The sequence below is a fragment of the Callospermophilus lateralis genome, chromosome 4 (genome assembly GCF_048772815.1).
Source record: "Callospermophilus lateralis isolate mCalLat2 chromosome 4, mCalLat2.hap1, whole genome shotgun sequence".
Classification (NCBI taxonomy): Eukaryota; Metazoa; Chordata; class Mammalia; order Rodentia; family Sciuridae; genus Callospermophilus; species Callospermophilus lateralis.
Genome location: NC_135308.1, coordinates 98,823,346 through 98,895,434, shown reverse-complemented (window position 1 = coordinate 98,895,434; position 72,089 = coordinate 98,823,346). Strand labels below are relative to the sequence as shown.

The following is a 72,089-nucleotide window of genomic DNA, read 5'->3' as shown; positions in this document are numbered from 1 at the left end:
AAATTATTTAACCTTATGAATCATTCTACAAAGGAGAAATGGAGGATAAAAAGGCAATGCATAAGGAATTAATGAGAAAGAAAGCAACCAGAGACCAGGTCACATAGGGCTTTACGGGCCACACTGAAGATATGTTATATGTTTAAAATGCAATGGGAAGCCCCTGGAAAGTTTTAAACATGACACAATCAGAATTCCTGTCTAAACAATTAAATGTGATTAATTGAAGATGTGAGTGCTTGTGTGAGATGACACTGAATAAAAAGCTATAAACTCAAAAGAACAAAATTAAGAGGGGAGGACACAAGACAAAAGACATTAATGGTTTTCCAAGGTGGAAGCCTATTGTTGGAGGAACTGGCTTGCTGAGCAGTGGGAGCTTTAATATCTAGTTGCAAAAAGCAATGAGAACCTAGTGATTCAACCCACAGCCTCAGAGAAAACAGAAATGGGAGTTCCTCGTACTTGTTCCACAGAAAATGGGAGAAGGGTGAGAAGTTATTGTAATCTTTTAAATTGAAAATATAAAAACAAAAATTGTACACATTAATGGGACACTATGCAATGCTTCAACACATGTTCACATTTGCCTGATGATTATTTTTCACATTCTTATTGGCAATTACTATCTCTTCTTTCGAGAAATACCTATTTACGTCTTCTACCCACTTATTTGTATTGTCTTTCTTTCTATTGAGATTTTGAGTTCCTTTTATAGTCTGGATATCAAGCTCTCATCACACATACAGATTGCACATATTTTCTGCCATTCTGCACTCTGATGATTGTTTCCTTTTCTGTGGAGATTTTATGTGATGTAACCCATTTGCCTGTTTGCTTTTGTTTCCTGTGCTTTTGATTCTTGACCAAAAAACTTTGCCCATTCCAATGTCCTAAGTGTTTCTCTTTTCATCTAGTAGTTTCATAATTTCAGGTGTTTTAAGTATTGAATCATTTGAGTTCATTTTTGTAAGTACTAGGAAATAGGAGTATTATTTCATTCTTCAGCATATGGACATCCAGTTCTCCAAGCATCATTTATTAAAAGGACTAACCTTTATCCAATGCTGTTTTAGCACCTTTTTTGATAACTGCTTGTCTATAGATGCTTGGGTTTATGTCTAGGCTCTCTAGGATATACTATAGGCCGATGTGTCTATTTTTATGCTAATACCATGTTGTTTTGATTATGGCGGCTTTGTACCATGAAGTCATGTTCAAAGTAGTGTAATGTTTCTGCTTTGACCTTTTTGCTCAAGATTGTTTTCTTTGGCTTTTAAGATATTTTAATGATATCACAAATTTTAGAATATTTATTTCCTAGTTATGTGAAAAGCATCATTCACCTTTTGATAGGGATTTCACTAAAGGTATGAACTGAACTGGATAGTGTGGGGTGTGGGCTTTTCAATAATATTGATCCTTCCATCCATAGACATGGATGTCTTTCTACTTGTCTGTGTCCTCTTCTATTTCTTTCATCAATGTTTCATTCATTTCATTGCATTGTAGGGGGGGCGGTCTTTAACTTCTTTGGTGAAATTTATTCCTGAGTATTTATTCTTTCTTCCTGTTCTTTCTTTCTCTCTTTACAATAGTATGAGTGAATTTTTTTTTAATTCTATTTTAGACAACAATGGTTGGCAAATAGCAATGATACTGATTTTTGTATGTTGAATTATACCCTAAAACTTTGGTGAACTTATCTATAGTTCTAATAGCTTTTTAAAAAAATATATATTTTTCGATTGTAGTTGGACACAATACCTTTATTTTTATTTATTTATTTTTATGTGGTGCTGAGGATCGAACCAGGGACTCGCATGTGCTAGGCAAGCGCTCTACCACTGAGCCACAATCCCAGCCCCAAGTTCTAATAGCTTTTTGTGGAGTTTTTGGACTTTTCTATGATCATGTCAGCTGCAAACTTGAATGCCTTTGTTTCTTTTCATTTTCTGTTTGTCTGGTTAGGACTTCCAGAATTATAGTGAACAAAGATGGAGAAAATGGCAGGCTTGTCTTCCATATCTGAGAGAGAAAGCCCTCAGCTTTCCCCTATTCAGTATGTTGAGGAACATTCAGTAGGTTAGCTGTTAGCTATTATAAGTGGATTTCATTGTGTTGAGGTACATTCCTTCTCTGCCTAATTTTTTCAATGTTTGTACTATGAAGGATATTTAATTTTATCAAATTCCTTTTCTGTATCTATTAAGATAACCATCTGGTGTTTTTCCATCATTCTGTTGATGGTGTATCACATTTAGTGATCTCAGTGCTTTTGTTAAAACCATCACTGTGTCCCTGGGATGAATCTCCTTGACCATGGTGAATGACTTTTTTTTAATTAATTTTTATTGTTGGTTGTTCAAAACATTACATAGTTCTTGATATATCATATTTCACACTTTGATTAAAGTGGGATATGAACTCCCATTTTTACCCTGTATACAGATTGCAGAATCACATCAGTTGCACATCCGTTGATTTACATATTGCCATACTAGTGTCTGTTGTATTCTGCTGCCTTTCCTATCCTCTACTATCCCCCCTCCCCCCTCCTTTCCCCTCTTCTCTCTCTACCCCCTCTGTGAATGACTTTTTTAATGTGCAGTTGGGTTTGGTTTGCTAGCATTTTATCGAAAAGTTTTGCATCTAAGTTCCTTAGAGACATTGTATAGCTTTCCTTTTTGTTGATGCTGTGTACTTGCCTGGTTTTGGTATCAAGGTACTACTGGCTTTGCACAATGTGATTAGAAGAATGTCTTCCTCTTCTAATTTTTAGAATAACTTAAAAAGACTATATACTAGTATGTTAAATGGTAGAACTTGGCAGTTGGTGCCATGTGGTCCTGGGCTTTTCTTTGACAGGAGGTTTTATATTTCTGACTCGATCTCATTACTTATTAGTATCCCATTAAGGTTTTCTCTTTCTCCACTATTTAGTCTTGGTAAGGTATGTGTCCAGGGATTTGTCCATTTCTTCTAACTTATCAAATTTGTTGACATATAATTGTTCATAATAACCTCTTTTGATCTTTTATATTTTTGTGTGGTGTCAATTATGTGTCCAGTTTAATCTCTGATTTTATTTGACTCTTCTCTCTCATTTTCATAGTCAATTTTATTTATCTTCTCAAATTTGCTATTTGTCATGTTTTTAGTCTACCCCATATGTTTATATAATTTCCAAAGTTTTTCCTGTTATTGATTTATGGTTTTATTATATGATGTTCAGAAAAGATAATTACTATGATTTTAGATTTTTAGAGTCTTATTTTGTGATCTATAATATGATCTGTCCTAAAGAACATTCCATGTGTTAGTAAGAAAAATATTTATCTGGTAGTCAGTGGGTGGAATGTTTTATGTCTCTTATGTCTAGTTGGTCTAGGGTGCAACTTTAACTCTATTGCTTGTTGGTTTTCTGTCTGGAAGATCTGTTCATTGCTGAAAGAGGAATGTAAAGGCCCCAACAATTATGGTATTAGAGTCTATCTCTCCCACTGGATCTGAGAGTATTTGCTTTATCCAACACTGGGTGCATATATATTTAGAATTATCATTTCCTTTTGTTGAACTGATCACTTTATCATTATATAGTGACAATCCTTAACATTTTCAATTGTTTTTGAATCAAAGTCTATTTTCTATGATATAAGTATGGATACTCCTGATTTCTTTTGGATTTCATTTAAATGGAACATTTTATTTCATCCTTTATGTTTCAGTTTATGTGTCCTTAGGGGTAAAGTGAGTTTATTATTAGCAACACCCATTTGGGGCTTGTTTTGTTTTGGTTTTTAACTACTCAGTCACTCTAGGTCTTTTAATTAGAGAATTCAATCAATTTACAATCAAGATAATTATTTTTTTATTTTAATTTGTTGTATATGACAGCAGAATGCATTGCAATTCATATTATGCACATAGAGCACAAATTTTCATATCTCTATTGTACACAAAGTAGAGTCACACCATTCATATCTTCATCATTCCACTGTCTTTCCTACCCCTATATGCTCTCCCTTCACCTCCCTCCCCTTGCCCTATCTAGAGTTCATCTAATCCTCCCATGCCCCGCCCCAACCACATTATGAATCAGCATCCTTAAATCAGAGAAAACATTCAGCATTTGGTTTTTTGGGACTGGCTTACTTCACTTAGTATTATATTCTCCAACTCATAAATTTACCTGCAATGCCATGATTTTATTCTCTTTTAATGCTGAGTAATATTCCGGGGTGTGTGTGTGTGTGTGTGTGTGTGTGTGTATACATATACTTTTCTTTATCCATTCATCTACTGATAGGGCATATAGGTTGGTTCCACAATTTAGCCATTGTGAATTGTGCTGCAATAAACATTGATGGGGCTGTGTCCATGTAGTATGCTGTTTTTAAGTCCTTTGGATATAAACCAAGGAGAGGGATAGCTGGGTCAAATGTTATTCTATTCCAAGTTTTCCAAGGATTCTCCATGCTGCTTTCTGGATTGGCTGCACCAATTTGCAGTCCCACCAGCAATGCATGAGTGTGCCTTTTCCCCTTACATCCTCGCCAACACTTATTGTAGCTGCCATTCTGACTGGAGTGAGATGAAATCCTAGAGTGGTTTTGTTTTGCATTTTTCTAATTGCTAGAGATATTGAACATTTTTTCATACATTTGTTGATTGATTGTATATCTTCTTCTGAGAAGTGTCAGTCCAGTTCCTTGGCCCATTTTTTTGATTGGGTTATTTGGGTTTTTTTTTTTTTTTGGTGTTAAGATTTTTGAGTTCTTTATATGCCCTAGAGACTAGTGTTCTATCTGATGTGTGTGTGGTAAAAATTTGTTCCCAAATTATAGGCTCTTCTAGATAAGTGTTGATAGACAAAGTCTCACCTAGGCCATTACATATCTGGTTTTCTAATTTTCTTGTAGTTCTTTTCTTTCTTTATCTACCTTTTACAGTCTCACTTTGTGGCTTACTATAGTAAGCCACTTATAGTGATTTACTTAAATTACTTATAGTGATTTACTATAGTGGTGTGTTTTGATTCCTTGTTTATTATTGTTGGTTTGCAATTATAAATTTTTTGCCTTGTGGTTCCAGTGAGACTTATAAAGACACAATTTGATTATACCAAGCTACTTTGAAACAATAGCAACTTGCTATGACCATAAAGAATTGAAACAAAACGAATGAAAAAATATACTAAAAAGAAAACTTAACACTTGCATTCCATTCCTCCCACATATTGAATTTTTGTGTCCCATTTAATATCTTTTTAAATTGTCTATATTTAACACATTACCATAAGTTTGTATTGTTCTTAATGTTTTTATTTTTCAGTATTTGTACTAAATATGATTGTTCTATATACAATGCATATAATATTAGAACATTCTGAGTTTGTATAATTATTCTTACAAGTGAGTTTTATGCCTTCCCATGTTTTCATCTTAGTCATTACTCTCTTTATTTCAGTTTGAACATCCTTTAGCATTTCTTATAGAACAGGTCTGGCAGAAATATATTCTCTCAGTGTATGTTTGTCTAGGAATGTGTTTATCTCACATTTATCTTCTATTTCTAGAGGATAGCTTTGCTGGGTACAATATTCTCAACTGACAGGTTGTTTTTTGTTTTTTGTTTTTTCTTGTTAGTTTGTTTTTCCGTCAGTACTGTGAAAAGTTCATGCCACTCTCTTGTGGCCTGAAGGATATCTGCTAAGTCAGGTAAACTGGGCACCTCTATGTATTATTCATTTCTTTTCTTTCACAGTCTTGAGAATCCTTAACTTTCACCTCTGAAAGCTTGACTATGTTTTGGGATAGATTTAGTTAAATGTGATTGATTAACTTTGACCTTCCTCTACTTGTATATTTCCTATACTCTTCTAAGTTTAGGAAGTTTTATGTTATTACTTCTATGAATAAAACTTTCTAGGCTTTGGCATTCTCAAGTCCTTCTTAAGCCCATAACACAAATATTTCTTTTTTTAATATTCTCCCCAAATCCCCAAGCTTTCTTCATTTCTCTTTGTGCTTTTTTCCTCCTCCAACTCTGTATTTTCAAACAGCCTGCCTTTGAGCTCACTAATTATTATTTAGCTTGATCAATCATGCTATTGATGCCATCTGTTGCATTTTTTAACCAAATGTATTTTTCGCCTCAAGAATTTGATTTTTTAAAATTGCTTTCATCTCTGTTGTTTGTTTCAGTATTGAAATGTTTTTCTGTGTTTTCTTCAAGCTAATCAAGTCTAGATCTTTTATACTCTCTGAGTTTTCTCATTCTGATATCTCTCTCTCCCCCTCCCTCCCTCCCTCCCTCTCTCTCTCTCTCTCTCTCTCTCTCTCTCTCTCTCTCTCTCTCTTTCTCAAAATTTCTAGCACCTTATTAGGTGAGGCCATGGTTTCCTGAAAGCTATTAATGTATTAATGCTTACTGGCATGTGATGTCATCTGGGCATTAAAGGATTGAGCATTTATTCCAGTCTTCCTAGTCTAGCTTTGTGCCTATCTTTCCAGAAATTCTAAGCTGCCATTTTATTCTTTCTGAGCCTGTAGGTACTTCCACTGTTTCCCTCTTGGTGTCATCCAGATCCAGATACTAAGCATCTGCTGTTGGCATGTTTTTTCTCTTTTGGTACTAAAGGGCAATTAAGTCCAGGTTTACCCCCCAAACACATTATTGATGTATTGTTCAGAAAGAAATAGAACAGTCCCTAGGAAAAAGTAGTCTGTCTCTACCTGCCTCTCACTAGGGCCAGCCAGGGGAAGTTAAGATACCTTATTCTCAGTTAACAGCCTATGGTCAGGTATTACAGAATTCTGCCCTGCATGGGGCAGAGTCACCAAGGATGGACCATCCGCAGACTTCTCTGTCATATCTGTGGCCAATAATTCCACCAATATGTGTCACACCCTGAGCCCATAGCCTTCCAAAACCAGCACAACATGGGTAGGACCAAGCCCACATCACTATGGACTTCCTATTGCTTAAGTAGACTTATGGCCCAAGACCACTGCATCCAGTCATAGGTGATTCTAGCTAAAGTAGACCACAATAGAAAGGATACTTGTCTTCCCCAGGTACTTAAGATATGCAAGATGCTCTGTCCACAGGCAAACTAGGGCTGAGGGCCACTAAGATCCACCAGATATTAGACTGTAATAGCCTAGCTCTAACTATCAAAGCAAATTCTTGTGCTTCCATCTCCAACCTTGTGTGAGCAAGAGTGTTGTACTAAACTGTGTGCAAATGGGTCTTATACTAAACTGTGCTGCCTGAGGTTGGGTAGTGTTGGTGAAGGCAACCCCTTGGCTCCCTAGGCTGATACTAAGTTGGCTTCCACCTGAGTGTCACAGCAGCCAGATCCTGAGCAGCCTCAGTAGTATATCAAGGCCCTTGACACAGGTGGTACTGATGTGGGCCAACACTTGAATACAATCCATAGTGCATAAGTATAACCTGGTGCCAGGGCAGTTCTAGCAAATTCTAGCACCCTGTCTGCAAGTACTGGCCTAGCAATAGCTGTGTTATTATAGCAGGAGGAGGAGGAGGAGGTAGATAGTTCTTTTGCCACAGAGGCTGACACCTGGCTGAACTGAATCTGAGTCTCACAGCTTCTGGAGCCTGCTTAGTAACAGGAGGAAGACAGGTGTGCCCAGGCCTTCTCCAAGGCTGGAAATGATGCACACTAAGATTCCAGTCTTTCCCATTTTAACATTCCGAGGCCAGTCTAGGAGCTCTGCCTGTGAGCTCTGTCTGACCTGTATTATGGGGCCTTCAGTTTCTATTGGATGCTGGGTCTTACTGTGTTGATCCTGGAACTTGGCTTCAAGACAAAGCCCTGTACCAGCTTTAATGTCCTGCTCCACCATGGGTGAAGTTCTGCTACTCTGCCATTTACCCAAGGATGGACATGGAATTAGTCAGCCACCTGGCCTTACACAGGTTCAGCAGCTCAGTCTACAGGTATTAGCCTGGTGGTCAGGGTCATCATGAGCCTTTGCCCAGCACTAGGTTTCACCACAACAGACTTAGTACTTGGTTTTGGGGGAGAAGACAGTCAGCATCTCATACGGGAGTTCTTCTGCCTAGAGGAATCTAAGCCCCAAATGGCCACTCTAAATCTTAACATCTCAAATAATTAAGCCACCCTAAATCTTAATATCTCCAATAATTAACAAATAATAAAACTCAAATACTCAGAAATATATTTACAAAAGCGAAGCCCCTGATAGATCTAGCCCACATGGGTTCTTGAACTAAACAAAAATAAAATGGCTCCTGTGGTTTATTTAAGGGGATACACCAAAGGTAAGGTTTCAAGGGTGGAGTCTTGCTTTGTGATATCTTGTGGTCAGCAGATTGAATGAACATCTTGGAAGGTCACACCCATCTCAGGTGCTGTGTGGGATCTTAGGCAGAGCTTGAGATGGAGGTTTACCTGCATCAAGCGATCAATCCCTGAGGGGGTACTACAGGGAGTTCACAATGCCAGACCTAACCCCTCATTAGGCTACTATGTGCAACACAGTTCACACACAGCCCGTGACGGCCAAGACACTAGATTTAAAGTCTAAAGCTTGTATATCTGTCCCTCGTTAAAGTAGAAGGCATCTTGTTTCTTGATGGGCTGCGTAGCCTTGGGGGAAGTTTGACACAACCCACTCTTTCCTTCCTGCCTTCTTCAGTATATCTTCATTTTTTTATACTGCAAGAAAGCACTGTAGTCTCTCAACTGATTTCCTTAGTTCTTCTGAAGAAGTGGTTCGGTGCATGAACTGCTGGTCAACTTTTTGGGTTTGTGGGAAGACAATCACCAGAGGATCTTAGTGGCCATCTGGTTCTGCCATGTAATTCTTAAAGTTTCTCCAAGCTGAAGTCTCCACCCACACATCTTTTGTTCTCAGTGATCACTGTTCCCCAAACTTGCAAACAGGAGGTTTTCTCTGAAAATATTAAACTAGGAATGCTCCCGACCTTAGACACCAAACCCAAAAGAGAGCATAGTGAGGCATCAGATGGGGACAAAAAAAAAAAAAAAAAAAAAAAAAAACAGCATCAGAAGTTAAAGCAGGTGCACTTTAGTTATTATCCCACAACCCTGGTGAGAGATTAGATAGTCTCTCTGAAAAGACTGAAGTGTTCCAGAAAATATTTGGGATGTTATAATTAAAAATACATCTCATTTCACTTATATGTCTGTTGATGCACTTGGGGCTTCAAATCCATATTATAATGCTGTTAAGTGGACAGCCAAGGATCAGCAAACACTTGAGAAAATCCACCAATAACTAAACATCAAGAACAACTGAACAACAAGAAAACATTGTTCAGAGGAAAAAGACACAAAAAAAATGGGAAGTGAGCGTTAAAACATATAATTAATATGGTCAGAAAAATCAGAAATGATTCATGAAATAAGAAACAGAAAACAATCAATAAACCAAAAAATTTGCAGAGATCTGAGGACTATGATAGCTAAACACGTACTGGTTTAATGGATGGCTCAAAAGACAAAATCAAGAAATCTCCAAAAAATTACAGCATAAGAAATAGTTGTAATAGAGATAGAAGACAGAGGAGAAACTAAAATTTGAGATTTAATTCTGGTAATCAAATATCCAACCCAAAGGAGTTCCAAAAAAGGACTGCACAGAAAAAAAAATGAAAGGCATAACACTTTAAAAGGAATAAATCAATAGAATTTTTCAAAACTGAAGGATATAAGCTGAGTCTCAAATTAAAATACCCACTGAGTAACCACCAGAATTAATGAAGAAAGTGTAAGCAGCAAAAAAGAGAAGACATCAAACTTTTAGGAGAGATGAATCAGGTTTCACGAAAAGGATCTGGAGTCACAATGGAACTAGACTTTTTAGTTCCAGCTTCATCGGTATACATCAGAAGTCTGGTTGCCATCATCAACAACTGGAAGTGAGTGGCAACCTCATTTCTGAATTAAAGAATAAGGGAAAGGCCCAAACATGTACAGGAAGTTACATTGTTATGGGTCTGAGCTGTCTATAGAACACAGAAAAGGAAAGTAGTAAAGTTTTAAGTAAATTAAAATTCAACATATGCCCTGATCTTAATTCAGTCCGAGCTTAGCCGCTCTGAGGTTTCCTCATTTACCCACCTCCACCTCCTTCGTTTCTGTCTTGGAGTCAAATAACATTTAAAAGTAAAGTCTTAGAAATAATTTCCATATATTCTTTAATTTATAACTCTCCCTTCTCAATGATTTTAAAGGGTCATTGAAAGGAGAGAAAGAAGGAATTGGAAGTAGATTGAGAAAGTAGGGAAATCACAGTATTTATTGAATGTTCAAAATTGCCACACAAGAGCCATCATTAGTACACAGGGATTTATTTCTCTTTGGCACCTTACCTCCAAACCATTTTTTTTTTCTCTACTTAATATAGAGGTCATTCAGAAGCAAGCTGGGAAAAAGACTATTAAAACCAGCATTTTTTGACTAACAACACCTAGTATAGTACTTGGCACAGCAAATAATCACCCTGCTCTTCCCTGCTTTTACTATCTTAGCAGTTCCTTCAGAATCTGTGTGGGGAAATAAATGCAATAAATGTATTGCTTGGTTTATTTTTTAGAATTGGTAGCTGAAATAGTTGGCAAAGAATTTTTAAAGAGTGCAAATTGAAATCCTTGTCATCTTATTCTTCAACACTAGGGGAAAAAATAACCTTGAATGCAGTTTCTACTTTTTCCAAAACTCTCACGTGAGCTATTAATAGGTGACAAGTAAAAGTTGATTCATTTGCTAATGAGCTGAGAGATGGTCTGAAGAACAAAGAGAAAAATCAAAACCTTATGGTATTCATTTTAGATGAAAAAAAAAAAAGGCTTCAGACAACTCAGAAAAATAATATCCAAGTGAAATTAACCCTGCATATTGTTGAAACAGAGCAGTGAAAGTAGCAACAGGCCAGGAACAACATAAACAAATACGGGAAAGTTATTTTGAGAATTCATTTACTTCATTCTTAACACTGCAATAAAATGTAAGAGGGTCATTAGAGAAACCTTCCCGCATTATTCCACTTAAGCAAACACAGTCTTATGTAGTATAAAGAGAAATTACTCATGTGCTCCTCCCACTCAGCAGTTTGTTGTTACAGTAAACATGACAGCAGAGCATGGCATTGCAGGTTAGTTTATATGGGTCTGACTAGACTGTAGAAAAAAGAAGGGTAAGACAATTAGAAAAGAATTTATAAAAGTGTGTTACTGAACTTTGAGCACATGGTAGATGGTCAGTATTTTTAAATTGACAGTGAAATTATTTCTTTAAAGTTAATCTAATCTAAAAACCACCCAAATCAATATACATAAGTACAAAATTTAAATGAAGCCTGCAGATTTCAGGTTGTCTTCATTCGTGGTAAAAATAGCCCCCGTTAAACCAAGTGTCCTATGAATCAGGTCAAAATGATTCAACTAATGAATGCTTACCTACTGGGGTGCTTTGCCTAATATTTATAGTAAGCTTTACCACAATGTCCATAGAAAGCCATGAATAGCAGTTTAGAATTAGACTGCTTATTCTAGTGTAGACTAATAAATTCTGACTATTTCACTTTGAAAATAAAGAACCCCCTCAGTCCATGATAGTTAAATCAAGCCTCGGGATGATATGGGATCAAACTCTGCATGAAAATAATTTTTAAAAGATGTATATGCATTATAACTTTGTGGCACATATTTGCTAATTTTATTTTGTGATTTTAGGTCCACTAGTGATTCACATCACTTAAATGAAAGAATTATAGGTAAAGGTGAGTTGGATATGCTAGTTTAAGATCCTCATTCTGCAGGCTGAGAAAAAGAGCTGGAAACAATTTGATATTAAGAAGGGCTTATCACAGATTAGAACTTAACCTGCTGGCTCCCCTTTGTCACTCAAGTCTTGTCTTTTCAGTATTTAAGTCGTTAATAAAAGAGATAAAGGACATCAAGTTGTGCATTCTTAACTGCCAATTATGGATTAATCAATAGAGTCCCAACTGAATATTGGTATAAATGAACATATTTCGTTTTATCTACCTAAAATGGCTAAAACCAAAAGCAATTACTTCAAATTTGACTAGTCATAGTATCCATACAGGAGGAAAAACTGGACTGTGTAAATATGAAAATTGCATGAAGGTGAATTTCACTACTAGTATTAAAGTCCTCTAAGAAAAAAAACATTCTCTGTCCTTAAACTATCATTGTTAGAAATCCTTTTTAAAAATACTTTGAAGGGGTGTCTTTCTTCTCTTTGTAGCAGTGCGGTTTGATTATTATTTTTTTTTTAATTTGACATTTTCCAAAATGACTTTTCCACAACAGCAGAACCCTGCAGAGCACAGAAAAGTTGGAGAGACAAAGAGGGGGTGAGCCTGGCGTGGGGAGGGACTGAGATTCAAAGAAGTGTAAGGAAAACAGAGGGCTTCTCGGCCCCCTCCCCGCGACCGCCAGCACCCCTGGCCTCGGCAGTCCTTCCGCGCCAGTGCCTCCGCCAGCAGACTGGATCGAGGGCTGCGTGCTCCGCCGCCTGTCATCCCAGGCCCGCGCGGAGCTGCGATTGGACGCGCCGCCGCCAGGCACCCGCCAGAAACACACACGCGCTGGAAAGAGGAAGGGGGCGTTCTTGCGAGTGGAGGGCTTTGGCTTTTTCACGTCTCCCACCTCCTCTCGGCACTCCATGCCGGGTCTCTTGCTCCAGCTAGTCACGGCTCGCTCTCGTGGCGGGAGAGTTGGAGCAAACCTCGCCGCCGCCGCCTCCTGCCCGCCAGTGCCTATCCGCCTTCAGCGCCCTCCGCTTAAGCCATGGGGCCAACTCCGGGCTCCTAAGAGTTATTGGGATCTTGGCTGCTCGTTCACCAGCCAAAGAACCCGCGGGCTGGCTATGGCTTAGGGCGCAAGAGGGGTCAGCCTAGAGGTTGCGGAAAGGGGAAAGGGCGGCTAACTGAGTAAGAGAGAAACCCGAAGAAAAACCAAACGATGAGTTTCCACAAAGAGGACGGAGTAAGCAGCCTGTGCCAGAAGGCGCTGCACATCGTCACCGAGCTGTGCTTCGCAGGCCAGGTGGAGTGGGAGAAGTGCTCGGGCATCTTCCCCCCGGACAGGGGCAGCCAGAGCGGCGGCAGCACAGGTAACCGGGGCTCTCTGGTGTTCACGTCTGCTGGGACCCCGCGCGCTCGCTCTAAGCTCCCGGGTGCTGACACTCGTGCGCCGTGCCCGGGGCATCTGCAGGGCGCCGCGCCTTCCTATCTCTATCCTTCCTTTGACTCAGCCGCTGGCGACCCCGAGCGTGGGGTGTTTGGGTTGGGTTTCCACCTGTCTACCGGCCGGGCTTCTGCTCTGCTTCCTGCCTGCCGGCTTCTGTTGCTCCTGGCGCCTGCTCCCGGTCTCTCTGCGCTCTCCCACGCCTCTGGTCTACCTCCTGGAGTGAAAGAGGCTACGCGGGTGGAAACGCCCGGGACCGCCTGCGGCGCGACTGCTTGCGGGGGCGATTCGCCTGCGGGACTTTGTTTGCCCTAGCTTGTCCTGCGTGTCGCGGGTCACCGGCTCCGCGAAGGAGCCAGGCGCGAGAATCTATGCTTGAACGCAAAGAAACTCGTGCGCAGGATGCTGCCTTGACCTTCAGGGACAGAAAGAGTCCCCATCGGGTTAACTTTCCGCAGCAACCTGTGGAGTACTTACTTGAGAGCTTTCAAACCCCTCAGCTTGTATGATTTTTCTAATGAAAAGGGAAAAGGCTATAAGTCTTTTCCACACATACTTTCACACCCGTCCCCAACACCCCGACCTATAGCATCATTCCTATACCTTCGGGAAACTTGGAAGAAAATGGGGTGGTGGGATGGAGAACGTCCACCACCAGAAATCTGGAGATGGAAAGAAGTTTCGGGTGACAGACTTTTTTTTTTTTTTTTTTCCCTCAAGGCTCGAGGGAAGGAGGCGAATCAGAGCCACCTTTAGTTTCTCCTGGGGGAAAAGGTTTTGATTACCCGCGCAATAGTGGAGGAGGGGGACATGGGCAAATGACCCTCACTTGTTGCATTGGGAAAAAACCCACCTGTGCTGAATTTTTCAGTATTTGACTAGAAGGTTGCCATTCCTTCCGCAGGATCTCATTTTTCCCTTTGCTTTCTCAGATCATTTTTGGTCTCCAGTGTGGGGTTTCATGGGTTAAGTGTAGCCAGGGCAACAGGTGAGAGCTGGGTGGACAAGCTCTGGGCAGAGCAGGGCAGTAGAGAACCCAGCGTGAAAAGGACTGCACATGAGTGCTTCCCACACCACCCACCTCAAAGCAGTCCAAGACAAAGGAAGGGGAAAGATGGGAATTGATTTGGTTTGAATTTACATACCATGTTTTATGTGGCATATCTGCAGGGGTTTTCGTATTCTCTCCTTAGGGCAACAGGAGCCAAGAGGGGTTTCTGTCTTTGCGTGGCAGTACGTGAGATACTGCTGCTTAGACCCTGGAACACAAGGATACATAATTGCTGCTATCAACCTGTTGGAAACAGATATTTGAGGAATATAAAAACACAGCTGAGTCTTTTCTATTTGCTAAATTCTATTTTCTATTAAATTCCTGTAAGTGAATGAAATTCAATTAACACTATAAGGGAATGAATGAACATCATGCATCATGTATACTTGTGTCCTGTGTATGATGTTTAAGCAGAAGGTAAAGAAATAGTATAACCTTAGAGTCCACTGTGGTGATATTGGGTCAAATCTTCTGAAATGTCTTTTAGTGATACATAGGATTAAGACTCTCAGAATAGGGTACAGTGGAGGAAATGAGAGTATTTAAGTTTAAGGCCCCGTATTTTGGTCATTTAGTATTTGATAATCTAAATAAAACTACTGATTATTACCCTCTCCTACCCCTTTGTAATCACACACCAAATAGTGGTTTCCTGGGATTTCTTGGCTGGTAATGTGGTAAATACGTGAAGGTTGAAAACCAAATAAAGTACTGCCTTCTAAATCTTTCCACTCTATACAACTATGTAAGTTTAAGGTAAAACACACTATATGAATTATAAAACGGTTTTCTGAGTTTTTTCCTAAGCAGTATAAGAAGGTGTGTAGTCCTAATTTCTTTTGGACTTTACCTTGGGAACAAAAAATGAAGAAAAATTAGTCTAAATTGTGTGAATATTTTTTCTCACCTTAAAGGAAAAACATAAGTAGGTTATTGAATTTAGTATGTGAACATATATATTAAGTGGCTGTTACTAGAGATATTTTGCTAGGTGATATATGAAACAAAGGTAAACAAGATTGGTCTGCCTTTTCCATGTGCAAATTTATGCAACAGTTGGAAGTAAACTAATTTGCAATAGACTTCCAATATGAATAGATATCTATGAAGTAGATACAAAGATATTTACTAAATATTAAATCTAATAATGTTCATTAGCTACACAGCTACAAAGTATTCTGTAAAGTAGATTTTCTTATAACTAGTGCACTTGTGCCCTTTATTATAAGTCCCTAAATGAAAGTACTTCCATAGTTTATCCTTCTGCTCATTGTTTAATGAAAAATCTTTGCTGGTAGGAGGACATCAATGGAATATAATGGTGCAGTGGTTATTTACTTTGAAAGTAATTAGAAACAGAAGGAAGGAGAGCCAGGTAATTCCAGTTAAAGTTATTATTTCCACTATTATTAAAGGAGTTAAGAATCATATATATATTTATGAGCTATTTTCCTACTTTTTCTAAAATGCCAAAAAGAGAAAGCATCACCACCTTTTCCATAACATTGGCAAGAGAAGCAGCAGTAGTGTTATTGCCATTTAGGACCCCTTCCAACCAAGTTGATCAATCTCATATTTTAGTAAAATTTGTGACCAGTTAGATTATAGCTTTCAGTATTAATTAATCTACTGTTTTGGAATAGTTGAGATAAAAACCATTACATGGATCCACGTTACTAACATACTAGAACATTCATTATGTGCAATTTTTGGAAAATTAGATTTGGGGGAATTTTTCTAACTACTGATTCTCCCTCTCCCCCAAATAGATATGTTACCCACTAAATTCATTTTATTGTACAATATGATAAATATTAGAATGCCTAGAAAAATACAAAACAATATGTTGTTCTCAATTTTTATTTCTCAGATAAACTAACTGAATATACATGATCATTTTTTAACTGGATTTAAGTTCATTTCAGGTTCTCTCAACTGCAGAAATGTCTATCAGATTCAATAAAGCCATGTTGCTTGAAAGACAGGCCTCATAAAATCACAGCTAATCAAACCCACTGAAGTTCACATTCACACATAATAGTTGCATAGACCTACACTTAATATAAATATTTGAATAAGCACTTAATTCATCAGTGTTTCAATTTTGCATTTTTATACTGCCGCAGTCTCTCGGCTGGGCACAAATCACGAGCCTCCACACAGCTTGTAGATTCAAACAGCAATTCTTTATTCCCGAACTCACACGGGCTGTCTACAAACACGCTCTGGGGGAATCCACGGTCTCTTCCCAAATCTCCACTCTGCCCTAATCCACTCTCTCCCAAATCCACTCCGCATGGGCTTCTGTCTCCCAAAATATACTGTTTGACCCTAAGCACTCAAGAGGAACTCAGCAGCAGGATACGCCCTATTCCAAAAGAGGAACACCCTAATCTCCTATTATACTAAACTGCCCTATTCTAAAGGGGAAACACCCTACTCTCCTATTATGCTAAACTGCCCTATTCTAAAGGGGGAACACCCTACTCTCCTATTATGCTAAACTGCCCTATTCTAAAGGGGGAACACCCTAAACACGGATCCTGCCCTGGTCCTTGAGCAAGGTCACCTTTCAGAAGTCCTTCCACTAGACAGCATGGGAGTAAGCTGGCAAGGAATTTGTCATACCTACTTGGCTGATGGCTCCCAGCATTATACTATTTTAATTTGGGACTAAAGATCCTGAAGCAAAAATTTAGACAAATTCTTATAAGTTCATACATGTATTCTTCGTTTTCTTACAGGTGGGGATAATGAGAAGGTACACATCAATGAAATTTACTGAAGCATTTCATTATAAAAAAAAAAAAAGAGATAACTAAGTACAGTTTTTAAAATTACACCATGATTTTTCTCTGAGACCATAATTAGGGCTTAAAATGAGTGGTGGGACTCAATAGGTTTACTCAATATGATAGTTGAGATATCATTTTTGGATCACAGTAATTCTAGGTTTTGCACATCCTCCTGACTGTCTTAAGAATTACAGTTTAGAAACATTTATCAGTGGAAAATTTCCCTTGAGACTTGTAGGTCTGGAAAGAAAAAAAATGAAGCTCAATGTACTCACGTGAAAAGGGATGCATGAAAACATCGTTTTTCCTTCCTCGACATCATCACTCCACTGGAAAATGGCCAATTTTTACTATTTCTTGTCTCATTGTCACATGATTATTAATGCACATTGCTCTGGGTCTCAATTTACTCCAAAAACAATGGAAGACTATCTTTGAAGGCCCAGCAGGTTATAGCAAACAACCATTTTCCCTTAATTCTAGGATATCTGGCAATATTGAAGGGATTTTTCTTTTTGCCTTTTATTCTTGTAATAAACTAAGATATGTATTTCTTCTTTTGCTGAGCTAGGCATCTCTGAAATCTAACTGCTATGCTAGCGATTTTATATAGTTGTCCATTTCATTTAAATCACATTTTCTTTATATCTTAATCTTCAATGTAATTTTGCTTTTATGAAAAAAAGTTGATCATTTTTGGGAGTACATCTACATTCATTTATAAGTTTTTTTTTTTTTTTTACAAAATTTTGGAAGAAGACAAATAGTACCATAAATTTTAATGGAATTTCTAATGCTAATTAAAATTATCTCTATTTTTGAAAGTTTACTTAAATTCTTCCTGATCTAAATTTATTCTACTAATGATATGCACTTTTAAGTAACTAGAATGTTTAAGTTTTTTTGAGGGCAAGGGTTTGCTTATTCTTTAATCTACAGTGATCTATGGTACATCCTAGAAGTTCAATAAATATTTGTTGAATGAATAAAATAAATTCCTATTTGTAAATGAATAAGTTCTATTTAATAATTTTCAAATACCCTATGAAACTAAATTAGGTATACCTGTACCTTTGTGTCTCCAGTGTCTAATACAATATCATATAGATAAGTCCACAAAATATTTAGTCCATGATAATGGCAGGAATTAGAGCACTTGGCCCAGTTAAGTGCTAGAATGTAATGAGAAACATACTCATGAAAAAGCAAATGAACACAAAATGGATGTCCATTTATCTCTCCAGAGTGTGGTTCAGTTACAACTGTGAGTCCATAGCTAAACTTGTAAGTGCACAATAAATTGACTCAGTTTACTGAAGTTCTAGGAAAGTGGGAATATCTGTTTAATCTAGATGCTCCTTGACTTATAATGGGGTTATGTCCTGATGAACCCATCATAAACTGAAAATGTTAAGTCTAATATATATTTAGTACCTAACCCACTGAACATTACAGCTTACTGTACCTATCTTAAATGTGCTCAGATCATGTACTTCAGCTTATAGCTGGGCATCATAAGAGAGTATTGTAGCACATATTGCTAGCATGGGAAAAGATCAGAATCCAAATTCAAAGCATGGTTTCTACCGTATTTATAAATTATGAAAAAGATTTTAGTGTGTTTGAAATGTACAACTTTAAATTCATAATTTCAAATGTAATTATTTTTTATGTGTTCATACAAAAGCCTATAATGAAAACAGATATTTAACAAACAGTTAAAGTGTTTTTGTTAATTTGTTATTAGGAAAAAGTTCATCAAAGTCTCATTTGTAATATGTTCCTGCCATATTTTGGCCAAAGTAAGTAACAGTTCATATCATAATTAAAATTCATTACTGTGAGGCATTGGAAACAACATGACAGGGGAAAAAGAGCTGAAAGTCATCTTATTCAAAATCCCAAGGCATAATTAGTATGAACATATCAAAGAAACTGGACCTCCTGTTAGTGTTATTGTTAAAGGTCAATAAATCATATTATCTCATTTTTAACTTGTACAATTCCAGTTTCCATTTTTTGAATAACCAACACTGATCAAGTTTAGAAACATAATCCTGACTAAAGAGATGGCTTCTTGTTATTGTCTAATAAGGTAGATTTATTTTGCTTCATAATATCACATATATCCTAAGTACCATTTAAATGTAAGAGCTGGCATTAATATGACTCAGATTAACAGAAAAATATATATGAATATATGTTACATAAAACATAACACACACACACACACAGAAATCCCCATATGTCCATGAGTTCCATATCAGTAGATTCAACCAAGAATGGATGGAAAATATTTGGGGAAAAAAATACATCCATAATGAACATGTGCAGACTTTTCTTCTTGTTATTATTCCCTAAACAATACAACTTTTAATTTGTATTATGCATTATAAGTAATACAGAGATTAAAGTATTTGGGAAGATATGAATTGCATATGTAGAAATACTGTTTTACATTCACCTGAGGGATTTAAGCAGCTATAGATTTGGGAATTTTGGGGGGTCCTAAAACCAACCCCAAATGGATACTAAGAATCTACTCTGTGTGTGTGTGTGTGTGTGTGTGTGTGTGTGTGAGAGAGAGATTGAGAGAGAGAGAGAGAGAGAGAGAGAGAGAGAGAGAGAGAGAAAAGAGAGAAATTGAATTGTGCTGTGCTGGCCTTAGAGCCAGAAGGGTGGATCATCTGGGGGTAGGGGGTGAAAAGGAGCTAATATTGGTAGCTTTTTCCCCTTCAGGTGGATTTTGCAATGTTTTACAGCCTATTGTCTAATCTATTATTTTATTATTATTGTATTGTTGAATAGGGAACCTCACTGTCGACTCTGAAGTTTGTGAATGTAAGTTTGTTCATACTAAAAAATTATCTTCATCAAACAAAAGCTATTGATTTCCTCAATCTTCATGATTCCCTTACTTCTGTTTAAGTACTTATGGAATCATAGGAATAATGAACAAAATAATGAGAAGCTTATTATGTTCCTGATTTTATTTATGTATCTAACTCATTTCTAATGTTACAGTAGGATTTGTTAATATATCTAAAAGGCAGTCTTCACCATATGATTTTATTCAACAAATATTTTTAAGCATTTTCTATGTAAAAGCAACTGTGCCAGGCATTGAACTTTACTGATGCTACTAATGAAGTGTATGATAATCCATATGATTCTTTTAGTTCATGTAAATGTGTAATATATAATCACAGATTACAAATTATTTACCCAATTATGAGAATATGTAAAGATTTTTTAAATAAATTTGAATACCATACCAGTAACCATATTTGATTGAATCTAACAGGCCATTGATTATAACAGTATTTGATGTAACACCATTACTTTATGTGGAACCAAGAAAGTAAAGAGAATGTTGACAATTAAATTATGACACATAATTTAAAGCATCCTATTAAATCTTGGTAAGATTAGGAGTTAATGAAACTTATCCTATAGGATAAATTTCTTATCCTATAGGATTTTCATTTTATACTAATAGAAAGATCTCTTTAAAACTTAGAGATTTTTAAAATCATATATTACATATGCAAAACCATAAAAAGGAAAACATGAAATAAGTAGATTAAAATAATTTAAAAACTAAAATTCTGAGTATAATTCTTCTGAGAGGATTTTTGGTCCAGAATTGACAGTGCCTTTGTTTTTTCATAGTGAGGAGCAACCAGTGCTCAGGCCACAGTGAGGAGCAACCAGTGAAATGGGACACATGAAAAATATCATCAACTAAGTTATCATTTCTTATATGTGAAATAAGACTTTTATGCAACTTACAACATTAAAGATAACTAGAAATTTAAAATTTAAAAAATAACAATTCAGAAAGACACACACATAAGTGTACTAATTGAGGCAGTGGTAACTGGAATCAAGAACATGAAAACTCTTCTGTGTTTTTCTCCATAATCATGACCAGACCCATGGTGACAGTAGTTGAACCTAACAGTGTTCATGAGTCACAGTAAGTGAGATGACACACATGAGATGGCCTGGTTATATAGACGTTGACAAAGTTCTGCTTTTCTAAATGTTTCAGAGGAATTCGCATTTGGAGCATTTACTGTGTTTTCTAATAAGAATGATCTTTTACTCTGTCGCTTCATTTTGCTATATTAAGACATGATAAAAGGGTAAAATGTTTATAGTTAAGGTAGAGATGTATATTCAGACAAAGAGACAGATAAGGAGATAAGTAAATACATAGTGGTAGAGAAATGTTTATGCAAATGGATGTAATCAAACTAGAGTTTGAGTTTTTAAACCTCATTATCTCACAGCCTAATTTAATCTGTGTAAATTTCATTACCTCCTAATTTTACCAAGATATAATAGGATGCATATCATATAATGGATTCTTTTTAATTATCTGGAGACATTGAAAATTTAAGCTAGAGAGAGAGAGCTCAGTCATCAAGTTTACTCATTGTCATGTAACTTTGGAGTTCTTGTGGCACAAACAAGCCATTCATATTCATCACCGGGGCCTCCCAGCAGTTGGCCCCTTGCCTCCACTATTCTCTTCTCTGCCTTACCACTTCCCCTTTATAATGATGCTGAAACACTGTCACTATGGCAAACAATATTATATTAGAATTACCAATTCAAGTATTTCAGTCCCCCCCCCCCACACACACACACAAAGCTCCTATGTGTTCGTCTTTCTCAGCAGGAATGCCAGTTCAAGAGCCTTTTCTCCTTCCTACTTCACCTCCTGCTTGCCTGTGAGTCCCCATCAATGAGTACATCATCATACCTGGGATGCCTCATTTCATCATCGCAGTCACTTTCACTTGAGGTTTATTACATTCTCCTGAAAAACAAATCAGAAACCTCACTCATGGATAAATACAACTGTTTCTTTTTTCCTACCCGAAAGCAACTGAATAGGAGATTTTAAAACCACGCAGACGCATATCACTCTCTTTTGTTAAAAAGAAAATATTTTTTTTTTTAGTTGTAGATGGACACAATACTTTTCCCTTTATTTATTTATTTATTTTTATGTGGTGCTGAGAATTGAACCCAGTGCCTCACACATGCCAGGCAAGTACTCTGCCACTGAGCCACAACCCCAGCCCTCATATCACTCTTATTAGCTTCCAATTTCAACACTATGCTGACTGGGCATCTTACTTTTTCCTATTCAATTTTCTCCTGTTCTTTGTAGATCCTGTTTCAAAATTTTCTTACCCTCTAAATACTGCAAATGTTATGGTTTGGGATCAGAAATATCCCCCAAAGGCTGACATGTGGAAGTCTTTGTTCTCAGTGCAGTAACGCCCAAAGGTGGGGCTTTGGGGAAGTAATTAGTTCATGAAGACTCTGACCTGTGGATTAATCCACTGATAGCTGAAAGGACTACTGGGAACTGTATGGACTACAGGCATGGCTGGAAGCAGTAGGTCCCCCAGAGGGCACGCCTTTGGGGACTGTATCTTGCCCCTACCCTTCCTTGCTGCCATGAGATAAACAACTTTCCACCACCCACCCTCCCCACCATGTTCTGTGTAGCCACAGGCCCAAAGCAAAGGGGCTGCTGGACACAGGATTGAAACTTTTAAAACTATGAGCCAAAAATAAACCTTTCCTCCTCCATATTGTCTGTCCCAGGTATTTTGGTCACAGTGACAAAAGCTGACTGACATACCAAATTATCCCCAAATGTAGCAAAATAATTGTCAGTTGACTCTCTAACTCCCTATTTGGATAGAAAAATATTAATAGTTATAAATAAAAATTTCCTTGACTTCTTGCCCTGAGGCAAAACTGATCAGCACCCAAAATGGACACCTTTTCTTACAAAGGAAAATGTGATCCCATTCTTTCACCCTTGCTTCAGACTCCATCTCTTGTCAACTTTTGTGGGACTTCACTTTTAATTACTCCACTCAACCTCTTTTCTATTGATTCCTTTTCACTGGTTTTAAGCATGCTGAAACATCCTACCTGATAAAAATGTTCAACTCTGTGTGCTACTCCAGTTTTTGCCCCCTCTCTACTCCTCTTGTAAGTACAATTTCTTAAAGAAATTATTTGTGCTCACAGACTGCCATTCTTTTCTTAAACCACATTCGTGGGGTTAGCATAGCCTCTTCTCTATTGGTCTCATCAAATTTGCTAAAGATGTACTTATTAATGTTAATGGTAATTTGTCAACCCTTATTTCAAATGAGCTTATTTTGATATTTTGCACTGTTGACCACTCCTTAAAATATTCTTGTTCTAGCTGCTACAAAAACTGCTGACTTGATTTTTATTTCATATCTTTTTTTGCTGTTTTTTAAAATTTATATATGATAGCCAAATGCATTACAATTCTTATTACACATATAGAGCACAATTTTTCATATCTCTAGTTGAATACAAAGTATATTCACACCGATTTGTGTCTTTGTACTTTGGATAATAATGATCATCACATTCCACCATCATTTATAACTCCATGCCCTCTCCCTTCCCCTCGAACCCCCTGCACTATCTAGAATTCCTCTATTCCTCCCATGCTCCTATCCCTATCCTCGTTTCCAGTCTTTTATTCAGGCTTCTTGTTCCTTAAAGTTCTCTTTCTTTAAATATTGGTGGACTCATGATTCTACTGAGGAACTTTTCTCTTCCATGGATTCAGATCCCACTATTTAAGGAAGTCTTTCAGTCTTGTCTACATGACCAAGAGCCTACGCAAATTTCTATTTGCATGATCACAAGTGCTTCAGCCAAAACCAAAATCGTGGTCTTCCTTTCTTCACCATCCTGCCTGTCTCCCAGTGAGTCATATTCCTGCCCTTTTTTTTTCTTCACACTTCTTCACTAGAACTTTTTCCTTCACATTCCTTCTCTGGAATGTTGATTTCCAAATTTTCTCCTGAATCTTCTCTTTTTCCTGATTCAGTAACTCTCCCTGGAACCAGAGCACTCCTCACTGAGTCAATCAGTTTTTCTTCTTCCAGACTTGTCTCCTTTTCTGTCTTCTCTTTGGCCAGACTGCTATTTCTGAAGTGCATATCTGACCATTTCAACACCTGACTTAACATGTTTCTGGGGCTACTTCATTTTAAGTTCAAATTCATGATACAGCACCCTTTAGATCATGGTAAATGATGAATCATAGTCATAAAAATGTCATTTAAAATTTTTGATGACTTTATAAATTCTCCTAAATCCTCAATCTTTTGATTTTTTTTTTCACTTTGTGGAATGTAGCTTGTTGGAAAAAAATTAACTCATAAAGACCTGAGCATTAAACACTTGGTTTCATTTTCAATGCTTGAGTAATATACAATGCCCCAAATTTTACATACCTTTTCTTATTGAAACATCACAACATTCGTATGAAAAAAATACAACTACCCTTATTTTACACCAAAGTTCTGAGGACCTAAACAACTTGCTCAAAGTCACACAGGAATGAAGATGACATTTGAACTCAGGTCTAAATGCCTCCACAGTATAAGATAGACGAGTTCTGTATCTTCCCTCCAAATCACCCAACTTTCAGTTAGTCCAAACACCTAGAAATCTACACAGCTATGTGCCTTTTCAAATAACACCCAAAATATGAGTTCAGTAGATCCACCAACATCTTTTGACCGTGTGATATATACTAGACACTAAACATAAAGAGGTGAATAAATTTGATTTCTGTTCTGAAGGATCAAGGAACAAATGTATTGATAGGGTGGCAATGTTTAGAGAAGAAAAACACATCTGAATTTTATAATTCTCTTATCCACAATTATAAAATCCAAAACTTCTGAAAACTGAAAAATTATTTTGTAAATTGTAAATAATCTGGCACCTATAACTTACCTGAATCAGCATTAATTTGTTAGTTAGGACAATAGGTTTTTATGGCCTTCAGTGTTTTTCCTAGATAATTAGTACCATATTATATATATCATACCCAAAAGAAAACAATAATATTTTTGAAATGCATCATGCTCTAAGAGTGGGGTAAGAGGATTATAGGCCAATCCATGAACCCAATACTAGAGGTAGAGTGGTCAGTATGGCTTCAAAGTCCATTAAAAAATAGAAGAGAAAGGCAGGGCTATAAGGAATAAGTACTATTAGGTCGTATTGCTGAAGCATAAATAAGAATTTATCAGGTGGCCAAGTAAGATAAAGAATGCACAGAAGTATATGAAATAGCACCACCACCCCAAAAAAATCCTAAGAAAGTAATATGTGATCAGATAAGGAATATAGATAGGGAAGTGGCAGAAGAGGAATGTAGAAGAATGAAGTTGGATGGGTAGCCAGGGATCAAATCTCCAAGATCTAATGGGATGTCTTAGGAAGTTTAGATTTGGCCCAGATGGCTCAGGCGGGAGCTGGAAGGATTTTAGGCTGAGAGAGGCAAGGTGACTCTACATTCCAAATGCCAGGACACGGACTTGTTTTTTCCCACTGTCCTGGCTTCATTGATAGCACAACAATTCACTCAAAAGTATCCTGATTTTGGAGAAAGATTACATGATCTTCCAAATGATAGAACCAGATGTCAATTTTAGAAAAAAAAAAAAATCATCAGTAGGGAAAATGGAAGTAGGTTCAGAAGATTTCCACAGAGCTCTCCTGAATGACAAAGTATGAATACCAAATCCATCTCTTGGGAACAATGACATATAGGGATTTTATAAAACACTTGTGGGAAGAGTATATAAGTTTCTCTCAAGTCTAATCCCATGAGGAAAAAAACCCAAAATGTACCCATTTTCAGTTAGAGGCGTGAAACTGCTCACACCCCCACCCCCATCCCATGTGGTCCTGGAATTTTCCTACATCTTGGTTTTGGCTCCAGCTGCACAGGAAAAAAACCTGTTCAAGAAGGTTTTCTTAAAGTAAAATATACTGAAAAGTATAAGTAAATAAAGCTGAAAATACATGAAGAGTTATGAAGCTTAGACTCTTTAGTGTTGATATAACAGAAAATCACAGATCAAGAATTTATAAAGAAAACAAATCTATTTCCCTTAGTTCAAAGGCAGGGAAATCCAGTATCAGGTATGGCCTTTCATGTTGTGGTAATCCTATAGCAGACGGTGACAGGGTAATAGGGCACAAGAGAACCAGAGACCAAGAGGGGGCCAAGCTCACTTGTGTAACAAGCCACTCTCTTGATAACTAACCCACTATTAGGATAACATAATCCACTCAGGAAGGCAGGGCTTTCAGTAAATGAATCACCCCTTTATTAGGTGCTGCTGCATTGGGAATGACAAATCTGACACATGAACATGAGGGGACACTTTTAAACCAGAGCAGAAGCAATAATTTATTTTTTTTATCCATTTTTAAACCATAGGTACTAATCAGGAAGCACATTCATTTTATACTTTTTCTCTTTTTCTCAAATTATACTGACAAGTAATAAAAAAAACTACAAAATATGAAATGTGGTCCTTACCCTTCTCATCAATGCAATATAAAGGAGAAATGCCAATAATTACTTTAATAAGCAACTAGAAAAATGAAGAAAAATATTAATGTCTGTGTATCACAGCATGTGAAAAAATATATATCCATATAATTAAGTAGCAATGAAAATTTGGAAATGTTTCAATTTCTGAATGGATTTCCATTAGCTACAAATTTTATTTTACCAATTAAGAAAATGTATATTAAAACAAAGTATCATCTCCTCATGAGGTTAGTGAACATTAACATACAACAATATTCCTGTTAAATTGTGGGAACTGGTAAACTTTTCTGTTGTTTTTGTGACAGCAACTGTTGTACTTGTTTTGAAAATAGCTATACAAAAATTATATAATGCACAACAAATGACCCACCAATTCTGTTTCAAAATATTTTCTTCAGAATGATATTCACAAATATATGCACAAAAAGAAAGGGAGACACAAGGATGCTCGCTGTAGCTATGTTGCACTATGAAACATTGGAACATAAATATCCATCATGACTAATTGTTACGGAATGTTATATATCAGATGAAGTTTGACCTCAAATATTGGTGAATAAAAACTAAAGCAAATTAAAGAATAAACACATAGTAAGCTATTTATGTTTTAAAAAAGAAGGAGAACATTATATAATTGTATATACTTATTATTTTATAAGAGAGATTTTGTTTGTTATTATTGGGGCTGGACAGGCCAATAATAAGGCACACTTACTTGGTATCTGTAGTTACCTCTAGGGAAGGATGGAATCTCTTAGACTTAGTCATGTTTAAAGGAAATTAGAGGCTATTCTGTATTTAGTTTACTAGCTGCCATACCAAAATACTCCAAACTATAGATAATGAAAACTTACTCCCTCCTTATACTTAGGCCCTTCCTTGGCTTGTAGATGACCATCATTCTCCCTGTGTCTTCAGATGGTTTTCCCTCACTTCCTCCTCTTATAGAAAACAGCAGTTTCATTGAATTAGAGCCAACTCCTATGACCTCATTTTACCTTTATTACTAAGCGAAGGGGCCTATCTCCAAATACAGTTGTATTCTGAGTTACCAAGGGTTAGGACTTCAAGATACAAATTTAGAGAGGAGTTATTACTTCTCTATCTTACTATAACTCCCTAAAGCCCTAGTATACTTCCTCTGGTTGTCATGTCACTAGCAGTTAATTTTATGCCAAGAATGCATGCTTTACTCTCTAAGCTGAGTATGTCTGTATAATCTTTTTTTTTAATGCTTGTACTCAGACCTCATTTTTCTACTCCCAATACTTATTTATATTTTTCCAGCCCTAGCTTTAACTTGAAGCTAAATATCATTAATTGCTGTGCCTTAAACTCTGAAGTTACTGGTCACCTTCAAGTTAAAACTTGTGCTCCTTCTATCTAGAATAAAGAATTTCTAGTGGTTTTAAAAAAAAAAAAATTAGAGAGGAGATAGACACTATTCAGCCCATAATATATTCCTAACATTTTAATTTGAAATAAAAGAGATTGGATTTATATTTGATGTTGAGTCCAAAGTTGTGAAGAAAGGTTACTCAAATCTAACAACAAAAATATTCTTCATAGGAAATCTATTTGATTTTCAAAGTTATAAGAATACTAAATAATCAGATTGCTAACATTGGTTGCCGGGTTTCTGTTCACAACTAAAAGGCTCAGGGGTCACTCCAGGTAAACTGGGCTGAATGGGCTGTGCAAAATAACCACACAAGAGATACAAATACCTTTTTCTTTGGGGTCGCTGTGAGGGCTCCTCTGACCTTAAGGGTTTGCAGGAAGAGAGAAAGTGAGAGCACACTCTGGCCCCTTTTATTGAAGAGAAGCTATTCAAATGAGGCATGGGGTCAGGTTTCAGGGGGCTGAGACTATCTTCATGATGTCCACTGTCAGCAGGTTGACTGACACCTGGGTAGGCCACACCCAAGGGTACAGTAAGAGGAGGGGACACACACAAGGCTCTTCCATGGGAGATTCTATCCTAAACAGGGCAAGGGGTTATATTACAAAGGAACAGGTGAGCATAGCTTCACCCATGGGGCTGTAGCAAGACACACCCATGCACAAGACACGACCCTCGAACTCAAGAAGGGTGGGGAAAGCTCTGCCACATTTCTGTGACTGAGCGCCTCAGCACCCAGCTGGGAGTGTGACTCAGTCATGTGTAAGGTTGGTCTCCCACAATTGGTTATCTTAGGAAGGTGAAAAACTTAGGAGCAAAGTTATCAGAAAGGATTTATGGAGTTGAAAATATAACTAATAATGTAACCCATTCATAATTAGCAATGTAAATGCTTACACTGATATTTAAGATTATTTTCTGCACAAAGAATGAGAGGGTTCATCTTGAAATCAAAAATGAAGCAAACAAAAGCATTTCCTGTTGTTGCACCTTTAGAGTTTAATGTTGCAGTTACATAGTTGGTTGCAAGTTGTCAATCTTTTTTTTTTTTTGACAACTCTTGAATCCCTTGCATTTTTTAAATGATATATATGTTATGTTTTTCCTTATATAACTGGGATGAAACTTTTCAAATATCTATAATAATCTCACCATGTCTGCCTCTTTATGTACAAGATTCATTAGTATTTCTTTATGTTGTCATTTTTTTTCCAGATATTTCAGTCAGCCTGTTAGCAGTTGTCGTCAGCTTCTGTGGCCTGGCCTTGCTAGTTGTCTCACTTTTTGTCTTCTGGAAGTTGTGCTGGCCATGCTGGAAAAGCAAACCTATGACCCCCAATGTCAGTACCCTTCCACAGAGCATTTCAAATGCTCCTACTGAAGTTTTTGAGACAGAAGAGAAAAAAGAGGTTAAAGAAAATGGAAAGCCAGCACTGAAAGCTATTGAACCTGCAATAAAAATCAGCCACACTTCCCCTGATATCCCAGCAGAAGTCCAAACTGCTTTAAAAGAACATTTAATTAAACATGCACGTGTGCAAAGACAAACTACAGAGCCTACGTCTTCATCCCGGTAAGGAAAGATTAAATGTGTAAAACTCTGTGTGTGTGTGATGAGAGAGAGAAAGAGATTTCAGAAGAGTAGAAAACTTAAGTGGGAAAGTAGAAGTAAAAAGAGGAACAGGAAGGATGGGGAAAGCATAGGAAACACATAATTCCATAAAGAGGGAAAGGTAGAACAGTGTAAGTAGGAGCAGGTGAAACTGAAGGCAGAGAAGGAGAAAAGGAGCAGTCACATGAAAGAACTTGGTATAATTTGAGGTATTAGTAAAATCATGTCACACTGATTATTATTTGGCTCTTTCCTTTGAAATATCACTGGTTGATAGCTGCTACTGTAGTCTTTCAATTTATTTTGTTAATACATATAAAAGTAACCATTTGAAATATATATCATGTAAGAAAAACAAAAAAAAAGGTCAGGAAATATCTAACAGTTCATAATCACAACTAGAGACTAATGTTTAGGTTACAACTATTTAGCACCTACATCATGAACACAAATTTGTGGAAAGTGACATTGTTTATTTGAGCTCAAGTAGACCAGACTTACGCTGGGCAGTTCCACAGGAGCCTAATATTGGAGCACACAGAGTGGAGGGTTGCCCACCCAGGAGCCAGTTTGCCTTCACAAAATGCACTTTACCTCATCCTGGGAGGATCAGCCAGTTTGTTTAAATTTCTTTTAAAAACTGCCACAGCATATTCAAATTGTATTAACTGAAAAAAAGGAGATTCTGGCAAAGAGGTGTTTTTTTTGTTTGTTTGTTTTTTCCTGCTAAATATATTCATCAATTCTTAAAACAAATGACATCATGATAGTAACATTTTCTCTGGTTCCTAGAAGTAGCAACTAATTTTACCCAGGGGTAAGTTCAGTGGTACTGGGAGGTTACTAATGTTTTCTGCTAACCAAATTACTTCCTAATCTTACCTCCTACCCCTGTAAATGTAGGGTGCATCTGTGCTTTCTGACGTGACATGATTTCACAGATTGAGAAATCTATCAAAGTGAAAACTGGGTAATGATTGCTACTGGGATTGGTATACTATTCAATACATCTCTTGTGTGCATAAAAGAGGATTGTATTTATAAATAAATACACTCCATTCTGAAATATTTTCTAGAGGAATCAGGATAATTGTTACCACTGAAGTGAGGATATGAAGTTGGATGGATGGAGGTGTCTTTTCCATATCATGCTTTTTTGTACTATTGAAATCTTATAATCAAGGCATGCCTCATATGAGTTGTTATTTTGACTTGTTTTCTGGACAGTGGCCTTTTAGTTTGATTTTAATATTTCTTTTTATTAGTTTTATATAATGTAATCCAGTAAATACTAACTTTAATAAATATTTACCTATAAAATAATTATCCAATATACTCTTTCCTACATATTCTATAAATGAAAATAAAATGCTTTGGAGTAAATCTCATTTTTCGAAAACATTGGAGATATATTATATATATGTGAAAATATTTTATATATGTATATGAAAATATTATGTATATTTATAGAGAGATTTTAACTGATTTAAAATGACCTCATGTGGCTCCTCATTATCATTACTACTATCATTTTGAAAACTGTGACCAAATATGATATTTAATATCCAAAAAGCCTTAAGATACAAAAATTTTAGGATAAAAATGTTGAATTAAACAACAAAACATTTTTAAATAATGTAGTTCCCACTTACTCACAGGGGAGGTGTTTCAGGGGATACCTGAAAGTATTAAGCTCTATAAAACCTATGTATTTTCCTATGTATACATACCTATGATAAAGTTTAATTCATAAATGAGGTACAGTAAGAAATTAATGGTAACTGATAATAAAATAATGATAGCATCATACTATAATTTAAACTATATGAATATGGTCTCTCTTAAAATATCTAGTTATACTGTATTCACACTTCTTATCACATCTCATAGGCATTGAAATAACAATGCCTATGTGATGTGATAAATAAGGTGAAAAATGTAGGCATTGTGAGGTAATGTTAGGTAACTATAAGGGTTGCTTGAGACTGTGGATTTAATAACAAAGATGACTACTAAGTGATTAAGAGGCAGGTAGTACATATAACATGGATACTCTGGACAAGGAAATATTTTACATCCTAATGGAAAAGAATTGTGCAAGGTTTTACCACACTACTCAGAATGATGCACAAATTAGAAGTCGTGGATAGTTTGTTTCTGGAATTTTCCTTTCAATATTTCCAGACCTCAGTTTATCACTATGTGAAACCAAGGATAAAGGTGGGAGATTATTCTATGAACAGCTGCTTTGAAATATCTATCAGTTTAGCTTTTAGAATTAGCCAATGCTTAGTTGATAAGTACACTTCATATAAGAAAACTTAGTAAAGACAAATTGAAGTAATCAGTGGTTTTTAGAAGCTTTGGAAAAACAAAATTCTATCTCAAAAATATTATCTGTTGATTAAAAATAGACCATTTATCTGATTACCCTTAGCTAGAGAAGAATGAAAACATATGTGTGAAGATTGAGGTTTGGATGAAGAATTGGCTTCTGGAAATAATATGCACTAGCAACAAAGATACATCTGTTTAGTCCAGATTTCTTAGTAATTATGTGAAATTGAAAACATCAGAAAAAAACTTTTTATCTCAATTAAAAAAGCAAAATTATATTGCACATTTGGTATTCTTTAAGAGGAAAAACACAATACAAATTCATAGTTTTCTTAGAACTTTGATACTTCATCTGCTCTTTGAGTTCCCTTGTTTATTTGGGTGGCTTGGAAAGGAAGAAGATAAACATTATTTTTGAGCACTTGCAACTTAGTCACTGTGCCAGTGTATCCTTCCTTCTAAACCTTCTGTATGATTTAAGGATTATTAATTATCCTCATTAGTTGTGAGTTAACTGGAGTCCAGAGGGATTTAAAAATTTGCCTGAAGACACGCAGCTACAAGAGTAAGAATGCAATTTTAATCAGATTGACAGAATACAGTTTAAGTTTTAAAGTCCATGAGAGGTAGTTTTTCTGTAACTGAGGATGTTGGTTACAAAATTTGCTGAAGACAAGTAGTTAGTCCTCAAAGCCTCTTCCTGCTCATTCCACTCAATTAGAAATTGGGGATTGTGTATGGTTATTGTGAATGACCACAGTCATGATTCTAAATCTGTTTGGCCTTGGAATGAATTCCTTGTAGAAAACTTGATTATTCCTACTTCTCAAAAAAACCTCATCTACACTAATTATTTCATCATCCTAGAAATTACCTTTATATAGAGAGGAAGAGGAAATTGCAGAGTTCATTATGCAGTCCACTTGGACACAGAGATGAACAGTATGTTATCACAAATCGGTTTATTCAGTTCAAATGCCAACTTTTCCCTGAGATGTGACAACATCAAACCTACTTGCAAAAACATATGCGCACACACAAACCAAATTTAACTTCAAGACTTGGTTTCCTTGCCTTGTTATCCCCGGCTCTGCTCAGCTGTTGGGACTCTCTTTCATTTGGCTAAGACAGCAGATGACAACATCCCATTCTTTTGAACTTCATTTGTCTCTATACTGAAATAACACTCTGATAGGTTTAAGTTTAGTGACATCACTGGAAACTGTCACAGTTCCCAATTTTTCATCTCCTTTTCAAATGCCTGTAATCTAACGCACCACCCATCAGGCAACCAAATGACCCAGTCAGTATGTTTGTATTTCTTTTTTACATTAGACATGCTTCTAATGTTCGTCTTCATTGATTGTTCATTCATCTAATAACTTCATTCAACTAATATGTTTACTTATGGATAGAGTCATTGTATTCTAAACACTCTCTCCACTCTGAAAACTCTAGATGCCATAATTTTCTATACAGTATGGAGCTAAAACATGTGATACCAACTTCAGTATAAGGAATTATAAGTAACAACTATGTGATGGAGCATGTGCAATTCAGAGGCTAGAGAAATTATTTCCAGCTGAGTCATGGAGAAACTCCATTACACTGAGGATAGAGAAACCTAGGAATTCACATTCTGTACATGACAACTGCAAGAGGAGGGGCATCCCAGATAGAAAAATTTTTATGTGAAAATTCATAGAACAGGTAGTCTTGTTAAGAAAACTAAGTAAGCTACCTGGATTAAAAAAGAGATAAGGAGAGAAATAATGAAAGATACAGTCAGCTGGACTTAAATTATAAGGAGTTCTTGAAACCATGGCTAAGATGTTCCAACGCTATCCTGTCAAAAATATTTGTACTACAAGAGTCTCTTGGGTATGAGATATGTTTTACAATAATTACTTTGGCAACAGTTTATAGAATACACTATAAGGGAAGGCAAATATGTATTTTAAAACTAATATAGTGTGTAGTTCAGGCATAATTAAAATCAGGAAATACCAAACATCAACAAAAAGAAATCTAAGAAAATTTATAAAGGAAGAGTCTAAGGTCCCTTATTTTTTTTTTTTCAAAATCTAGAAAATTTTATTTTAGCAGACAACACTGATACAAAAGGAAATGAAAGTAGAATTCTCTGCAGAATAAAAAAGACTTATTGATTATGTCTTCGTTTCTTTTGCTTCTTTTACCTGCTTTTTGTTTTGTTTATTTTCATACATGTGCTTAGGGTAATGATGTCCTTCTCATTCCACTGTCTTTCCTATCATACCCCTCAACCCTCCTTCCCCTTTGCCCCATTTAAAGTTAATCTATTCCTCCCATGCTCCCCACCCCATCCCCATTATGAATCAGCATCCTTATATCAGAGAGGACATTTGGCATTTGTTTTTTGGGGGGGATTGGCTTACTTCACTTAGCATTATATCCTCCAACTCCATCCATTTACCTACAAATGCCATGATTTTATTCTCTTTTAATGCTCAGTAATATTCCATTGTGTATGTATACTGCATTTTCTTTATCCATTCATCTACTGAAGGGAATTCTAGGTTGGATCCACAATTTAGCTATTGTGAATTGTGCTGCTATAACCATTGATAGGTCTGTGTCACTGTAGTATGCTGTTTTTAAGTCCTTTGGATATAGACCAAGGAGTGGGATAGCTGGGTCAAATGTGATTCTACTCCAAGTTTTCTTAATTCTCCATACTGCTTTCCATATTGGCTGCACCAATTTGCAGTCCCACTGGCAATGTATAAGTATGCCTTTCCCCCCCCTTCCTCACCAACATTTATTGTTGTTTGTATTCTTAATAACTGCCATTCTGACTGGAGTGAGATGAAATCTTAAGTAGTTTTGATTTGAATTTTGCTAATTCCTAGTGAAGATGAACATTTTTTTTTTCATATATTTGTTGATTGACTGTAAATCATCTGCTGAGAAGTTCTGTTCAGTTCCTTGGCCCATTTATTGATTGGGTTATTTGGTTTTTTGGTGTTAAGATTTTTGAGTTCTTTATATATCTAGAGACTAGTGCTCTATCTGAAGTTCATGTGGTTAAAAAAAAAATTGTCACTTCAGTCATTCTATGTCCATTCCAAACCTTTAAAGAGCCTCACCCAGAATGAAGGCCGTTGTAATCTGACAAAGGAGCCATTATACCATTTTGGTTCTATAAATACTCAGACATATGGCTATATGATGCTTTCTTAGGCAGAGAATCTGCTGTGTTTGCTTTTATATTGCTTTCTGATGCCTAAACAAAGGACTACAGAAACTCAGGGTATATTTTTTTTAAATTAGAAAAGTAGTATATAAATTCAGTGACCTTATTTTGCTTACTCAAATAGACTTTCCATGGTTGCCCACTAGAAGGGTAGTTGGCCTTTACATCAGACTTTTGGAGATCTTAACTCTCTTTGTCTCCATTTTTGCTCATGCTGCTTTCTTTATCTACTGTAAGATCTTCACAGAAAATGTACTGAGTCTAGTTTTTCTGCCTAATTATAAGCTTATTAGCCTTTATTGTTTAAAGCTGCAGTTACACCCTAGTCATTGTTTAGTGTCTTACTATTGAGCTCTAAATGTTTAACAAACTAAATCCTAAATTCTCGGAGAACAAGGATGTGCAAACTACTTTTATCCCTTCCTAATCCCAGCACTGTGTAGGTGCATAATAAGTACCAAGTGAATGCTTTTGATTGATCTATCATCACTGTGCTTCATTTTGCTCTTCACCAGGTGGTGAGATAACTGTGCTCATATTAAAAGGAGGTTAATGAGGGTATACTCACAGGAAAGTGTATGAGACCCAATGTTCTGTGCATTCATTATGGTATAAAGATGAAGTGAATCGTCAGTGGCAAAATAATTTGGTGAGAATGAGGAATTATAAAGGTTTGACACTGTTAGAGAGGATTCTAACTACCTGCTGCAAATAATTAGGTAATGTAATGGGAGACCCAATGGAACATGAACAAAAGCAGGAAAATATACATGGAAAATAAAATCACTGACTCATGTGTTCTGACAGATTTACAACATTTACAATTAGCTATGGTTAATTAGAAAAGTAGTTCTTAAATTGATCACACACAATGCCAGAAAGAATACTCAGTATACCTCATTATAAGGAAAATGAAGAATTATGTAAAAAGAAATCAATGGGATTCCATAGTTTTCTTTACTATAAAGGAGTTAAAAAAATTCTCTTGAAAGAAATCAAAACTTGAAATTGTTCATTCCAGGCCACTATGAGGAATGGAAAACAAGTTGCTTCACAAAGACAGAGTTTAAGAGGTTGGAATCTAGTTAGGAAATCAAGAAAAGCAATGCTTGCCAAAGCGATCGGAGTTCTTTCTCCTTGAAACAGATATTCACAAAGCATGCTTTCCAGTAACTTGACATGGCCCGACAATCTCCTTTATGGAAGATGTGGATCTGATGTACACACTTGATTGTTCTCTGAAAAGGGTAGCCCTTAGAACCAAAGTCAGACATAGAACTTTACTAAATATATTCAAACTTGAAGAGTTTGTTTTCTGGCACTGATAAATATTATTTTTCTACAGAAGCACTAATTGTAAGTTGATTGGTGTTTCTTCTTTATAATGCAAATAATTTGGGGAAAGTTTGATGTTATTTGACACAAGTTTAGGGTAAACTGTTTTCATTAACATGCATTTCCTTAGTTCCAACACATCTTTATGATGAATGCATAAAAAATACTTAGTCTTAATAACACTTAATAATACTTAATCTCTGCCATTATAAAAGCCATACTCTAGAAAAAGATTTGGAGAATGGAAGACATATATGAATATGCATAGGTTTAAATAGAAAGGGAAGAGTTAAATTGGACAGTGAATATACTGTCCTCAACTCTAACCAGGAGTTTTGCTATGAATGTTAAAGAAACAGGAGTACAGAGAGAGGAAGTAGGGTGAATGGAGGATTTCTTTTAAGACCCTCTTATACCTCAACTAGGATAACCTTTCCAATTTGCCAGAACCTCCAATCCACTGATTCTATCACCACATTGTACTCTCTAATTCCTTACTATTATTTTTTTCCTCTACTTGGTTTCAGTTCTGCAGTAAATCATTAGAGCCACTGTCTTGTATGCATCAACAATTCCCAGTTGCACCCTATTTCTTATTTGCACAGTAAAACCACAGCCCTGAGTGAATTCAACTGTGTCATCTCTACATGTTCAAGTGAATACGACTGGAAGAAAACAAAAAGCAACTCTCACTGATCCACTTTAAATCTGTGATCACATTCCTCACACAGGTACTCATGCTACACAGCAATCCATTTTTCCTCTCAATCTTAACGCTATTTCACAACTTCTCACCTTCTTCAAACTTCTGCCACATTCATCCTCATACTCCATTTCAATTAATGAGTTTATTTCCGATTTCAGTAAGAAAAATGGAGAAAGCATAAAACTTCCACATATTCTTACCATCTTGTCAATTTTTTTACCAGCATCTATAGATATGTATTTGCTTGATTGATACTAATGATCAAGGCTTTTTGATCTAAAGCCAAAGCCACCACACTTGTGTGCCAGAGCTCATTATTCCTCACATCACTTTTAGTTATTCTCGTCTCTGATTCCTGCATTATTAACTCTATTTGATCAGTACCATCAGAATAAGAACATCCTGTTATTTCTTCTATCTAAAAAGAACCTGGGAAGGTGAGAGGTGTTGATCAGAGAGAGGCAGAGGCATGCATAAAATTGGAGTTGTGGAGAGCTTGCAGTTAATGATAAGGATGAAACCTGGTAGTGAGTAAGGGAAGAGGAGAACATCAGTGGAGGAGAAGAATTCATAGAATTTAGAGGCCGAGCAGTTTAAAGAAACATATACATTGCAAGGATTTAGAGCAGAAGCACCATCAAAAAGAGTGTTAGTGAGCCAGGAGACTAAAGTAGTGACTTTAAAATGATCAATGTGGATATCAATGAATGACTAAAAATAAGTGATAATAATGGGGAAGTGATTCATTGATGATGCTTCAGCTGAAAGTGGTGGTTGAAGGGAGAATGGTGTGAAAGTGATAATGGGGGACAGGGGACCAGTGGTATAGGGCTGTGGAAAAAACAATAGCCACAACAAGATAGAGCTCTGGAGGATTGGTAATCACCATCTCCTTTTCTTGGGGAAAAGGCCAAGTTACTTCTAAGCAATACATTGAAAAGAATAATCAGGGAAGAGGTAAACTAATTTTTAAAAATTCATTGTGGCATTTTATATAACTTAGTCTGCCATGATATACACAGTTCCTTTCATGATATAAGCTCAGATATTTGTGTAATGAAGGAATTGCTCTTGTCCTTGTCTCAGATCAAATGGAAGGGAAGAAGAAACAAAAGATGAAAACTCTGTTTATCAGAAACTTGATTTAGTCTATTTGAACCTCCTTATCCATAAAATGGGGCTATAATTTTAAATAGATTATAATTTCCAATGCTAATTTCATTAATCAGAGACGAGAATCTCTTTTAAACATATTTAAGAACAAATAGAATGCTGCTAAAGAAATTTTTACTTTTCCTCTTCGATTTCTCAAAAAAAAAAAAAAATCAGGTTAACTTACAAGATGATAAAGACATTGTAAATAAGAACAAGAGGATATCAGTTCCCCACTTTAAGAAAAGAGACTTACTTAAGTAAGAAACGAATTGGGGAGTAATCTAGGGCATGCTCACACAGGAACAACTTTGTATGTGCCATCCTTGCATCCCCAAATAGGAAGATGAAATTTGAGCTTGTCAAAACTAGAGAGTTCATTATGGCATTTGAATTTCAGTTCCTTGTGTCCTGAATTTTAATGATAATAATTAATATCAATACAAAGGATTACAGTTTTCAAAGTTCTCTATAACTTCATTTTACTTTCACAACAACTATGAAAAGACTCTTTTGCAGAAGAAGAAAATTAAGCTCAAGCCAAGTGAAATGACCCTCCCTGCAGAGGGCAGCTGAAGCTACACTGCAGTCAGATTCCAATGCAGCACTCTCCCCAGCGTTTGGACGGTACTCTGCTAGATCTGAGGGATGAGAATGGGATTAGTAACAGTCAAATGGCTTGCACTTCCACCAGTTGGATATTTGTGTGAGCCACTAATCACTGTCATTCTAAAAAAGAAAAAGAAAAAAGAAGAAGAAGAAAAAAAGATCTGTGTTGTCATGGCAATAGTTTAACATTGTAATAATTAAAGCTTTTCTTAACTGACTAGCTAAACTGTGACTTAGAATATACACTATTTACCCTGTAATTAGGACAATGGTTTACAAGAACAAAAATGTTACTATGTTTTTGACTCCTGTTAGAAGAGGCTTTGATTTCTTTTAGAAGAGGATTTACAGCCTGAAAAAAAATCATATTCAGGGCATAAAGAAGACATTTCTGATCTTTGAGGGAAGGATAGAAGATTTAAGTTTTATTACATTGAAGAGTATGAGTGTGAATTAGGGAATAAATCCATAAGAAATAAGAATCAGAATCTCATTGCATGCCTAAAAGTGATTTTAACAGAAATATTTGATTACTCAATAAAATATCTAAAATATTTTAGGAACATTGCACAAACCAGATTAGAATAGATCAGTTTAGTACCTCACAATATATTGTTATTATTATTTTCATGTATTCTCTTTGACCATTTTCCTAAGTACAGTGTAGGCTACTGATCCTATAGATACCTATGCAGATTTCAAGGTCAAATTACATTTCATGGCATGCCTAGTAAATGAAAATGGGATAGATCTAAAGAAACAGCACGTCAAAATTTAAGTTGGTAAAAAAAAAAAAACTTTGCTTATATACTTGGATATAGAAACTAAAATATTGAATTTTAAGTTCAGTATGATTTTAATTAATAGAATTAGTAGCTAATTCTCTCATTTGAGGTAAAGTAGTCCTAGTGTATCTCTCTGTATACAAACAATTTTTTAGTTTAGTCAAATTTTAACTTGACCATTTTTAACATATAATATAGTATAAATTGTAAACACATTTTCCTTTGACCCTACTTCAAAATATGTCAATTTTTTATAGGATGTACCACAACAGTAAACGTTATAAGAATGCTTTACATAATGTCTAATTATAATTTAACTTACAAATTGAACATTTTTGTTCCCTTTCAATTCTTGGTAACTAGTCAAGGAAGTGAAAAACATCTCTAAAAATACATCTCAAGCTATTTCAACCAAATAAACTTTGGATCTGATTGGATTATATAAGTATGTTATAAATAATGTTTAAGTGAAAAAGTTATATAAAAGCATATATAAATAATTTTTCAATATCTCATGTGATTACTTAGTAGAATGACTAATTTCTGAAATAATGTAATTAGGCAGCATAACTAGGAATATGATAGTAGAGCATGGTGGTCACGGGTGTGGCCACTAGGCCCAGGCTCCCTCAGTCAGATTTTAATTTGAGCACCAGCCTAGCTGTGCTACTTTGAATAAATTATGCCTCTGTGCCCGGGGTCCTCACACATAAATTAGAGAACACTATAGTATGTACTTCATAGGGTTACAGGAGGATCAATTGAGTTGATAAGAATTTAAGCTTATACCTGCCAAATCATAAATACTCATTGTTAGTCTTTACTAGAAAAACCTAAAGAGCAAGGATGCATTTTAATTTTTAACTGTGAAAAAATCTGATAGCTTATTTATTAATTTTTTCCTGTCTTTTATTATTCTCCTTTGATATTATCCTAATTATCACTGGATATTATTTTCTCTCATTCTGTTTTTTGTATTCTTCAGCACATGATCTGATGCTGGATGTAATATCATTTTTTCTGTAAGTCTTTTCATCCACATAATTGCAACAGCACTCTGCAAGTTCCTTATTCCAGGTAAAGCCAAGCAGGATGTTGGAGATCTTTTGAAAATGCTACAATATATTTTCACGTTTGCCTCTGGCACTGTTCTGCCACTATACCAGTCTTAATATGTAGCCCAATTCACGGTATATGTACTGAATTGTAATTCCTTTAATTTTTTTGAGAAATCTGTGACTAATACAAATAACAGACAAAGAGTTGTTCATACTCTCACAACTCATTTTGGTTTATCTTTATCTGTGTAAGAGGAACTATAGAGAAAGGCTGAATAAGTTGAAGTACAGCTCTAAAATTTTTTTATGGAGTTGTTTCAATAACTTCATCATTTCAGTTCAGTTACAGATAATAAGAAAATATAAGAGAATGAAATTGGCAACACCTCAGACTATATTTCTGATTTTAACAAATCCCATTTTGGTAATACCATGGATATTTAAACCTATAAAATTATCAAAGAACCAAAGAATGACAGAATCACACAACCATTCAGGGTTATACAACCTCTAACAGTTTAGCACCTTACTTGAGGCAAAAATCCTTTTCTTCATCATCTAATCTCCGTTTTAATTATTCCAGTGTGGAGAAGTTCATTACTTCATCATGTTGGATAGCTCTAGATATTTTAAAATGCTTCCTTTTATGAAGCTGAAGTTTGCCTACCTACAGCTTCCATAAATCCCTATTGTCATGAAAGTTCTTCAGGCATTAGCAGACAGTTAGCATTAATTCTATCTTTGCCCTTAGCCCCTGTTCTTTTCCTCTCCTTTCTAGGTTCAACATCCTTGTTTTTTGATGTTCACTAAGTTTTTAATTCCTATTTAGGAAATCAATGTGCATGTATGAATCAATGATTTAAATATTCATTAAGCAATGTCCTGAGTATCAGTGTTATATAGGTGTGGAACTCGACTCAATAGACAACAGAAGTGAATAGAGGATTTTGAAATGAGTTACCTGAGAGTATGCTGAAGACCACTAGAGAAAGCAAGGATATGGTGATGAGGATTGGGACTGAGCAGAAATGGAAAGGGAATGGGATGGATAAATATATGAGATCAGCAGATTTAGAAAACTGAATAAATCTCATGGATGAAGGGAAGGTGATTCAAAGCACATTGCATGTTTCCAAGTATGAGTGACTCATAAAAATGTTAGTGCCATTAGTGATTTGAAAAGAGAAAACTGGTTTCAGAGCAAAAGGGATAAATAGATGAGTTTGCTTGAGTTTAGGTAGAATTAATACATCTATTTAGAAATATTCATTGGATTTCTAAATTGGAAGACTTAGAGATATAGGATTTAAAATTATTGTAGCTAGGAAATATCTGTGGAACTATCAGATTCAAGACAACAATTATAGTCTAAGAACAGATGATTAGTCTGATGGACAGACCAAGGAGAGACAAGAAGAAAGACCTTGGACTAAGCCTGGAGGAGACAAATGGATTAGTATAGCTTATTCTGTAAGTTATGGTGTTAAGAGAAGCAGGTCTTAAGGCAGATCACATTTAGAAGACATTAGTAAGCTTACGTATTAAATAGTCTGGAAATTTTGACAAGAAAAATAGTAATAGAGATTAAGGAAATTCAGTTAGAATTTTTAAAACTGTTATTTTGACCCCAAATTCTAGAGTTCTACTTTTATTGTTTCCTTAGAGCTTCTAAAGCTATGTTGAAAAAAGGAAAATGTACTCATTTTGTCTGTCACAACATTATATTCTTTGTAAAAGTAAATATATAATTATTTATTTTATGTATTAGAAATAACATGAGGACATGTGAATCTATATGTATTTAATACTGTAACAACTAAAACATGAAATTTATGAGACCCAAACATCCACATGGAAATAAAACAGTCATATGAATACTTTATCTGTATGAAGTTCACACTAGATACACCCAGGTGATTGACAGCATATTTTTGTGCAATATTGAATTTTGTTGGTAATCACATTTCTTTATGCGCTTATTATTATTCAAAGTACCAAATTCAAAGCCTCATAAAATGTATATATGTGAGTTTCAGGTGTTTCTAGAACTTGAGGAGGCTTCTTCTTGAATATTGCATATATCACTTTTCAAAAGTATTTATGCATGTGTGTGTGTGTGTTGGTGTGTGTGTCTATTTAAACATATATATACATATACATATGTGTTTATATAATATATATATCATATGAATTTAATTAAATATATCATATGAATTTAATTCCTATTTAGGAAATCAATGTGCATGTATGAATCAATGATTTAAATATTCATTAATTAAATTCATATGATATATATCTTGGTGAGGAGAGTTTATGTACCTTTTTATAATATGGTCATTAATTTGATCTGCCTAAATGATATGTTTTGTGTGTGTACAGCCACAATTCCTTCAGGAGACACCTACCAAGGCAAATGCAAGTGTCCAGTGTTGATTACAGTATGGGCACTGAACCTGTTTTACAAAGAGGAGAAACAACCACCAGCATTGGGAGGATAAAACCAGAGCTGTACAAACAGAAGTCAGTTGACTCCGAGGGCAACAGAAAAGAAGATGTCAAAACCTGTGGGAAACTTAACTTTACCTTGCAGTATGATTATGAAAATGAACTTCTAGTTGTCAAAATTATCAAAGCCCTAGATCTTCCTGCTAAAGACTTCACAGGAACATCTGACCCTTATGTGAAGATGTATCTTCTTCCGGATAGGAAAAAGAAATTTCAGACCCGTGTACACAGAAAGACTTTAAATCCTCTGTTTGAAGAAACTTTTCAATTTCCAGTAGCATATGATCAACTAAGCAACCGAAAACTCCATTTCAGTGTATATGATTTTGACAGATTTTCTAGACATGACATGATTGGCGAGGTGATTCTTGATAACTTGTTTGAAGTCTCTGATCTCTCCAGGGAAGCCACAGTCTGGAAAGATATTCATTGTGCTACCACAGTAAGTAATAAATTTCACCATTATATTGTTTTTTTTTTTTTACCTACAGGAGATGAATTATTACCTAGATTATTAGGATGAATTCTACAGAATTCTAGAATTTAGATCCTAAGAACCTGCAAAGGTAGGATTTGTTTATATTGTCATCATCATCGTCGTCATCACCATTATCATCATCATCATAACTTGGGTACCTAACATAATACAGATAAAATTAGTTATTGTGTAAATATCTAATTAGCCCTTTATAAATTACCAAAATTAGCAGGCTTTTCTCTTATAAAATATTTATATGTAACTTACCATCAGCACCTAATTTCCTCATGTTTAATATTGACTTTCATTATTTAATGTGATTTTGTGCATCAGATCAAAACTGAAAATGTACTATGATGTTATTCAGTTTGATCAAACACAATCCATTACTTCAGAAGCCTTCATGGAATTCATATGATTACAGCAGATGAAATACAAAATGATCAAGAAGTGGTCACACTATAATACTACTTTTTCATTATGAAATGCTTTTTCCAATGAAAAAGTAATATTAATTTTGTTACTGAAAATTTTGAAAACAGTCAAAATACATAGCATAAAATTAAGACAATAAACAATACTATCAATTATATAAATATTTTGGTATACTTCTTTCCAATTTTTGCTATGTATACATTAACATAATTAAATCATACTGTTAAGGTTTTTCAGCATAATTATCTTTCATATTGAATCTGTTTTAATGCATGTTTTAAATATATAATCCATTTTATTATTGTTAGATGTTTAATTTAGGCATAAATTTTTTATACTAAAATTATAGTTTTTCATATCTGTTTTTTTATTTGACTTTGTCTATGATAGAATTCTAGAAGTGGAATTAAAGAACTGGTTTCTTAGGTTAGATTGCTAAATAGTTTTTGGTTTATTAGTTTTAAAATGAGATCATTTGACTTCTTTCCAGGTCGTCTATGTATTTTTAAATTTTTACCAAAATTAACAAAAAACCTTAAAATATTGCAGTTTTGAATAGAGAGGGATTACTAAGGAAAAGAAAGAATAATTTTCCAATTAAAAATAGTTCCTTTTAGACTAGGGTTGTAGCTCAGCGGTAAGCACTTACCTGGCATGTGTGAGACACTAAATTTGATCCTTAGCACCACATAAAAATAAATAAAATTTTAAAATAGTTTCTTTTGGGGGCTGGGTTGTGGTTCAGTGGAGAGCACTTGCTTAGCATGTGTGAAGCACTGGGTTCAATTCTCAGCACCACATAAAAAATACATAAATAAAATAAAGGTATTGTGTCCATCTACAACTAAAACAAAAATTATTTTTAAAAAACTAGTCCCCTTTTGTGTTTTGCCCGCTGATCAGTATTTTGATAATTGCAGTCAGTATTTGGGTTGGTTGTGCTATTATTATGAATTATGTAGATAAAGTAATTTAAAAGTTTATCTTGCCAATTTAATACTGTATTACATCATGTTAGTTTTTATTTCATGGTCTCCATTGTAATATTGATTAGGAAACAAAGAAGGAATTTTGAAACTGGATCATATTTCAAAGGCACTCTGGAGTTCTTTTGATTTCAGATTAGTTTTTCACTTTATTGCTTGAATTCCTACAGGGAAAATATAGTGAGCAGTGCTTTTTACAGCTTTTAAAAACATGACAGCTTCTAGAATTCTACAGATGCAGATTGTAATTAGTTGTTAAGTTATTTCTTTGACTCTTTAGTCTTATTATTCCTTTGATTATTTTAACAAATAAGTTCTGAGTGCCTACTCTGTTTTGGCATGCTGTAAGTATTAAAGATGCAACAACACATTTCTGTAAAAACAAATGTTTGAGGCATGTTCTTTTCATACAATCAGGTTCAGAGATAGGTAATCAGCAAATGAAGTCTAAAATTATTGTAATTTTCTAGGAGATTGGTAGTAAATCTTAAAATTTTTTTAAATCATCAGCTTCTGTATCCCAAATTGGTTCTCAGATGGAGGTGTTTCTTTTCTTTTTTTTTTTTTTAAAGAGAGAGTGAGAGAGGGAGAGAGAGAGAGAGAATTTTTAATATTTATTTTTTAGTTATCAGCAGACACAACATCTTTGTTTGTATGTGGTGCTGAGGATCAAACCCGGGACGCACGCATGCCAGGCAAGCGCACTACTGCTTGAGCCACATCCCCAGCCCAGGAGGTGTTTCTTTTGAGTAAGAAAATAATTTGTTTGTAAAAAATTAATTTTCATGTAGGGATCATCTTACTATATATATCACAAATATAGCAAGCCAATTACTTCTATATCAACATGGAAATATCCCTAACAAAAGGAACTATCACAAGGAAAAGCAGTGTATATCAAATACCACTATTTCTGTGACCAGAAAGTAAACTACATATTCAGTTACACATACAAAAAACATATCTATGTAAAGACACCCATTAATTAAATAATAAACTGGCAAATGTGGTAAAACTAGAGGAAGGAATATAGAAAAGGAATGACTTGCAACTTACTGCCTTATGTATTTTTCTTTTAATTTTTTAACCATATTGTTCAAATGTTTAATTAGCTCTTGAAAAATTTGATCACTATAGAGACTAATGTATTTTGAATACTTAAATGTAGTTTTCCTATCCACACTCAAGAAGCCATTGAAAGTATAAGAAAATGAGGAAAAGATTTCCCTTTTTTCAACATAATCAACTTCATTTTGCATATTTATTTATTTATTTATTTACTCATCTATGCAGTAAGCATTTTTTCACAACATTGTTCTGGATACTTAAAAATTCTCACAAGAAAGTAAGGTTCATGTGCACACCACATTGACCTAGTTTACAGCTATAAAATGTTTGAACCCATTATTTTCTAACTTAGCATCTGTCAAGTATTATTTGTAAAACCAGGCCTTGACATGACAATATAAGAAATTCGGCTTATTGCACCAACCATTCAGAGTACTAAATGTTCTGCTGAGCATTGAAGTAATGTATTTCATTACATGCTACTAAAGTTTTGTAAAATGTTTAAAATTTTTTTTCTTATGTGTGCAATATATTTTTAATTCTACCCCCAATTATACTGAATCTATTACAGGATCAGAATAATATCTCCTCATATATTAAAACATATATGAGTGTGTATGTGTGTGTGTGTTTGCATATGTATAGGTTTTTTGCATTTCATCATTAATTAGAAAAAGTTATAACTATGGAATAGTGTGTTAGCTAAACATTTTAGAATGTGGCAAAATTCCAGTCCCATTATAAGGAAAAGGTGTTGTAGATGTCAGGGTAGCAGAGAATGGACATTTTGGTCAGGGGCTATCTGCATCTCCTGAGATGTAGCAGGCAGTACTGTAGCCACAGGTCTGCAGGTCCATAGGTGGGGAGCTGGCCCACCCCACATCTGTTCCTCTTTGAGCAGACCTAGTTTGTTCTGTGTGTCATTTCTGTAGTAAACCTAACCCTAGAGTGCTATGGATTACACACGTGCTTATGGAATAACAATTAATTGATTATAGATTGACTCAAATGACACAAGTTTTTTGAACCTATCTTTAAGGTCTTTGAGTCATCTTGTAAGAACTGACAGGAAGCATCTCTGTTGAAGTATAAAAATGAATTAAATTTAAGTTAAGCCTCAAATTATAGGATCTATCATAGATGATCACAAACATATGAGAGATCTCAAAGCATGATTCTTCCTGGTCTAACACCTGCCCAATTCAGGCACACTTGAAAAGAATTCTGAATCATGAATATTTAATAGTTCATAAATCACCACTGTTTGTTACATTATTTTTTACATTAGATCACATTATTTCTATAAATGTTTATAGAAAAAGGTTTCATTGTCTATTGAGATTATTCTGACCATCCTTGAATTTCATGGGAAAGGTTGCAGGTAAATTGGCTATAAAACAGCCCAATGCTTCTGTTAGTTTTTATTAGCAGTTTAAACAGAGGTTTTCTGTAATAGTAATTACAGAGTTCTGTTTCACAAAACAAATATTCAAAGTTAATGCAAATATGAAATTTAAATTTGTACCACTAGTGTTAAACTCAATTCAACATGGATGCCACACTTTTTAGACAAACAGAATTATTGCATTAACTTCCCTGCCTCTACCTATAGTTATAGGAAGGTAGTCACAGGGATAATGGGGAAGCTACATGGCAATTATAGTCTTCACAAGTAAAATGATGTAGAAATTAAATCTGGAAATGATGTAGGTGCAATGAATTTAAGGAAAATAATCATCTTGCTTTTTAAACAATCTCAAATATTATCACCAAAATATGTTTGTAGCCATTCCTTAAGCAACTACATTGGCTACCCATTTCTGAATGATACCCTTTCACGATGAGTCAGAGTCAGAGAGAGAAAATTCCAGGTAAGCTCATCTAGCTCCTTATAGGCCATGGAAGGAGCTTCAGGATTTACTTACTCTAAGTAACATATAAGACCATTGTTGGGTTTTGTTCAGAGAGGAGCCATAGTCTCATTTAGTCTCATCAATAAGATCTCTGACTACTACTATGTGGAGAATAAACTTTGAGAGGCATATATGGAAGCATATAAATCAATTTGAGATAGATACTAGAATAATGAAACCAAGTTTATTCAGTCCAGGTGTCCAGTAACAGCAATACTTAAGGGATTCCTTTAGTTAGGAATGGTTTTGTAAATTATTTAAATAATTTTACAAAGATGCTTGGAGAGCTGTATATGGTTTATTGAATGATTTACTATGCCCCTATCTATAAATGATGATTAAAATTTAAGTGAGTCTCTAATTCCTTTCACCAAGAAGCTTATGAAATCTCTCAACCAGTATATGCTGAAAGAGTTCTTACTAAATGTGTATCTTTTTATTTTCCAAATAACTCTTGTCCCAGTATCTGTGGTGGGCTATTCCCTCTTTGCTTCATTACACAGGTAGTGAGACCAAATTTGCTAAATCAAGGAAAAGTTGTTTCAAGGTCCCAGTTCTACCTCTCTAACCTGAATGCTTCGTGGCTGCTGATAGCTAACGGTTGGGTAAGAGCTAAACAATCTTGGCAGAGTTATTTCCCACTTGGATGAGAAACTGAAAATGAGTTTCCACTGAGCAGAAACATGGGCACTCTTAAATAGCATCCCTGGCAACTGTAGTTCTGAGTTGTTATCATTAATCATGCAAAACCCAGTAGGCTTTGTGACTACCCCACCCTGAACACTGCCAACTTCTCTGCCCTGCTTTTGCCCTGACTTAGGCTAAAGACTTCATTTGAATTTGTGCCACAGCCAAGCAAAATGCCTAACAGTATGCACTTATTTCCCCATAGTAACTATTTTACTATGTTTCCTGTAAAATATTGTCAACCATAAATATGCATGATATTTATATTTATGTAAAATTTTTAAAGTTATAAAAGGAAAGATCTAAAGATTACATATTTCATACAAAATGCATTCCTTCCTTCATGCAGAAGTCAAGGAGGTCCTGCTAAGGGTGAGCATTTTCTCTGATTTACAGAGGAAATAGCGAAAAAGATTCAATAATGCAAATATGTAAAAATCTAACCAGGTTTTGTAGAATAGGCCTCCTTTTCCCATATTTTCCCCACATTAATTGAATATAATAAAACCTAATTTAAATAGAATCACTTGGAAAAAGAGGAAAGGCAGGGAGGAAGTACTTGAAAATTGTGGTTGTTTGAAAGAAAAGGGGGACAGTGGGATAGAGACTGGAGAAGGGTGATAATGTTAATTACACTTCCTAATTGACAGCTTCCTCCTCCTTCTCATTTGCCATCTAGTGTCACTAGACTACTTGTGCTGACTAGTTAAGGGGGAATGGCCAGATGTACAAAGAAAAAAAAAAGCAATTTGCAGACATTAGGGATATATTTGATTCACTATAGAATTATAGCCAACATAATCCCAAACAACACACACTCTAGAAAGAGCAATAGAGAAGTAAGAATCAATAAGACTAGTAGATTTAGCATTCTCTAACTGTAGCTCCACAAACCATACATGTATCTTTAAATGGTTCAAAATTGCTGGTAATTTATTATATTCTCCAGGCCTTGGTGTGAGGACTTGGCTGCAATGGCTTTAGGGGTTTTACTCACAAAAACAACATTTGTTAGGAATATCTTTGCTTACATGGTCTCTGGCTACTGAGTAGTGTTCACCCCTTCAAGCAGTAGATTCCTTTCCTGTAACTGCAGTCATGACCTGGCTTAATGCTTTTATGATTTATTAACTCATTTATTGGTTCAGTAGGCTCTTTTTTTCAGTTTTTTAATTTGTTTTAATTAGTTATACATGACAGTAGAATGCATTTATTCACTTTGATATATCATATATAGATGGGATATAATTTCCCAGTAAGCTCTTTATTAAGCATTAATCTTTTGCTAATTATTTACCCCAGAAAAATTATAAATGAATAAAAAAAGACATTTTATTTCATCATCTATTATGTATAATGCTAGAGAACTAGACCTGTAACATACATTGTTTTGGGATATTATCCCTTTTAAATCTGACTATGATTCCTTCAGGTGATTTCTATTAACAATGAAAATGGAACTCATCCTGACTACAGAGGAAATCAGAGGTGATATGGTTAAGTGTTCTTCTGAGAAAGGGACATTTAGAATAAGGACACTGTTTCCATTCAGAGTAAAATCTGGTATTGCCAGAGCCAGTGCTTCCTGTTAGACTTTGTGATCATCATCAAACACTTCACCTCACCTAGAAGCCTGTATGGATACTGCTATCTCTGCTTTTAATTTCCTTCATCTTTCCTAGTTCTTCAAGGGTGAGGTTATTTGTCCAACACCTCTGAGGCCTAGATCCTCATGAGAAAAATCAAATACCTTTTATCACTATTCCTGTAATTAGACCCAAGTAAAAGCACTTTCAACACTGGATCAAAAAACACAAACAAAAACAGAGATATAATTTAAAACTATATAGACCTGTTTTCACTCCAGCTTGTCCCCTAATTAATTGTGTTATGTTCTGAGAGGTTAAGTAATTTGTTCAAAATTACCATAAGACCTGTGAGGAGATAAAGTGTGGGGTCATCAGTGCTCCCAGATGACTAGGAAGCTTGACACTTTGATGCTCTCTATAAACATGAGCTTGCTAATGAGTGATTGTTTATAGATTGAAAAGGCATTTGAAAACAGCTGGAATGCAAAATTTGGAGATTGTGAAAGTGTAATAAGAAATTTATAAGATGAAGGTTAAAAAATTGAGGATTTAATTGTTAGGGGCCACACATCATACCAAGGAATTGGGATTTTATATTTTAAGACCTGTGCATCCAACATATACATATCAGTGAATCCCACTGAGATTTTTACCTGAACCCAGAACAATATAAATGACATTGCACATTCATTAACCTGGTGGCCTTTCTTCATGAATCCTCAACTAGACCAACCCTGACATTCACTACTTTGAGGATTAGTTCTTCCTCATCTAATGCATTTTCTGGATATTGAAATGACAGGTGGTTTTGGTGACTGCTTGTTCTTTACCTTGAAATGAAGCTCTCAGCACCGGTTAATTTTCTGTTATGTTTTCTATGAGTCTCTGCAGCCCTACAGCAAACACACCAGAAAGGGCCTGTCCAGACAATCTTGGACGTGCTGGAAATAATTTACTTAGTCCTCATTTTTTACCAGTCCTTATTACAGTAACAAAATATCAGAACTAGAATTGAAATAAATCTCACTGAACAACCTCATCTTAAACCAAAGATACTTAAGTCAAGTGAGGTTAAACAGATGACTCAACGTTAAATTCCATGATTTTCTAAGGTGAATGAGATGTGTGAGTAAGGGAGAAATGAAGCATTTATGCTAGTTTTAGTCTGGTATGAATCTACATTTTGCTCTAGCTTCATTTTATGAGCAGGTGGATGAAAGAATAGTAATGATGAAGAAGCTCATCTGATCTAGTAACACCTCACTTTTAGCAGTGTCAAGAAAACCATATGGTTTTCTTACCCTCAAGGAAATGCAAAAGGCAGGCTGCATTTATGGTGCTAAGTGGATGTGATGACTATGGTCACCATAGCAACCAATTGTTTAAAGTTTTTTTTTTCAACAAGTCTTCATGATTCTTACTTCTCATGATTCTTAATTCTCCCTGAATTCAACCTTTCCTCCGCCAACACCTCCTACACCTCTTTCACTTCATTAGCCTCTCTCCTGTCTTTTTTCATCCGAATGTAACCTTCTTAAGATAAATAAATGATTTTCAAATATTATTTTCATTATCATCATTATTATTTTTGAATGTCTAATTATACCAGTCTCTTTACTTACTTAATACCTACCTCTCAAGATAATGTTATTATCCTCATTTTACTTGCAATTTAACTTAAATTCAGGGAGGTCAGGAACTAGTACATAGAAGAGTAATGACTTTAGCTCCATCATTTTCTTACCTAGGAACCTGTGCTCTTTCCACTCTGCCAAGCTCCTCCCACTCCTTCATGTTACTGGTTGCCTACAGAAGCCATGAAACATGTCACCAACTTCTCAGTTTTCAAGATACTGCCCATTCCTATTTCTGAATATTTTTCACAGTATTCACATGCAACATTATTCCTCTTACTCTCTGTGAAATCCCATCTCTTTCATTCTTTAATTCACAATGCAATTATTATCTCCCTCCAGGAAAGCTTCCCTTGGTTATTGCCAAGACTTTAATTGGCTTCCTCTCCATCCCTTCAGTTTCTACAGCTTGACTTTACTATTAGTTCTGTTAGTCCTGAAATAGGATGGGCAGTGCAGACATTTGCATACCAATTTACATTTTCAGTGATATTTAGTTATATTTTGGAGAAAGAGTACATAGGAGAGCTGGGGGTATAGCTCAGTCGATAAAAGTGCTTGCCTTGCATGCATAAGACCCTGGGTTCAATCCCCAGCACCACACACACACACATACACACACACACACACACACACACACAAATAGTACATGGGAAAAACATATCACTGACTGACTGTGAGGTTGACTAAAGTCAGTCATCAGAAAATAACCTTTATCTACTCAGCTCCATGTTGGTAGAGCTGGGATGAAGAAACCAAGTGTGTGTGCAGCCCCAGCCCAGCCTCTGCTTAGCCTTTCTCCAGAAGCCCCTCACCAAGCATGCACTCAGAAGATTGTCATTGTAAATGATCAACCAAATAAGTGCTCATGAGAATGGGTTACAGATCTTCTTACCTAAAAGAAATATTATGGAACCATATCCATTTAAATAGCAGGTTAGATGCAAGAGTTTTTCAAAGGCTAACCTGGCAAACTCCTGATTATATAATATTGAAGAAAATAAGATGATCATATTTCATTGCAAAACCACTGCCACCACATTCGCATAAATTAATGTGTATTCCATGCGTCATAATCTCTCACCAAAGATATTTTACTAATGAATGATTTAAAGTAATATCAGCACAATTTAAAAAAACTTCAAATAATGGTATAATGGGCACACCCCACATTTTTGCAAAAAAAAAAAAAAAAAAAAAACCACAAAAAAACACTTTGGCATAAAATCTGCCACAAATGCCCAGTGTGATGGCACATGCCTGTAATCCCAATGACTTGAGAGGCTGAGACAGGATGATCATAAGTTCAAAGCCAGCCTAAGCAACAGTGAGGAGCTAAGTAACTCAGTGAGACCCTGTCTCTAAATAAAAAATACAAAATAGATCTGGGGATGTGGCTGAGTGGCTGAGTGCCTCTAAATTCAATCCCTGGTACCCACCCACCCCTCAAAAAAATCTGCCACAATTATGTAATGAAATACAGGTATACATAAATAAAATATTTAGAAGCTCAAAGCCTTTATCATTTTAAGCTGAAATTTCTACTTTAAACATTTTTAAAAATGTGAATAAAAATAACTCGGAAAATAGTGTACTCTTCTCTACGTATTTAACATACAGGATATATTGTCTTAATGACTCAAAGCCATCATTTTAGTATTAATTTCTGTTCAAGTTTGTAATAAAATGCTGAGTTTAAGTTTACTAAGGTTTTATTAGCATCAGTTACTCTTAATACAAGATAATTCCAGATAATTATTTTTATCTCTCTATATATATATTTTACTTATACCTATTTATTTTATTTGTGTGTTTATATATAAGTATTTGTAAATAGCTATTATTTATTGTTTCTATTAATTTCTTCCTCTCCATATTTCATGCATGAGTGTTGACTGTATACTTATGGCTGCATATTAATATAGCAAGTAAACATTCTTTTTTTAGAGTTTTGTCTAAAATAACAATAAATGGATGATTAAAAAATTATTAGTTTCCTTACATTAAAAAACCCTTCGTGTATAATTTTCTAATATTTATGATGTATGTTCAGAGGCCTTTTGCCTTATTTCTGGGTTCTTTATTGGGCAGCAAGGAGTTCAGATTGCTGTGACTGAGTGTAGGTTTAGAAACCACAGTATTGGGGACCAACTGAGAAGAGGCAACAAGCAAAGCTCCCTGTTCCCTATAGCTGAACTGTCAATTCAGGGACTGCACAGAGGTATGTCCTGAGAATGTGTGCACGCTGCAGTTGGGAGCACAACAGCCACAGTCTCAAATTCTGACTTACATCTGTTACAGGATCATTTTTTAAGGTCAAAATAGCCCTTACCTTCATTAATTTCATTCTCCCACAATTATCTCTTAAATCACTTCCATTTTTTAAAAGTTTAAGAATATTGGTATTTACCTTAGAGTGTATTCTGCCCTTTTCAGTACATAGGCAATTGTTCATTCACATTCATGCTTCCTGAAGAAAAATTTAGTCTAATGAAGAATTAAATTTTTGTGCAGTTATTATGCATGCATACCATGTATCAGTTTTTACCATCCAGTTCATTCCAGTTTTCTGAAAACTCTTTTGAGTATATAGAGTTTGAATATTTAAGTGAATTCTTACTGCTGCATTAGGTATAAGGGCAATTCAGAGCCCTTTTAGATGCCCTTTAATCACAGCTTCTGCTTTCTGTTTATTGGTGTTAGTTGATTTTTCTATCAGTGTCTCTTAATATCAGATGGTCAATATTGTGTTGCACTTGAATGTATAGAAAGGATCTTTGAGAATTGGAACATGGTAAAAATTCTTTGTTCTAGCCAATGAGCATGCAATATATCTAAAGAAGTATAAAAATTACTTTCCTAGATTTTTTAATGTGCAAAACTGTATCAGTCAGATATGTGACCGTTATAAGTCAATCCCTTTAGATGACTCTCTTTGTGTACTTTTCCCCCTGTTTTTGTGTGTTGCATTTCCTGTTGTATTCCAAGCATTTCATATCAGTGATAATGACTCTTTTGTCTTAGCTTCTCTCTCATCACCTACACCATGATTCTTGGTAGAACTTGGTATCATGCTCTGCATCCACAGAGGCATTCCTTAATTTGATCAGATAGCAACAAAAGATTCCTGTGCTTCTTGATAGTAATAAAGGAGAAATGCCCAATGAGGGAAGAGGATCACCTGTCAGGCAGGAAGCTTCAACCCTTAGACTGAGCCTAAGGAGAAGAAACAAGGAGAGAATCATTAGATAAAATGGGATTCTGAATAATTAGCTCTCTTCCTTCTCAACAGAGACCTTTCAGGCAGAATAATACTTTGTTCATCTTGATATCCACAGCAGCTGCCACTGTACTTGACAAATAATGCTCAATTATTTTCAGGTGGCAAAAAGAATGAGCCTCCTTAATAGGAGGCTATACTCCTCCTGTTCCCCCAAGCCTTCTTCTGTGGGACCTTGTTCACTATCTTTGATCTGTAGCAATCCAGAGGAGTCCCAGGTAGATATCTGTACCTCTATTTTAGAATACTTATTTTTACTAATTTTCTTGAAAGATAATAAATGCTTCCACTTTTTTTTTCATGTACCAGTACCTGCTGAGCACCTGTTATATGCTAGCAATACAGAAGAACAAAACAATATCCAGGGATACCATATGCCAGACGCTGTGTGAAATGCCTTGTGTGTTATTTACATTATCTCACTGAATGCTTAAAAACCCTGTGACGTGGGTGCTAGCCTCAATTTGAAAGTGGCATTTCAGAGATTCAAAGCTTTATTAAATTCCTTAGGATCTCATAGTTAAGAAAGAAAATTGGGATCAAACCCAAATTTTAACTACAGATGAAGTTGTGCTCTTAATTACTATGCTCTATTTCTAGACCACAAATAAAGAAACCGAAAGTATGTAAGTCAGAACCTGAGCTGTAAGAGTAAGTCTGACAAATGTTAGACCTACCTCAGAATGTCTCACCAGCAGAGATTTGATTGAATCCTGTACATAATTCTTCACAATTCTGCAATTGTTCACCATCCACATTCATTTTCTTTTGTCTACCATCAATGCAGTAAAGACAGCACAACAATCTGCATCAGACTACTATGGACAATTCTGCCTTATTTTCCAACTAATTAATTTCTTTGTTCCTTCAAAGAATGGGTACTGAGAACCAGCTCTGCCTTTGAGTAAGGTGTAGAAAATAAGACAGCCAGGAATTCTGCTGTCCTGGATGCTATGTATAGAAGTTAGGGAAGCAGAAAATGAACTTAAAGATGATTCCAGTCAGTGATAACATTATGAAAACATGTGAAGGATCTGAGAGTAGGGTGGGAATGGGATGGGAAGGGATGCTGCCTTAGAATGGATAAAAGGGGATGCCTCACAGAAGAGGGGCTGTTGGAGCCTGGTGAAAAGTCATCCAGATAAATACACAAGGGAAACAAAGGACTTGTCAAAGAAACAAGAAAATGCAAATGCACAAAAGCAGTAAGAAACTTCATTCAGTTGAGTAACAGAAAAAAGTTTGTATCTGTACCAGAGCTGGTTGGGGCAGAGGGAGCCAAGAAAGGAAGATGTAGAGAAAGGTAGTGTCCAGATGACATGGGTCTTTTGTGTTAGACCTTGTAGGGTATTGTCCAAACAGTCACAGATAAGAGTGGCAGGGATGCTCTTAACAAAGTGAAGCAGGAATTTCCCAGGCACAGCAGGACTCAGCCACCCCACTATGTGTCAGTAAGGAGTCTGAATTTTATTCTAGTACAGTAATGAGCTCTTGATAGTCTGAAGCAGAAGAGTGACATAATTTGAGTTGCATTTCATATACTATCTCTTTGACTACTGTGTGAAGATGAACCTCTGGAATGGAAGATCAATCTCAGATGCTAGTAAAGTAATCTTAGCAAGAGGCGATAGTAGTTTTAATGGTTGTGATACAGCTGAAAAGAAAGTCACTGATTTATGATATAGTTTGTAAATAACATAGACAAGACCCACACATGGGTTGGATGTAGGATTGAGGGAAAGAGCAGATTAACAGTGACTAATGGATTTTTGGCTCCAGCTTCCAGGTAAATTGTGATGACCCTTGTTGACTATGGAAAGACCAACAGAGGGTCCAGTTTAGGAATCTGAGGGGGAATAGACAGAATCAGCAGTCTGGTTTTAACTGTGTTAAGTTTGAGATTCTTGTTGTAAGTGCAAGTGGAAATATCACTTTTTTCTTACTCCATTCAGAACTGTTTTCTTACAATGTTAATCTATATATCAATAAAAAGTATTTAAAACAACAGTCCAATATTCAATTAGACCCATAGCCCTACATAACGGGTTAAACCAATTTTCATTCGTCATTTTCCATTTCATTTTGTTTTCCTTATTTGGTGTTTGAAGTTGCTAACATTGCTGATTGCCTTCCTAGGAAAGCATAGACCTGGGTGAAATCATGTTTTCCCTTTGTTATTTGCCCACCGCTGGTCGTATGACATTGACCGTGATCAAGTGCAGAAATCTGAAGGCAATGGATATCACTGGCTCATCAGGTATGTAGACAGTTGACCAGAGGCCAAGGCACATTCCCAAATTAAATTTGCCATGTATCTAAAATTATATATGGCTATTGAATTATTTATAATGGGGTACAATGAAAGTATAAAATTACAAATTAAAATATTCTGAAACACCTCTTTTATACAGTATCATTATGAACTTTTAGAAGTTATTTTCAAGTAGAATGACTTTGAACTTGAGTTCTTGTTCTCATTTCTTTCCCTACTGATTTTGTTCCATCTCAAAAATACATAACTTTTAATCTACTCCCCCAGTTTCAACTAGAATACCATATGCAGACATATTTGATTGAACTTATTGCCCTCACCTGCTCTTCAGAGAAACAACTACATTCCAAGACCATCATTTGCATTTGCATTCTTGCAACTTTTCCAATCAAAAATTCGGCCATCTGTAGGGACTACAAGAAACAATAAGATAAATTAATGCTGTCTGAATTTTGTAAAGAAGTTCTTGAAAAAAATTCTCTTCTGTTGACTTTAATAACAGGCAAAGCCACATAATGCACTTTTATCCTTCACTTAATTCACTGAAGCTCTCAGGGAATAATTTCTAACATAATATGTGAAAATTGGCACAGATTTGTGGAAGAAAAATAATAAAGGATAAATGGGGATGTCAGTAAACATTTGATGAATTAAATAGAAATAAGAAATCATAGTGGAAATATAACAAAGGATGATATTAGAGAGGAGGTTCTATAACTTTGTAGTTTTTCAGAACAAAAACAAGCTAAATTCACATTACACAAAGTATAACATAACTCCAAGTTCTCAGGTGGGAAAAGCTCCAAGATCTACAAGGCACAAAAATAAATATGGAATTATGTTCACTTCTGTGCAAGGATGGAGAATTTAGAACATAAATTCATACTGCCAATATTTGCATAAAAATAAGGGACTGGTACATCAACAACAATGGGTGAAAAGGGATGGGGACAGATGGGATTGTGATATTGCATGTCTATCGCTAACATCTTGATTTTTGAACATGAATTATCTATTCATTTTCTTTTTAATTTGCAAAACATAGCATGTAGATAAAGGCAGAATAGCAAACATATTCCACATTTATTTGGGGGAAAAATTCTTGGGTCAGTAAATGTAGAAGAACTTAAGATAAACAGTGTACTCTGCAAATTATTGTTTACTCTACTCTTTTTACCATGTATCAAAAGAGATCAAATTTTGAGACGAACAAACAACATTAAAGTTGTAATTAAGTGCAAGATTACTTTTTTATTTATATGAAGCTTTTCTTTGGAGGAGCCTGTACTTGGAGAGCACCACCTCATTAATCCTCACAACAGGCTTGTGAATCAACTATGGAGCCAGTAAATTATCCTTGTCAGAAGAGAAGAAATGCAGGCAAAGGCACAGTGGGGATAAAACTATGCAAAGGATAAACTATGCCTCCTTCCCATTATTCATAGGCCTGAGGGCTCATCCACTATCTGTATCACAGAAGCAAACTTCTTTCTTGGAACATGCTTCCTATTATTTGAAAAAAAATTCAAAATAAATGGGAAACAGACATTAACACTGCCCTGTTACCTTGTCATTACATACATTATTGCCAGCAGCAAAATAACTTTTTTGTTCCTTGAGGAAAATGCTTTTGAACTATTTCAACATATTTTTCTAGAGTTTAAAAAGCACATCCTGCTCCGTAAATTAATATTTCCAACATCATTTTGTCTTATTCTAAGGAAATAATATTTATTACTCTAGAGATAGAGAAACAGAGATGATGGAACTATCACTGCACAGTAGCCAGAAAGAGAGAGCGAGCAGCTGTGATTGTTTTACCTGTCCAGCATGCTCACCCTAACACCAGTACTGCTCTCAAAGCCATGAGGCTTCTTAGAAATGCTGTAAAATGTGTAATTTTCTATAATCACATAACGTTTTTTTAAAAAAACTTAAGACAAGTAAGTAAGTAAGGGTAAGAGAATAGGGATGAAGTTATCTGTGGAAAAACTAGTTCACAATTATTTGTTCCATTAGGCCCATAACAATATAGTAACCTAAAATTTTCTCTTTCAAATAAACCCCACATAAACAATGTCCTATCAGAGCCTTCCTGTGACCACCTTAGAATAAATGGTGCTTTTTATTATATATCATGATGTAGCTACTAAATCACCTTAGTGATCATTTCTTTAATCCAAATTCATCAAGCAATAACACTATGATTAAAATGACTCTTCTAATTTTACTACCTTAACTAGCCATTGATCAAAATTCTAAGTATAATTTAGTTTTCCCTTTCTAATTTCTACTTATGGTAATTTCATATACTTGTCCAGATACAGTGCTGCTAGTCTTTCACAGGTCTTAGTTTTTTTTTTTTATTCTAAATCATTCTGAGGTAAAGAATTCTAAATACCCTTATTCTTATTTGTTTGGTTTACATCCTATAAGTCACTTCTAAAAATATGTGCCCTAAAAGGGCAGTAGTCAAAAGACACATTAGAATTTTGAACTAGCTCTTGATAAACTACTGTGTTTTCTCTCCTGTATTAAAAATAATGAGGTCAAGTTAGTTCTTTTTAGTTTATTCATTATAAATTGCTTACCTTTAAAATAAGAAATCTTAGAGAATCTATTGAGTCTATTCAATCTATTTGAACTTTAAACTAGTAAAAGGCTTGACAAACCACTTTTCTTATTTAGTTAAAAGAAATTACAGTTCTATTTATACTTGATATGAATACTTTCATTTTATTAAAATCACCTTCCTACTCCTAGATCCATATGTCAAAGTATCACTGATGTGTGAGGGTCGAAGACTGAAAAAGAGAAAAACAACTACAAAGAAAAACACTCTAAACCCTGTGTACAACGAGGCTATTATTTTTGACATCCCTCCAGAGAACGTGGACCAGGTCAGCCTCTCCATTGCAGTCATGGATTATGATAGGTACGTGAACCCTCCACTCAATACAGAATAGCCACAACCAGTGCAATACTGGTCTAATTCAGTTTTTCAGGTTATTTTCTGCTACAACAGTTTTAATTTAAGTTGGAAAAGGTATAATTATTCATTTGAAATTTCTTGTTTCTTACATTATAGTTTTGGGGGCTTTTCCCCTGTAAAGAATTCATCCTCAAATTAAAGTTCACCTGAGGCTAGAGAGAGAATGGGTCTAGATGTAGTATGTATGGAACACTTTATAGACAGCACTACTTCAAAGTCGTTCTACAGTAATAACAGAGTCCTCTCAACAGCTTGTGTTACTAATGGGGCTAGAATGTGAGTATCATGATGCTCAGTAGAGCTGGATCTTAACTAGCTGTGTGAAAGGGTCATTATGTCATCCCAGTGGGATTTAGTTTGCCCATTTGTGGAATTTCGGAATGAACCACGAACCATGGAAAGTGAATACTAGTCATTGGGAAACAGGTTCCATATGTTCACATCTATCTTAAAACATTACTTCATTGACAGCTCCCCCAGCTCACACACATAGAGTCATCTCTTTCACAAAATAAACTGTATCAGGACAGTTTTGAAGGTTCTTTCTGCTGCAGCTCCAGCCTTCGCCCTTCCACTCTTCCCTTAGTCTGAGATGTCCCTCATAGTGTGTACCTTGTTCCAACCATGCTTCATAGTCCAGCTGATGTTAGCATCCTGGAAGTTTTTCTCAGCCGACAAAACTTCTTCCTCTGAACTCTCATTCCACTAAAGGCTCATTCTCTCATTTGACACTTCCTGCATACATCTTTGGGTTGTTTTGCTTTTTGTAAGATTTTTGGAAAGGAATGCTGTACGATTTAAACTACAAAACTTTCAGCATGTAAATACATTTATTTATAAGCCCTAATACATTTATTGTGTTTTAAGGATGAAACAGTGGTACAGGACATATACAAACACACAAAAAGAATGTCCTTTTTATAGTATTATGAAAATGATGGTAAACAGGACCCTAAAAATACCTCAAATATAAGTAGGTAAATTAATGTGCCATCCTCTGACTCAGAGCTACAAAAAAAAAAAAAAGGCACTGATAAATAGTATTATTTGTACCATCTATTTGAATCTCTATCAAAGGAAAAAAACTGTGCTAAATTAGAAATTTAAAACTAGTTCAAATTTCAAATTCTAAAATGTAAATGTTTTCCTCAGCAGCCCATTTTGTTTTATCAATTACCTCCATTGACTTCTCACAGCAATGAGTGCAAGTAGATACACTTGAACGTTTGTAACCCACAACTTTAAGTAAATGATCCTTATAATATATAAACAGGAAAATAAAAAAATTATTTCTGAAATATACTTGTTTGGGAAGCTTCATATTAAGGGAGATCAACATGAAGCAAATCATACTAAATATACAGATCTACATTAGTAACAGGCAGAGAATAATGAAATATTCTAAAGCACCTGAAAAGTCTAAATCACATTCTGTTCTCAAGAAGAAACTTACCACATGTATTCTTGAATCAAATGCCCAGATTCAGCTCCTGCCTCTGCCTCCTACAAAGTGTGTAAGCTCACACCAGCTCCCAACCTTCTGGACATTTAGTTTATCTATAAAATAGAATAATAATTTTATCTGTAAAATATAATAAAAATGTTATTTGTAGTAATGGGGTGGGAGTTATGTGGGTCAGAACATTTAAATTACTTAGAACACTGTCTGGTACATAATAAACTTTCAAAAATGTTAAATATTATTATTTTTTATTTGTTCCTGTGAAAGCAGGGCATGAATAAAAAATAGGAATGTTATCTAGCATGCTCTCTATTGTGCAATAACAATAAAATGCAATGTAACTGAACACAACCCTGCTCCGTTTAATTGTAGTACAAGCAATAATATACACTGATATATCATTCAGAATCAATTAAATATGGTTTTTTATGCAAGAAAATGAATACCATACCTATGGTGTAAAACCTAAATGTCATTATAAAGACAGTAAGCCTTGTAAAAAGAACAGGGTTTGATTTACATCACTTAAACTTAATAGGACTGCTTCTAAAAAAGCAATGTTTCACACATGTAAGGAACTAGTGGCATTGCCATTCACACTATTGTTATTATTGTGAAATGTGCTCAAATTGAAGAGCTTAAAATGATTTGTGAGTGCTTCTTATCCAAATTCATTTTCTTAAATGTTCATATCATTTAGTTAATTGTTTAGTAAATTTTTGTTTACTTAAAATTTTTCTTTTGATTAGAAGTAGTATATAGTAGTCCCCATTATCTGTGAGGAATATTTTACAATATGTTCCACAGATTGCTGAAACCAATGGTAATACTAAACCTGATACATACTATATATACTGTGTTTTCCTATACATACACACAGATGATAGTTTAATTTATAAATTAGGTACAGTATAAGCAAATAAGAGCAACTAATGATAAAATAGAGCAATTATAACAATGTACTATTTTAGAAGTTATTATTTTTTTCTGGAATTTTCCATCTAGTATTTTCAGACCACAGTTGTCCATGGGTAACTAAAATGACAGAAAGTGAAACTGTAAATATGGGGACTACTATAATTTGCAAAATGACAGCATCTTGTTACTGTTATGTTTACAATTCATTTAAGATGTGTGAGATTCCATTATTTTTGAAAGTTGGAAATGAAAGTATAATATTCCACAAATTATAGGGTGGGACACAACGAGGTCATAGGAGTGTGTAGAACAGGACTGGACGCTGAGGGTCTTGGGAGAGACCACTGGAATGAAATGCTGGCTTATCACCGAAAACCAATAACACACTGGCACCCCTTGCTGGAGGTAAGCTTGTGATCGCCTGACTTCTGCTCTTATCTTTTCAGTTTAAATATTATTTATTTGCTAACCCATATCTGACATTTTAATATATTCACCTTTTAAAAAGATTCCTCTTGCTTTTCTCCCACAGTCTCTAACCTTTAGTATTCAAAATTCTGTGTGCCATGTGGGATCATAGAAACCACTAGACTCTCTGGGCTTCGTAATTGATAAGCCCATAAGCACTGCAAGTCTGTCATTTTCTCACAGCCTGAAAATTCACATCAGTGAGCAGTGGAGCAATCTAGTATGTTTATTACTGAGTGGACTCTGTGTTTTGGTGAACAGAGCTACCTTTCCCAAAGTCCCCTTCCATTTAAGAATTCTTAAATAGAGGTAATACCATCCGTGAAAAGGGTCAGGGACATCTACCCCAGCTCTCGTCAGGAAGACCTCACAGATTTTTAAAATATCAAGGCACAAGCTTTAATGGGTGATTATTGTGGAACCTAGGACAAGTGACTTGAACCTCTGAGTTTTTTCTATGGTTCTGTAATGGTAATCAACTCAGCGAAAGTAAATACTGAATATAAAGTGCTAGCAGAGTATGGTACAGTATTAGCTCCTATGAGAACTACTGTTAATACTTACATTAACCCGTTTTTGTTGGGATTTCTAGCCATGAAATAATTTTTAGTCTACTTGATACAGTGAATGTTGCTAGGGGGAATGACTTTCTTTCTTGTGAGCCTCCTGAAGAGTTACAAAGTAAATAATTTATAGAATTGAGGGGTAATGCAAGTTCAAAAAGGATGTCTAGTAGGTGAAGGATTTCTGCATTCAATTAAAAAAATCATCATAATAGCCACATAGTATATGAATGATATATCTGCCATCTCTCCATGGATAAGATTCTGTTTCTTGTTTTCACACCAGACACTGGGTAAGAGAACAAGAGAGGTTGTACACTGTTGTCGATTAAATATATCAATGGGACCAGGTTCTAATCTCAGTTTGGTCACAAAAATGTGACCTTGGCAGTGTTATATAAAACATTACAGAGTAAATTACATAAACACTGCATGCTCAGACGATAGAGGAGAACTGTCATCACAGATATCTTTATATATATATATATATATATATATAAATGTTTTGAGTCTTTACCTAACTTCATAATTTAATGTAAATCATAAAAGATAAATGCACAGAGAGAACCCCAGTCACACGCAATTTTCCAACTGGAAGGTTTCAGAAGTAGAGACAGGTGCATTCTCTGAATAGCTTGTCTTAGGTTGTATTTCCTTTCAGTGGTAGCTAACTGTCTGAAGTCTATTCTGATTATTGTAGAATTACTGTCCATTCCCTGCTTCTAATCTTGCTTTTTTTTAAAAAAGTTTGAACAGTGAGCATCAGTTCTAAGAATCTAGAAAGGAGAGCACTCACCTGCCTAGCGCAGTGCTTCTCCTCTCTGACTGCCCCCATAAAAATCACCTCCTGCCTTAGAGCAAGTGGAACACAGGCTTTTGTGTCTAGAACTTCTTATTGCTCTTACGCAACAATTACTGTCACTATAGTAAATCATTATTTTATAAAAAGAACTAAAAGCTTGTCACAAAACGTGAAATTATTCTGTACTCATAAATAGTTGCTGTTCAGTGCTGCTTCAGGTCCCATCTAAATGGCATGCTCTGTGTACATCTCTTTGAAATGTTTGTTTCCCCTCATTCTACCTGAAAAGATGAGTTCTGAAGGATAGGAGAGCTCCTACAGCTTCTCTTCAGAGGCTTGCATGTCATGGGAAAACATTTCCTATTAAAAGGAAGCATCAGCCAGGTACAGTGGATTGGGAGGCTGAGGCAGTAGGACAGCAAGTTCAAAGCTAGTCTCAGCAAAAGCAAGGCTCTAAGCAACTGAGTGAGACCCTGTCTCTAAATAAAATACAAAAAACAAAGGGCTGGGGATATGGCTCGTGCTCGAGTGCCCCTGAGTTCAGTCCCCAGTACCCTCCTCCCCAAAAAGAGAAGCACCAATTACCCATTGTATTTTTTCTGCATGAGGTCAAATAAAATTACTGTTTTTCAGCTACCTGGCCGGGCAACCAGTTTTGATAGTCAAGGATCCTGCTCTTCTCCCAAACCACCTTCCACACCATAATGCCTCCAAAATAAGACCCTTATGATAAGGACCTAAGATGATGTGCTTATTGGATCAGAAAAAAAAAAAAAGTGGAAGGTTTGATTGATTTCCTCATTTAAGATATATCCATGTTAATGAGCAAACTTGATGTGTACTTTTTTTCATTTACTTCTTTTCTGTTTTATAACTTTGAACATCTTAATACGTTTTACTTGAAAACAAATAGTCCTTAGTTAAATAAGGCATTTTATCCTTCATGTATATGCCTATTAGCACAAAGAGTGTTTTGATATGTTGTAATCTTTGCAAAGGCAAAGAAATACGTTTTTAAAAATGAATCCTCATGTATCTAAAATTAAACATAGTTCATACTGCTGTTGTATAAAGTAGTACATGTCTCATAAATGTGGTTTTGATTTTGTTCAACTGTGTTCCTTTCATGTGTACATGATTCTATATAACTTTTAAATGGACATTTTTAAACTTAATGTACCCAGCATTAAGTTCTTGCACATTCAAAATAGTATTACTTATTAGAAAATAGTTTTTTCTTTCATTCTCAGCAAATTACTTGTTGAAGTTTGGCTCTGCCGAACTGAAAACTTTGTAGCTCAAGCTTGTTCTTTAAAACATACAGATAAAGCTGTAAATTTAAAGAATCATTTTGAATATAAACTTAAGAAATGATATTTAGTACTGGAAAGTGGAGGTTGAGCCTTTTTGGCTACCATTTTATAATGTCTTACTGTCACATTAGTTCAAAGATCTGTTGCACTGTTGAACTGATACTTTTAAAATTCTAATAATCTTAATCTCAACTGTAGCATTGGTATTCCTAAGTGAATAGCATCAGTTCATTTTTCAAGCATTTGTAAGATTTCAAGTACTGTGACATGTATTTCTTGTGTGTGACATGAAGCTATTATGTATATCCAGTATATCTGATAGATCACACTAATAGACACCAAAGGTTCAACAAAACTGTCTGCGCTCATTGTCATTTAGATTATATGCAGTAATGGTGACTCTTAAACCCAATCAGAAGCTCATCATCGGAACTGGATATTTTCTTAAACAAAGCATGACTTATTTCTCAGCAAACTATAGAAAAACACCATAGAGTGTAACTTCAACATATAGTAAAACAGAAAAATTTATTCTAAAGGCCCAGACCTCCAGTCCTTTTATGAAAGGCATTACCTTCACAAAGATTAAGGACAGGCCACTAGATGAAAAAACTATGCAAATACTTTTACAGGACAGAAATTTCCTTTTCATCAGGTCAACTTTTTTTTTTTTTTTTGTCTCATTTCCAGGCCCCACTTAGAAGGTATTGAATTATCCCAACCTTACTTTTGACATGTGGTGCACTACACATAATGCATATTTCAACTTTATCCAAAATAGAGGTTAAAAATAAAAGCAAGAAAAATTATGCTTGCAATACAAAAACAAATTCATCAGGATGAGAAAATTTATTTTCATAAAATACCTTATATAAATATTAAAAAAACATAAAATTTTACAAGCCTTGAAATTTTGTTTGCTGGCTTCTCATAAGTTGGAATTATGGTCAATTAATCTGTAAATATTTTTCAAATTCACATTTTAAAGAAAAATACAGTCTGCCTAAAATTTTTCAAAACTGCCTATGTCATCCTAACAAATAAAAAAAAGAATTCCTACTTAATATTTTTTCATTGAAGAAAATAGAAAAATCTATTTCAAAATACTTGGCTACCTTATCAGACCTAAAAGAACCACTTATAGTCAGAATGACTGAAGAATGACATCTAAATTTTGGAACTCTTTTACTGAGAAATAGAAATTATCCAATGGAGGATGTACTTTTAATATACTGACATTTTTGGAGACAATTATTTTGTTAGATGATATAGTTATAGCCTATAGTATATTAGCAGTCATATTTCCTTTGTGAGTGTGATATGTATTTTCACCCAAAAACATATTTTAAGGACTTCTTCTTAATTCTTGAAAGCTTGTACTTTTCTTTGTTCCCTAAGGAGAAAAAGCCAATGCTTATGATGAAATAAATGTGAACTATCAGCTAATCAGGAGACTTTAATATGAGGGTTATAGATTAAAATAAGTTTTTAAAGAAATTTTTTTTAAAAATTAAAACCTTTTTTCCCTAGGGATTAGAATAAACTCATAATGCCAGAGTACTTTGTTAACCCTATGGAAGACACTGAGGGAAAGAAATTCACAACTCTGCTTTCATGTCATATGTAAGGGATGCTCACCCACAAATTGATAGAGAAAAAGGAGAGTTAGGGTTCTGAAAATGTAATCATACCACATTTAGGACAACAAACCCTGTCCTAACGTATCTTCTTTCAGCTTGTGATTTAAGAATGAAATACTTTTAGTTTCAGTATTTGAAATAAAGTTTGATGTTAGAAATATCCTCCAGTAATTTGTGCAGGATAAACTTTACTGTTAGTATTGACACATTATGAAGTTGTACTTTACATATATATCAACTACCTAATTTCAGGGACATATTCAGGGATTTACCAAAATATGAGTCTAAGAAAAAGGTCAAGTATTGACTCATTAGCATAACATGCCAATGTCCTTTTTAGTTATTTGGGTTTTGTTTTTGTTTTTACCTGATTCATCAACAACTAATCAGGGGAAAGAGTAGAATGAATAAGAAAAAAATATCAAAGTTTGTAAGGTATATGGTTTTTTCCCCATAAAACTGAAGAGTTGATTCCTTTTTCTCACTAGTTTTCTAATAATATTTTGCTTGGCAGTTTTAATTTTCTAAACCAGGCCATCCCTGTGTCTGGACTTTATTTTATGTGTATTAATGCATCACAGTTCAGCAACATTAGGACTAGTGTCAGGGTGGAATGGGGATGCAGAGCCAAGCACTCACCTTCTTGTGCAGTCTTGAGGAGTGTGTGCATGTTCTAGTTACTGCAGGGAGATCACAACTGATCAATACTGACTCAGGTTTTATATTTCAGCAAATATATTTGGACCTATTTGGTTGTGGTATTTAATTGACATTTACAGCTATGTTTATTCTCCTATAATGTTTATTATTTTAAAACTTTGCAGCTCAATAAAGAGCTACCAATCTCTTATAGTTTTCATTTGATGATTAATTACTTAAAAAATGAAACAATCGGACTTTGCAGCCCTGTTCCAATTTTTACTATCTATTAAAAAAAGGTAACTTATTTCAGAAAAAGTGCCCAAAAGAATCAGAGACAAAGGGACACACCTCAATACTGAACACATAGCAATTTCTTTACCTTTTCAAAAAGGCTGCTTGCTATTATTTAAGAATGTACATTTTCATAGAATGGAGTTGGTTAGTTTTGTTGTTTGCTTTTGTTTCTTTGCCACGTAAGTTGTAGCTATACCCAGGTAACTCAATTACCTGGTAATTTAAAAAGAAAAATGGGGTTGATAAGAATTAAAGAAAGTCATTCAACCTCTTAAACTAAATTTGAAGAAAACATGGAGATCTGTTTCTTTTTCATCTTGTTCTTCTAGCAGCTCCCTTTGCTCTGTGATACTCTAATTGATCTTGACCTTTATAATCTGTAGGCTAAAATGTACTACTGTCAACGAGAAATGAGTCAAAAGACCTGGAAGTATATAATAAAGTAGGCATCTACATAATTAAATGAGAGGTAAGCAAAGATCTTTAAGCCTATGGAAATAAAGATATTAAGATATATAAAACACTCCTTTGTATTTTAACTTTAGTGGACAGAAAAAAATTCCATGACACAGCATTTAATAGTTACTCAGTGACATGGCTCAGGATATGATTCATCTGAACCTGCTATAAGGATCTATTATTTAAAAGAAAATGATGAGTTTATGTTTTTCATAGGAAACAGGGATAACTAAAAAAAATGCCATTTCCAATATGTTATTCAGTGTTACTCTTTTAGGTAAGAATTTTCTCTCTTTAAGACACTTCTGTATTTATTCAGTATTCTGTTGATTAAAATAAATTGTAATTGAATAAAAGATGTATTGATCATTAATTACTTGTCATCTGTCATTAATAGTAAACCAAAAAGATGTGTATTTGAACAGTGGCATTTAACATTTGGCTAAAGTATATTCTCTTCAAAGTAAGTGCTCATTTTTACCACGTTCATTATGAAACAAGAAACCAAAATTTGATTTGGTAGCCTGATAACATCAGGCTACAGAGACTCAGAGTAAGACTGCACTAAATTAAGGGCTGAGGTGGGACTTAATGATTTATTTAATTCAAACACTTTGAATAGTAGAAACAGTGATTGACAAAATAGATGTTTAAGAAAGAAAAAAGAGGCTTCTCATGCCTGAGATGATTTGAATATACTCCTGCCAGGAATAATTGATTAAATCAATTCTGTTTTTACCTATACTAACACCAGAAAGGGTTTGTTATTTATAGATACATTTTATTTGGAAATATTTCAATCTCAAACCCAAAATAATTTCTTCTATAAACTCACCTAGACCATAAGAACCCTCCTCAAAGATTTGAACTATGCCTGACCTTATTACCAGAGTGTAAAAGTAGGTCATTTCTTCTGAAAATTTTGCTGAGTTGCACCTCCTGTGCACAGAGCTTATTTACTGTACAAGATGGCGAGTTTTACTCAATTTCATGTGTTTTTGTTTCCTCAAAAACAAATTATTGAATATTAGTGTATAACATTTTGAATCCAAAATTGTCATGTAAGCCTCAATATTGGAAGGTTAAAACATTAGGTGTCTTTGTCACCTTTCTAAATTGTTTTATATTCACCCCATCTGAATATCATTATAGAGACTGTTATTTGGCTATGATTTTGCTTTAACATAGAGTTGTGGACTCCAAAATAACTATGATCTCTAAGATCATGTACAAACTAGTCAAATAATCATTCTCTATTGCAGACTGCATATTTTATCCTAATTATATTTATGTAGATCATCTTAATGGGTTCATTATAATTTCTATTGTTTTCTTTTAAAATATTTAAGCTTTCCATTTAAAGAACACAGGAGCCTCCAGTGGGAAGAGCTTCACAAACTCTATTACTGAATAAATAAAAAGCAGGTAGAACAACTCAAATATATAAAATATTTTCATTAATACCTTGTTTGATAAACAAAAAGTCCAACACCCAAGTTGGTATCATTGGCATAAGCTTATTATCAATGTCTCCAACTAAGAGCAGTGATTGACTTTATCTGCAAATGCAGAGAAATTCAAGATTGCAATTAAGTGAAACCATAATTTCAAAATGAAGAATAAAGAAGTCAAAATAGAAAGGAACTGCCTCATGTTGTACTTGGGATGATTCCACTCATCCCCCCTTCACCCAAAATGGATATTTATCAATTATTCTATACTGGCAGGAACTACTACAATTCATTTTACACATAAAATAATTTAGATCCAATATATCTGATCTTTCTTTATATTCTTCAGTCATTGTTCATAAGTGACTTTTTAACTGAAGTTTGTGGTTTAATACTTAGCCATTGTTCAAATCAGTATCTTTGACTTCCGTAGTATAGAACAAAAATTTTAAAATCTTTTGAAATTCATGTTTCTGGCTTTTGTACCTGGTAACCAGCCATTTGTGAAACTTGACAGCATATAATTGTACAACTTAGAACAAATGTTTTTGCAACCACCTTTAAAAGATGTTACACACTGCAGTATTTTTACAATGTCTTCTTTGGAATGTGTGAACATATTTGTCAGGTTCAGATGAATTACGTAACAATGAAACCTCAAAGCTGTTATGAAGTATAGTTTGTGATTTTTTTGTAACAGAAAATGGAAAAGCACTTGAAATATAATTTTATTGTTTCATATGTATTTTGAAAAAGAAATAAAGTGATTACAAATTATTTTTGTCTGTCTTTGAAGAAAACAACTTTTCCAGATTTAATTTTGGGACCTCTGTTAAGTTTTCCTTTAATGTACATTATTTTTGGTACACATTAATAGTGCAGTCATTCATTTTTCAATCAATCAATAACTCAAGGACTGATGATAGTTCACAGCCCTGCTATAATACACACTATAGAGGAGCATAAAGGTGTCACATCATAAGGGCCAGGGCTGATACTCCTGTAATGAAAGAAAGTGAAGAAGAGAAAAAGCATAGCAAACTTTTTAAATCAAAGTTTTACAGAGCAAACTTATTTAATCAAAGTTTTTACACTGTTAGAGCACTTGCCTGGCACTTGGGGATGGGATAGGGTGCTCTGGATTGGATCCTAAATATCACAAAAGAAAGAAAAATTCACATAATGAGAGCCTTTAGATATACAGACCCAAAGACCCAGAAAAAAAATGCATATTTTGATGTAATGAAGAATAGACAGCAGTGTAGAAATGTGATTGGACACAAAGGGAAATGGTAATTGGCTGAGAGGGGGAAACCTAGCACGGCCCTCCTGTTCAGATTCTGTGTGGCATTTCTTCCTCCCAGGTGTAGGGCAGGACCACTTCCAGAATGAGGGTTTCATGATCCACTATCCAACAAGATAGGTCAGAGTATTTCTCTATGGCCATCTCTAACAAAGAAAGCCTGGGGAAGACAACAGGGACATTTTG

The 72,089-nt window shown here is 35.1% G+C and overlaps 1 protein-coding gene across 1 annotated transcript; it reads left to right on the top strand.

The window, feature by feature from the left end:
• Positions 1 to 13,005: 13,005 nt before the first annotated feature.
• Positions 13,006 to 65,506, top strand: Syt10 (synaptotagmin 10). The gene is made up of 7 exons (XM_076852765.1): positions 13,006 to 13,156; positions 29,136 to 29,493; positions 43,129 to 43,696; positions 57,461 to 57,581; positions 60,360 to 60,531; positions 63,244 to 63,373; positions 65,435 to 65,506. The coding sequence occupies exons 1-7, from the start codon at positions 13,006 to 13,008 to the stop codon at positions 65,504 to 65,506; spliced, it is 1,572 nt and encodes a 523-aa protein (XP_076708880.1).
• The last annotated feature ends 6,583 nt before the right edge of the window (positions 65,507 to 72,089 follow it).

Excerpts from the sequence above, each read along its gene's own strand:
- Syt10 (XM_076852765.1), top strand. The coding sequence starts at position 13,006 with ATGAGTTTCCACAAAGAGGACGGAGTAAGCAGCCTGTGCCAGAAGGCG. Across the intron at positions 43,697-57,460 it reads ATATTCATTGTGCTACCACA|GAAAGCATAGACCTGGGTGA; the intron begins GTAAGTAATAAA and ends TTGCCTTCCTAG. Across the intron at positions 57,582-60,359 it reads GGATATCACTGGCTCATCAG|ATCCATATGTCAAAGTATCA; the intron begins GTATGTAGACAG and ends TCCTACTCCTAG.